Source organism: Sorex fumeus, unplaced genomic scaffold (assembly GCF_029834395.1).
Source record: "Sorex fumeus unplaced genomic scaffold, SorFum_2.1 ptg000055l, whole genome shotgun sequence".
Taxonomy (NCBI): Eukaryota; Metazoa; Chordata; class Mammalia; order Eulipotyphla; family Soricidae; genus Sorex; species Sorex fumeus.
In genome coordinates this window covers 14,306,832-14,378,920 of record NW_026606112.1, presented here as the reverse complement: position 1 = coordinate 14,378,920, position 72,089 = coordinate 14,306,832, and positions in this window count along the sequence as shown.

Sequence of the window (72,089 nt, the reverse complement as noted above, 5' to 3'; positions counted from 1 at the left end):
TTCATATGGGCCTGCTGATCATGAGTCAATGGTACTTCCAGAGTTATATTATTCCATGTAACTAACTAAATAATGCGTTCTTCCTAGCTACGAGTTTCAGAGTTACCTGCAAAAACCATTACTGATGTGGAATGCGGATGCTCTCTTCTTATGACAGTAGAAGCAAGAGGTATCTAATACAAAACTGAAAGATCCAGACTAGCTACAAGGGAAGTAGTTACATTACAGAGATTCAGAGATCCCAGATATTATGGATATTTTAGAATATATGCTCAAAATTAATAAAAAAATTGTGGTGTATTCTATGCCCTTCTGCTAAAAGACTTAATGTTGTTATTGGATGGCCTTTTATCTAAAAGGAGTTCATTCAATTCTTAGGAATTATCTTTAACCCATAAACTGAGGAATAGTTTAGGGAAGGCTAACAAATTCCAGAGTGACTTGCAGTAGCAAATGAGTCTGCAAAAAATCCTGGCTATGATAGATATTATTTTCCTTCATGGTCCATAAGTTCCAGCCAAACCCAAACTGTTAGAAATTCCAGAGGTAGGGTGTTATTGCAAGTCTAAGTGCGATCCTAAACAAGGTTGATGCCGGACAAAGCGAAGAACGATATGTCTTTTAGGAAAGAACTTTTGACTTTTACTGACCAGAGGTAATGAGTGATAATACATTTGAAAATAGTTGGCCGATTTTTATCTAGCCAAGATAAGACTGAGCATACTCAACAGAAATTTATTTTAACATGAAACTGTATACTTCATACAAAGTCTGTATATGATCAGAGAGCAGGATGAAGACAGAGCTGGTAGCCCAAGACTATTCATGCTACTCCCCACAGCTTTAACAGTCTGCTTTTTGCTAGTACCTTATGAAAGAAAGTATCTGTATGAACATAAAAGAGAATTTAAAAGTCTAATATTGATTTGGGCTGGAGCAATAGCACAGCAGTAGGGCCTTTGCCTTGCGCACAGCTGGCCCGGCTGAGCCGGATTCGATTCCTCCACCCCTCTCGAAGAGCCTGGCAAGCTACCGAGAGTATCTCGCCCGCACGGCAGAACCTGGCAAGCTCCCTGTGACGTATTTGATATGCCAAACACAGTAACAACAAGTCTCACAATGGAGACATTACTGAACCTGCTCGAGCCAATTGATAAATAATGGGAGGACCGTGACCATGAATTTTGATTTAAGAATTGGCTAGCCTATAAAGTATATGCAAGCCAAAAAGCAACAGTGGTTGCACAAAAGCTTATTTGGAAACAGTCTTGAGAGAATGGAGATGCAGTTTTGCAATGGTCAAAGCTTTAATGGGTGTACCTGGTTATTGAAAATTAAAGATGTCCTAATATGGAACTGTTAGCAATTCTATTGCCAGATTATTCCACTTTCTAGGAACCTAGAAGGAAAACACATGGACATTCAGAGATAGGAGGCCTGAGAGAGTCATATGAGTGAGTACATGGATCATGTCCAAAGTGTGCAGATTTGTGTATGATATGGAAGTGTACTCCAGAAATAATTCATCACATGAAAGACACTGAACAAGTAAGTGTTGATCCTTATACAACAGCTACTCCCAGTGAGGCATTCTAGTCATGAGAATGTGATGGTGAGTTGAAGAGACGGTGTCATGGTTTCTCATTTACTTTGTGTATAAAATATATTAATAGAAAGGACTGAAAATTGAGCTATATGTAACAGAAGTTAGAGATGGTCACACTGTATAGAAATGATATTTAGTTATATCTAGCACAGCTATGAAATTGCATCAAGTAATATGTTGACTCACAAAAGAACTCAACAGTGATATTTCTCAGAATTTTAAAGTTTGGGTAGCAATAAAATTTCATGCTCATTATTAGGGTACAAACATGGAATATACTTATCAGATATTAAAGTAACTTCACTTCATTGTCATCCCATTGTTCGTCGATTTACTCAGGCAGGCGCCGATAACGTCTCTATTCGTCCCAGCCCTGAGATTTTAGCAGCCCCTCCTTACTCCTCTTTTCCAACAATTAGGGGCTCTTTCAGAGTCAGGGGAATAAGACTTGTTATAGTTACTGTTTTTGGTATATTGAATATGCCACGGGGAGCTTTGCCAGGCTCTGCAAATATATATATTTATATACACATATAAATATATATATATTTCTTTCTATGATTTGTTGCTTACTGTTCTGAACCCCATCAAACATGGTGTGGTAATTATGGAAAATGGGTAGGAAGTGTCTTATGATGGTCCCGGAAGGGTGCATAAAATGAGGCTCTCATAACCATGCCACTGGACTTTGCACCAGGGTGTTTTCACTCTGGATATCCCAGAGGGGGGCAGATGAGAGCCCTCCTTGCCCTAAGGGAACCACCCTGGCAGCCAACCTCCACTACCCTAAAGTAACTTACTAGGACATTAATATCATTGATTAGTGAAACAATACTTTAATGCATTCCTATATTCAAGTGTTAATATTAATTATAAAACATTTTAATGTAAAAATAATTGCTATAGTTAACTAATAGAACACACGGACACATTTATACATTGAAATATAGCTGAAATTATCTGAATCTAATTACTGCTTTTGTTCTTTGTATTGCATTGATGAAAGCATATGCAGACTTTCTTCCCTAATTCCAGCAAGGTACCAATTTTACATGTTCCAAAATATTAAATAATATATGATAGCTTTCATAAAATAGCCAAAGTTAAAGTGAAGTTAAAATTTTACATCATTTAGATGAGGCAGCACTGTATAGCACTGTATAGCACTGTCATCCTGTTGTTCATGGATTTGCTCCAGCTGTTTCCAGTAACGTCTCCATTGTGATACTTGTTACTGTTTTTGCCATATCGAATATGTCACGGGGAGCTTGCCAGGCTCTGCTCTGTGGGCGGGGTACTCTTGGTAGCTTGCAGGGCTCCCCAGGAGGGATAGAGGAATCAAACCTGGGTCAACCGCATGCAAGGCAAATGCCCTACCCACTGTGCTATTGCTCCAGATGAAGCAGATGAGGCAGATGTCAGTGTAATTGCAACCAGGAGTGAAATACATATGTCACTTTATGAAATTTAGCTATGAACTTGCTGGTCATTAAGACAGAAATGTAAATGATCTCATATGGTTCCCAATATTATGATTTAGAACTGCTTGATGTTTCTATTGACTTTTCTCCCTTTCTCAAGTTACTTCTTTGAATTATTCTGTAAGCTATAGAGAAGTTCAGACATTTTGTGTCTCTTTTAAAAAAAGGTGCAAAAAAACTTATTTGTTTATTTTTGGTTTGGGTACCACACTCAAGCACTGCTCAAGGCTTACTTCTGGCTCTGCTCTCAGGGTCACTCCTGACTGGGCTCAGGGAGATATATATATATATATATATATATATATATATATATATATATATGTATATATATATATATCACAGTATCACAGTTTGAATCCTGGTGGGTTATATGCTAGGCAAGCACCCTATTCTATCTCAATAGCCCTTAAATTTTTTAAAATCTGGTAATGTCCCCTTTGTATAAAATAATATTATTGGTACAAAATATTACCACAGAATGAGTATACATGCATGGAAGGAAAGAAGAAATCTTACAAAGATGGTTCCTCAATGGCCTCAAGATTCTTCATGTTTATAGTGTTTTAAAAGGCAGAATAAATAACCTAAGTTAAATTCTGGTGCTTATGGTTTATATTTACAGATTTTTATATATTATTTTAGTTCTTTGAGGCTCAATTTCAACATTTAAAGTATGATGTACCTTAGAAGTTTGTTGTAAGAAGTAAAATATATGTTACTTTAAAAATACTTGATGAATCAATGAACTCTTTAAAAATATACATAAAATCTCTGCACACAGTAGACTTTGGAAAAGAATATTTTCAATAACTATTCTTTGATGCTAAGAGAAATTTGGAAATGTTTTAAAATGTTCTAAAAAATACCTATTGCACTAGTATAAATTGTATTGTGGCAGTGCAGTTTCCAAATAATTTCATTTAGTTTTCTGTGTTTAAAGTTAACTTGTTTTTAGAATAAGATACTTGGGAAGAGACATGTCACAGATACTGTAACTTAGGATTAATCACTCCTATAGATGTTTTTTCAACTACTTAAGTGAGATCCAAAGACTTTCATTTCAAAGTTTATTTTACTTGAAAGAAAACAAAGAAACAACACCAACCCTCTCGGAAAATTAGAGAAAGTTTACATAAGAATACAGATCAGCAACTCATATTTTCAGAACTTTAAAAAGTCTAGCAAACAGCATAGCTTTTTTTGTATGCTCCAAATGTTGAACATCTTTTGCAATTTTCCCCCCTGAGAGGCTAAGTGTTACTTTTAAGGAATGGCAGTCTTGGTCGAGTGCCATGGTTAGTTCTCTATATCACTCCCTTTGATTTCTTGTCCTCCATTTTCCTTATGTTTCCAGGTGGCTGTGTTTCCAAGAACCTAATAGGTCATTCAACAGGAAGACTCCTTCAGGAATCAAATATTTCATGTCATTTCTAGTGAAGCTACAGTTTAACCTAAATACCCAAACATAGCAAGAGAATATAGGAATCCATTTCTTCCCAGAGTTTTTAAATTGGCTACTATCAAAGTCCTTAGCTTGAATGAACTTTTTCTGGTGCATCTGAGCTCCCATGCCTCATTGTAACCTTAAGGTCTCACTGAGGAAAATGAGAGTCTCTAAACTCAGCATTTAGACAGATTTATTCCTAAGTGAAAGGATATAATCATTTCACTTCCACTTAAATTTATTTTTTTGGAAAAAAACTATGAATTTTCTCTGCTATCTTGATATTTTTTAAATTTCTAACAATTCTCTCTGAACCATAATTAATTGCTTTAAAAGCAGAAATTCAGAGTAGTAAAATTGTGTATATAGCTTTATTAAGCCCACTTTGGTTTTTGTCTTCTTTCCTCCCATGGGATAACCTCAATCCTTGATTAGTTATTTACAAATCAATATCCTATAAAGAGAAAATTGCTTTTATATCTAACTGTATAGTGTTTTTGCTGTACAAAGCATTACTTGTTTAAATAAAGAAATGTTAACTGTTTAAAAAGGTAAAGGTATAGGCCCTCCAGTTGTTCATTGATTTGCTCGAGCGGGCCCAGTAACGTCTCCATTGGAGACTTTGTTGTTACTGTGTCTGGCATATCGAATACATCACGGGGAGCTTGCCAGGCTCTGCTGTGAGGGCGAGATACTCTCGGTAGCTTGCCGGGCTCTCCGAGAGGGACGGAGGAATTGAACTCGGGTCGGCCATGTTGGCTGCGTGCAAGGCAAACGCCCTACCGCTGTGCTATCGCTCCAGCCAATTCCTAGCACAAAAAGCTAAAGGATTTGAGGGGAAAATAATAGATGAGTATTAGAACTTAAGAAACCACCCAGGCAAACAGGGCAGGGAATGTAACAGAGCCTTGCATGAATGAGGCCCTGGGTTTGATTCCAGGCACTCTAAAAAGAAAAAGAAATCTTCACTCATGCAGTAGCCGATCTTTGGTTTTGATTATGTTCCACCATTCACCTATTACAGGTTTGTTTGGGCTCTTGTTGAAATTCAGGGCAGGGACTGGAGTGATAGTATGGATAGGGCATTTGCCTTGCACACCATCAACCTGGGCTCCATTCCTGTCATACCGTATGGTCTCCCAAGCATTGCCAGGAGTAATTCCTGAGTGCAGAGCCAGAATAGCCCCTGAGCATTGCCAGGTGCAACCCAAAAAAAGCAAAGAAAAAAGAAAAACAAATTCAGGAGCTCAAACCCAGGACTTCACACATGCAAGACAAGTGTTGTACCATTAAGTTATGTTCACAGAAATTTTAATACCAAGAGAAAAGGGTCATGAGGCACTCTTTGGAATTGGCTCCTTCTGACCTTAACCTCATACTTGAAGGTTCTGTGTGTCTGACATACAAGCTGATCTCCCAAATGAACATTCAAGATTGCAAAAGCTTGAACAGCTGTAGCTTGCCACCATCCTATAAAATTAAGCTTAACAAAAATTAAGGTTTTAGGATAGCCTCCTTTTAGAAAGGGAGGAGACTTAAAATACATATGAGACCAGATCATGTCTACCATTGCACTTGCCAATACCTTTTCCTTTCCATGGGTGGTGTCTTGTATCAGTTCTTGCATGTTTTCTTTCCCATGCCTTTGTTTAGCATGCAGGGTATTGCTATATGCCTCTGAAACTCTTTTCCATAGAATCACTAGTGACCTATGCAAGACCTATAGCAAGAGAATATAGGAATCCATTTCTTCCCAGAGGACAAAAAACTGTCCTGATGGCAATGTGCTGATAAGTTTGTCATCCTTACTCCCCAAACCTGAATTGGGTACCCTCAGTTTCAGCAAGAAAGAGAACTAAACCGTTTGCATATACTTGCGGATCTGCCTGTAACTCTACTTCCTATTTCACAACTTAATCTCAAATGATACCACAATGCCCACAGTATGCTGATCACTACCAACAGCAGATGGAGTCAGATAAAAAGAGCTCTCGCCCAAGATAACTGTTTAAATAAAAATAAACCTATAGGACTGGAGCAGCAGTACTGTTAGTTAGGGCACTTGCCCTGACCTGGGTTCAATTCCAGGTACCACTTATGATCCCCTGAGGCTCACCTAAGCACAGAACCACATATAATGCCTAGCAGTTCTGGTTGTGATACCAAAACCAAATAAGTAAGTAATCCTTAAGCATGACACATATATAGCAGATTTAAGAATATGATCCATTGTGTGGTCAAGAAAAAGTGCATGGATAATATTGCTTATCATTTCTAATTTTTTTACAAATTTATTTAAGACTGGGTGCTATTTTGTTAATTGGCAATTTATTATGATGTTTGTTTTGTGATTGTTTACTTATTTATTTATGATTCCTGATTTGAAGATATTGGTATTCAGATTCTTTTAAATTTTAATTAGATGCACTTTTATAATCATTTGAAGCACTTATATACCAATTCTTTGCTTCCTTAGAGTTAGTACATAAATATTTTAGATTTTTATTATTTTCCCATTGGTTTTTACCTAAATTTTGTTCCAATGCTGTTTAACTAAAATGATGTTTGAGTCAATACTATATATTTTTAGATGTGAAAAATGTATTGAAGATTTATATTCAAATTTTTAGAAAAGCAGGCAGAATATGACAAATTGAAGTTAACAGATGAACTCACATTGAGAATATTTTTAAAAGCCTAATAAAGTAGTTCAATAAAGAAAAAGCAACTAAGAAAATCTTTTCTTATTTTTCTCTTATTTACAAACTAAACATAAAACTTCAAAATAAAATCTCACATATTTGAAGGTGTGTTTATGGATATTCCACCCTGTTCCATTGTTCTGTGGATCTATCTTTGTTTCACTACCAGGCTGTTTTAATATTACCACTTTGTCCTACAGTTTGAGGTTGGGGAAGGTGATGCCTCTCATCTTTTTTCCCCCAAGTATTTCTTTAGCTATTCATGGGGGCTTGTTGTTCCATATGAATATCAGGATGTTTATTCAATTTCTTTGAAGAATGCCATAGATACTCTTAAGGGAATTGAATCTGTATAATGCTTTGGGGATTATTATGCTATTTTGACAATGTTAATTCTACCAATCCATGAGCAGGGGATGTGTTTCCATTTTCTCATGTTCACTTTTATTTCTTGAAGTAGTGCTTCGTTGTTTTGTACTGGTCCTTTACCTCCTTAGTTAAGCTGCTTTCAAGGTACTTGATTTTCTGAGGCATGATTGTGAATGGAATTTTTTTTTCATATCATATAGCACAGCGGGTAGGGCGTTCGCCTTACACGCGGCCAACATGGCCGACCCGAGTTCGATTCCTCCGCCCCTCTCGGAGAGCCCGGCAAGCGACAGAGAGTATTCGATATGCCAGACACAGTAACAACAAAGTGTCCAATGGAGACGTTACTGGGCCCGCTCGAGCAAATCCACGATCAACGGGAGGGCCTTTACCTTTACCTTTTCTTCTCTCTCATTATTTGCATATAGGAAAGCCATGGACTTTGGGGTATTTATTTTATAGCTTGTGACTTTAATATATAAGTAAAAGTATATATTATTGTTTATATTATATATAATAAGTATATATTATTGTTTCTAGGAGCTTCTTGGTTTCTAGAGGCTCTAGCGTTCTCTAAATGTGGTATCATTTCATGCTTAATATAAAATCAAATGAGAAATTAAGTGACAGCTTGATTTCTTCCTTTTCTATCTGAATGCCGTTAATCTCTTTTTCTTGCGTAACTGCTATGGCAAGAACTTCCAGTACTATATTGAATAAAAGTGGTGAGAATGGGTATCCTTGTCTTGTACCTGATCTTAGAGGGAAAGCTCTTACTTTTTCCCCATTGAGAATAAAGCATGTGGCAGATGGCTCTGTGGTAGATGGCTTTTACTATATTGAGGAAAGTTTCTTCAATTCCCATTTTGGTGAGAGTTTTCATCATAAACAGATGCTAGATCTTGTCAAATGCTTTCTCTGCATCTTTTTATATGATCAAAAGTAGAGCAAGGAAAGTCTCTTTAACAAATGGTGCTGGCAAAACTGGACCGCTACCTGCAAAAAAAGGGCTCAGACCTCTACCTAACACCATGCATAAAAGTCAGATCAAAATGGATTAAAGACTTCAACACCAGACCAGTATCCATAAGGTACATTAAAGAAAAGGTCGGCAAAACCCTCCACAACATCAAAGCTAAAGGTATATTCAAAGACAAAACACCACTCACCAAGCAAGTGGAAACAAAGAGGAACAAATGGGACTATCTTAAACTAAGAAATTTCTGCACCTCAAAAGAAAATGACAAGAATACAAAACACTTGAACTCTTCAGGAAAGAAGACTTTCAATCCCATCAGAAAATGGGGTGATGAAATGAGCAGAAATTTTCTCAAAGAAGAAATTGGAATGACCAAAAGGCACATGAAAAAAATTCTCTTCATCACTAATCACCAGGAAGTTGCAGATCAAAACAACTGTGAGATATCATCTTAAACCACAGAGTCTGGCACATGTCCAAAAGAACAGAGTCAACCAGTGATGGCGTGGATATGGGGAGAAGGGGACTCTCCTTCTCTGCTGGTAGGAATGCCAACTGATAAGGCCTTTTTGGAAAGCAATATGGACATTTCTCAAAAATCTAGAAAACGAGCTCCCATTTAAACCAGCAATACCAGTTTTGGGAATATATCCCAGAGATGCCAAAAAAAAAAAACATATAAATGACATCTGCACCTGTATGTTTATTGCAGAATTATTTACAATAGCCTGAATCTGGAAAACACCCAAATGCCAGAACACAGATAACTGGTTAAAGAAACTCTGATACATCTATGCAATGGGATACTATGCAGCTGTTAGAAAAGATGAAGTCATGAAATTTGCATGTAAGTGGGTGGACATGTAGAGTATCATGCTAAGTGAAATGAGTCAGAGAGAGATGGACTAATATAAAATGAATGCACTTATTTGTGGAATATAATGGGAGACTAACACCCAAGGATAGTAGAGGTCAGGGCCAAGAGGAATGCCCCACGGCTTGGAAGCTGGCCTCACATGTTGGGAGAAAAGGCAGGTAGCAAAGACAAATGACCATTAAGTAAATGATGCTTGGAGGGCTATCTCGGGATGGGACATGCGTGCTGAAAGTAGGTCAAACATGATGGCCACTTGTACCTGTATTGCAAACCCAACACCCAAAAGGAGAGAGAGTAAAGGGGAATGTGCCTGCCACAGAGGTGGGGGTGGAGGTGGAGTGGCTGGAGAAATACTGGAAACATTGGTCACTTCTGGAGATATGGATACTTGATCATTGTATGACTGAAACATTATCACAAAAGTATGTAATTTTGTAATTATATCTCATGGTGATTCCTTAAAAAATAAGTAAATTTAAAAAATGTTTCCAGGAGGCTAGAAAGAAGTTACAATTGTTCTTTTGATAGAGCAAATTGTAGTTGTTTTTCTTAGTGGAGTGATTACATATATATCTGTAAGGAGTATTTTATTTTCAGTATTATTTGTTTATTTGATACAGAGGGTGACTCTAAGCCTATTGAGAAGCACTTTGGGTTGAAAGTCAATGGAGGTTTGTTTAAAACTCTGATTCATAATTTACCAACTGTGTAAATTTGAGAACTAACTCTCTTCATTATAATATTGAGAAGTTTAATGGAAACAGCTCATGTTACAAACCTGCCACATATAGGAAATGAATGATTACTTATTGTCTCTACATTTCTACTGAAAAAAATTGCTTTATACCTTGGTTTATATATTCAGAGAATAATTGAGAAAAACACATTTTATGTTGGGACAACAATGTTACGTCTTCAAAAAAAGACTATGGTCCATATAAATAGGTGGTTACTTTTATTTCTAATCTGACTAATTAAAAATGAATCATGAAATTAAGTTTTTTTTTAAATTTAGTGACCAACTGTCTTGGTCTTGACACTAATAGGATTCTATTTAAAAGAAAATATGTCACATAATATGAATATTCTCTTAGTTCTTTGTTCTGATGTTGCTAACAGTGAAATCTATTGACAGTTGACTTTGAATATCAAACTATGCATATATCTCTCAAATATGCAACATTTTTTTTCTATTTTTGTAAGTTCTGAGTTTACAGGAGGATCTATGATCAGGGATTACTTTTTGGTGGTGTCCAAGGGAGCATACGTGGGGCTGGGGATTGAACCCAAGCCATCAGTGTGCAAAGCTTTTTGTGTGTATGTGTGATTTTTTAAAAATATTACCCACATTGCTGTGTCCCCAGCTCAAATATGCATTTTCTGTAGTGGCCTGTTTGTTGATTTGTGGACTGTACTTACACTAGTTTTCTGAAAGTTAAGCTTTGCTGACCGTCCCAGAATAACTAATAGCAGTTGGTCAATTAAAGAGGAACCCAGTGATTGTGGGTAATGGTGGTTTGCTTTAAAACCTGATGACTTAAAGATGTTTGAGCAGAATGAAAGTACCTTTCTTGCTCAGTAACTTAAACCATTCTCTTTCTTCAATGACACAAATCCTAGAACAATTTGGTCATAAAAATTACCCAAGTGGGAGAAAAGTTGAAAATCAGCAAGTCTGGATAAAACTAGTTGGATTTTTGTAGCTCCTCTACAAGGTAAAAAGTAGCAAGACTCTATAAGTGTAAGTTACTTAGAGTCTGACTTCCAAAAGAATTCTTATATTAGTGACCTCCTATTCACCCAGTTTTCAGCTGAAAATGTCATTATTTTCAAAGGAGAACATAGGATTGCATGCTTATCCTTTATCAGTGGAAATCTTGAGGGCAACTATGCATTCTATTACATAGCCTGGGATTCATGCCCAGAAGACACTTAGAATACTTAGAGTCAATTGAATTACAAGTTCTCAAGCATATGGGTTTTCTTTGGTACAAAGGCAGGTTTTTTTTTTTTTAAACTTCAGGAATAAAAGCTAAGCTTCCTGATTCTTAATGCAAAATCAAAGTTAAGTTAGTCGATTTTATTTTTATTTTTGAATTAGAATAGAGCAAAATATGCCTATAGTATTGGGGATGATTTATCTTAAAAGTTGAGTAAGGCAAGATTGAAAGCAGATGCATTTTTTTTGTTCTTCCATTTTTTTTAAATACTGGTTGAGTTATACTTTCTTTTATTTACACTAAAGTATACAAAAAACCTTTTGATTTTACTTAATATATACTCTTAAAAAGTAATATTTATTTAAGAAATATCACTAATATATAAAATAAATTCAATGCTACAAAAACATAAAAGTAGTGAATTAAAATAATCACTGGTGATGAATACAAATACTGTGATTCAATACAGATTGTTTTTCCACTTTGGTAACTCTTTACTGTTTTAAATCTATGCTTATAAAAATGAAAGGATTATTGAAATGCTATGATTATAATTCTTCCTATGTTTTTGGATTCCTTTGAATTGAAACATTTTTATTATTTTCCATGAGAAAAACAGCAAATAAAATAGAAAATAATATAACCATATATTGGAATGATTCATAAATGTCTTTCACATGTGTTTATTTCTCCTTGATTTTTTTCTTAAATTTGGGGCATTTTCAAGACCACCAATAATTGATAAAGAAGAAAATTTAAAATTATTTTTTATGATTTTTAGAACATTTTCTTTTAGGCACTGTGACTTACAAAACTGTTAATGATAAGGTTTTTGTGCCTATTCCATTCCCACACAACACCCTCCACAATTTTGTAACTGTAATTTTCTTTCTTGATAGTTTATTCCTTGTCCTACTTAAGAAGTTAAAGCGTAGAACAAAATTTTGTATATTATAAAAATGTCTGACTATTTTTTAAAATGCTTTCTGCTTACAACTTGAGAGAATTACATAAACTAAGAACAAACATTAATAAAAATTTTTTGTTCTTTTTAGGAATTTCTATAAATGCCCCAATAATTCATCATCATAGAATGATTGTTTGATACAAACAAGTCCAGCAATTTGCTTCAAGAGTTTTGAACCCTCCCACAGATCCAGTCACTGACCTTCCCATCCTGCAGTTCTAAAAGCTTAACCTATAGGTTCCCCAGTGTTTTCATCTCCATGTACAGATACACATTAACCATATACAAATACAATTTGAGAAGACCCCCATATACCAGAATTCGATGGAATTGTTCTGGATTTATTTCCTTCATGAAAGCAGTGCACGTGGGAAACCTCATTATAAAGAGATATTTGCTTTTGACATAGGGATTCAAGACAAAGCATAATCTCAGGTTAAGATGAAAATAACAAGGATAGCCACAATAAAGGACCATATTCTTAGTCACAGGATTTGTCTTACCCAGGCAAAAGGAGAGTGGATTTCTAGTGAAGTCCTCACTTTAGATCAATGAGTCTTATCTGTGACTTGGTTTTCCTTTGAGATCACCTGTCATCCATAGCCATTCTCACTGTCTTTAAGTGGTGTATTTGTCCAAGATTATTATAAAATTTATCTGATTTTAGGCCCTTAGTATATATTTTTTGAGAACAACCTTCTTTTTTGCTTCTTTTGAATATTGTTTTTTAACTTCAGACACAGTAAAATAGTACAACATAATGTACAGCTTTTTTTCTGTGGAGGTGAATTTCTTACATAGTATTTCTGGTTTCCTGATCACTTTCATTTGCTCAAGTGGGTCCAGTAATGTCTCCATTTTGAGACTTGTTGTTATTGTGTTTGGCATATTGAACACGTCACGGGTAGCTTGCAAGACTTTGCCATGTGGGCGAGATACTCTCGGTAGCTTGCCAGGCTCTCCGAGAGGGGCAGAGAAATCGAACCAGCTCAGCCGGGCTGGCTGGGCGCAAGGCAAAGGCCCTACCACTGTGCTATCGTTCCAGCCCCTGATCACTTTAACCTTTTGAATTCCAGGTGTGGGAAAGATATTGGGGACTATTAGGATTTGTTCTTTTCCTTCAGTCACATATTTACTTCTAACATTCATTCATCCTGTGATTTTTCTCTTTGATAATAAACATTTAGGTGAAGACCTTTAACTTAAAAAAATTGGAAACATATAATAGTTCATAATTCTGTAAGTAAATTACATTGTAATTATTCATTACTTATGCGTCTACTCCTTATATATTGAATATCCTCCTAACCGCATGTTTGAAGCTGCAAGATTATTTGAGCAAATTATCTCAATTGTGGCCTAATATCCTTTGACCTTTCTCTTAGTGATTGGTTTCAGAAAGACTGGTAGTCATTTGAATAGTAATAAGAGTAACGCTTTTTAACAGAAGAAACTTGGATAGAAAAAGTATACTAAATTTATCCATTCCCCCTTCCTTCTCTCTTCCAGAAGCAATTAATTTGGTATTTTAACCTACTGTTTATTATTTTTTTGCTTGATTCATTGCATTTGCTTAATTTCTCTATGCAAAATATATTAGTAAAATTATTGTGTGTTTTTCTTTTGAATTAATTTACTAAGCCTAATATTCTTCATGTCCATTCACATAGTTGCAAATTTTATTCTTTATTATAGGTGACTATTGTAGGATAACATTGTTTGTCCTTCCTGCATAGCCTCAGGTAGTTTAGGTTTATTGGGTTTATTTATCCCATCACAATGCTCCCATTCTTCTGTGTTTATTTGTAACTTCTTTCTTTGTGCTCTGTTGACTTGTAAATACTGTTTTTCTCTTCTCCTTAAGTCCTTTGCATAGTTAATTCAGAGTAATGTCCTTTTTGTATGGACACAAGAAGACAGTGCTATGCTTTTGAAACATGGGAGTTTATTGACGCTTAGTGGTATTTTCCTCCTGAGCTTCTGCTCTCTTGACTTAAGCCTCAGCTGCCCTTACTTCCTAGCACTCCCAAAGGCAGGGTCTCGACGAGGGACTGGACGGAACCAGGGCAAGCTGTAAGCTATGTACTATGCTGGCATCAAGCTGGGCCTGGTCAAAGTGCCATAATGCTTGTTACTGTGTTTGGCATATTGAATATGTCACAGGTAGCTTGCCAGGCTTTACCCTGCGGGCGAGATACTCTCCGTAGCTTCCCGGGTTCTCAGGGAGAGGCGGAGAAATAGAACTCGAGTTGGCCATGTTGGCTGCATGCAAAGCAAACACCCTACTGCTGCGCTATCACTCCATATGTATATAATATATAGAGTTTTTTTGGTCACATCCTATGGTGCTCAGGGATTATTACTTGTATGATACTCAGTAATCATTATTATACTGAGAATCATACTTGGGGCTCCCATAAAAATATTAACTCTTGCCATTTTATTTAATTTTTTCACTCTTAATTTCTAAATGATTTTCCTGGATTTTGAGTATACATTGAATAACTTTTATTGTTTGGTTGGTTTCTGGCTAGACCCAACAGTGTTCAGTGCTTACTCCTCCCTCTGCACTCAGGAATCACTCCTGATCGGATTAGGGCAATTTATGGGATGCCAGTGAATGAAGACCAGGGCAGCTGTATGCAAAAAAAAGTGTCTAACCTTCTGTACTGTCTCTCCCGCCCTTGAAAAGCTATTTTAAACTTGGTACTATGCTAGGTTCTTGTGTTTCTCTGCCAGATATGGAAGCTGCTAGCTACATGTGACTCATCTGAAATAGAGTAGTATGAGTAAGAAAATGAAATTTCAATTTATTTAATTCATTAAAAACTTGAAGTTGTATAACATTTTGAATTGATTACACACTGAAATGACAATACATTGCATATGTTAGTTACATAAAGTATATAAAAATTAATTTAACCTGCTTATAAGAATATTAGAATAAAATACCTTATTATAGCTCTAGTGGACAATGCTATTCTAGAGCTTTGAAATAATGTAGATACTGTCTTCCTACTAAGCATTTTTGATTCATGATCTAGCCTGAACTTCAGATATGAAAACTTTTGAAGATATTGTAAATAAAAACTGCTCCATAAAATTCGTTCCCAACAAATCTATCAAATGACTAGAAAAGAGTTAAAAGTAAATAAATATTTGAGAGCATTTTTACTAAAAACAAAGTTTAGAAGAACATAGATATCTGAAATGCCTGCAGAAATGAGGATTCACTCGATTTTCCCCGTTGGTATATAGGTCACACCTGACTTTGTTCAGGGCTTACTCTCCTGTGGCTGGGCACGGGGTCACTCCTCAGGGTGCCTGGAGAATAATATATGGTGCTGAGGATAAAACGCAGCTTGGCTTCATGCACAGCAACAAGGAGAGCACCTTATGCACTGTAGGATTTCTATGGGTTCTGCTTTACTCTTTCTGTGTGGTTCTATTGTTACCTATCACAATAGGGCATATTAACCATTATTTGATTCTCCACAGAAGGCCAATTACTTTATAGGAGAGCTCATTAGTTTTCATAATAATTCTGTGAGATAAGTATTACTTCTTCCATTTTACTAGAAGAAAAAGACTGATGGTCTTAGAGTGGTTATACAACTTTAAAACGTTTATAGAAAAATGATGAACAGACCAAGTTTGCAAATACATATTTGTCTCATTTCTAATTTTATGCTCACTCTTTTACCAGGATTAGAACCAGTGAAGTTGAAGAGGTCTTTGCAGTACAGTGTTCAGATATATACTACTTTGAAGCTCCTAGGACATTCAAGCATTTGATAAAGTGATTTTGTCTTTTATCCCAGAAAAGGAATTTTCTTTCCTCTATTTTGGATGATTGGTTACTGTAATCAATCTATCAGAATCATTCAATGTTCTAATAGGACTTTTCTCATTTTTAATTTTCTTGCTTAAAGATCCTGTTACTTGCTGCATTAAGGACAGTATCAGATAATCTTAGGTTCAATCTTACAAGGAAATATTAATGGAAACATAGTTCCCAATCAGTCACACATGTGCACACACACACACACACACACACACACACACACACACACACACACACACCCCAAATATCTAAATCATAGTTTCTGGAACACTTTAATTATAGAGCTAGATTCAGTGTCTAGCCACAACATGGTCCCCAAAGTGATCAGGAGCAATGTCCTGAAGACTGAGTGTGCCTAGTTCCTGAGCATTTCTGGACGTGGCCTCCAAACCAAGCATAAGTAAATTAACAAATAGCTGTAGATGAGAAACATGTTTCAAAAGCATAAATAATTATTATACAGATGAATCATCATGGATATTTTTCCTTTTCATGGCTGCTTTATTTTTATTGATTTGGTAAGATCTTCTCTATGATCAGTTCATACTTAATTGAACATTGCTGCAAACTAGTCCATGCCACCCTTCTTTCTGGGGGCAGGGGATGGTCACATACTAAGCCACAGACAACTCTGCTCAGGAGTGTTCCTTGCTCTGCACTCAAGGATCAATCCTATGGGGGTTGGGAACTCTGTACAGTACCATGAATTGGTCGGCTGCCTGCAAGCTAAGTGACTTTTCCACTCTAGCCCACAACTCTTACATATTGAAGCATGACAAGTCACTATAAGAACAAGTGCTATTCTCATCAAGTGGTCATGTAAAACAACCCAGAAAATTAGATTAATCTGGGAAAAATCAGTGAACAAACTCATACATACATTAGGAAGAATCTTAAATACATATCTCAGTTGCTATCCATATATCAAGAAACAATGCATACTAATTCCCTAACAAAATGCCCTTTATTCCTGATTTTGCAATATTAATATTTGTTTTTTGTTGCAAAATTTGTAAGTTGATTTTGTGTAAACATTGTGAATCAATTTTTTTTGTTGAATTTTTTTGTCTCTGTGACATCTTTGTGCCAAAGATAATGTGGAAGAAAGAAAACAAGATTCTTATCAAAGACCATGAGGTCAGGACTGATTCTAAATCCCAATTTCTGCTCCAGTTTTGATTTGCAGTTTTCTCATAGAAGAAGAGAATGTGAATGTTTTACCTATCATGTTAGAGAAAGGATAGTCTTTCAAAATGTGACAGATGAGATAGAAAACCTGATTTATCCTTAATAAAGTCCTTCCAAATCAGTTTATGAAAAGAATTTTCATAATTTAATTGGACATATAAGGAGCTGCATTTTTAAATTCTGTGAATCTTTCATTAATTGGGAAAATTCTTCTCATTGACTTTCAATATGGGGTATTCATAAATACCCAACCCCAGACAGCCTCATGGTTGTGTACAACAGCATTTAGTATTGCTTATATCTCAATGCCTTTCCAATCTATTATTACATTCAAATCATTTATTAAAGATCGTAAATTCTAATTACTACAGTGAATTTACATTGTTTTCATGTGGTGGATACAAATTTAAAAAGGCATGCTTTTAGATTATTTTATAATCTTTTATAATCTTGAGGTCAGGACTGATTCTAAATCCCAATTTCTGCTCCAGTTTTGATTTGCAGTTTTCTCATAGAAGAAGAGAATGTGAATGTTTTACCTATCATGTTAGAGAAAGGATAGTCTTTCAAAATGTGACAGATGAGATAGAAAACCTGATTTATCCTTAATAAAGTCCTTCCAAATCAGTTTATGAAAAGAATTTTCATAATTTAATTGGACATATAAGGAGCTGCATTTTTAAATTCTGTGAATCTTTCATTAATCGGGAAAATTCTTCTCATTGACTTTCAATATGGGGTATTCATAAATACCCAACCCCAGACAGCCTCATGGTTGTGTACAACAGCATTTAGTATTGCTTATATCTCAATGCCTTTCCAATCTATTATTACATTCAAATCATTTATTAAAGATCGTAAATTCTAATTACTACAGTGAATTTACATTGTTTTCATGTGGTGGATACAAATTTAAAAAGGCATGCTTTTAGATTATATTAAGATAAAAATAAAATGAATTCTTGTTAGATTTCAAATAGATAAAGTTGCATACTTTTTTTTCTAGAACATGAAATATTGGATATTTGTAATGATCACTTTTGTGAAGGTCAATAAGGAGAAAATACTTTAGTATTTTGCATTTTTAGAAGTGTAATTATAGCTTTCCTAATTGTTAAGAACCTTTATAGCTCTTGTAAGAGAGATGTTTAACTTAGAGATTTGTGGCAAAATAGGAAACTATTGTCAGAGCATGAGTTATGCAATGTTTTTATAAATTGTCACAAAATATAATTTATTTTCAGTGATTGAGATAGTTTTTCTCTTCTCAAACTAGTCAAAATTACAAATACTTTTTGCTGAATGTCACATATGTGAATACATTAAAGCTTCAAGTAAAGGTCAATTTCTGAAACTTTTTAGTGGAAACTAAAAAAATTTTATGAAAACAGAATAAGCTGGCCTATGGAGAAGTAGAAAAAATAAAGAGGACCCATTTTAGATATTCTCATTTATTAAGAAACCGTAACTTAATAGTACAACTAAAATTGTTTATAAATTTTAGTTCTAAAATGCATATTGTCACTGTCACTGCCCTCCCGCTGTTCATTGATTTGCTCGAGCGGGCCCAGTAACATTGTGAGACTTATTACTGTGTTTGGCATATCAAATACGTCATGGGTAGCTTACCAGGATTTTCTGTGCAGGCGAGATACTCTTGGTAGCTTGCCGGGCTCTCCGAGAGGGGTGGAGGAATCGAACTCCGGTTGGACATGTTAGCTGTGTGCAAGGCAAACGCCCTACCCGCTGTGCTATTGCTTATTTTGAATATTTGTGAAAAGTAAATATAGCAAAAACTTTCTTCCAGTTCGATTTTATTTGTGCTTAATAACCCAATAATGTGGAAATCAACTAAGAATAATAATATTGCTTCCAGATCTTCAGGAAGTGTTCCCAGATTGTTTTCTCCATTTTAGGCTCTTTGTAAATAAAACTGTTCTTGTGGGTTTAATGTCCCCTTTTCTTTCAGTCATTTAAAAACATAGAGTAACTCCTGCTGTTTATCAGGTTAAGAACTAGGAGTGAATTAGAACTAGGAACCAGATTAATATTCACTTGATAATTCACTGTTCTTGGAGAATAGAAAAAAATCACTAAAACGGTTGGTTTCCATCATAAAAGTGACTTCAACCCTGTACTCATTTGCAGTTAGGACTTCTGTAACAAAGGAACACAAACAGAAAATGTCTTATCTCACAGTTATAGATCCTGTGATTCTCACGCGAAGGAATTGTACATCTTGGTGATATACCTGGAAATGCCCAGGGCATACTCCTAGCTCTGTGGTCTGTGCTCAGAGGTCACTTTGGCAGTGCTTCGGGGACCATATGTAGTGACAGGGATGAAACCTAGGTCGCCTTAGCAGCTATACTGTCCATATGGTCCCTGGATGAAAGTTTGTGAACTTCCGCTCCTTCAGAAGACCCAGAGGAAAACTGTTCTACATTTCTTCCCCAGTTTCAGGCAATTGGCTGGCAGTATTTGTTCTCCTGTGACTTTTAAAAACATCACCTCAATTTATGCCTTCATTTTCACCTATTATTACGTGTCTGAATTTCCCTTTATGTAGCACTAATAGATGCTGTTAGATTCCACACCTAGTTTCCTTATTTTACCTTATGTCAGTAAATACCAATCTCCACATAAGTCACATTCTTAGTAATAGGGTTTAAGACTTAAAAAAGTGTTTTTTTTTTTCAAAGACACAATGTAACTTGGACTCATTTGTTAGAGACTGACTAGGAGGAGATGTGATGCAATCAGATGATAATGATCCCATCTTGAACAAATGGTAAGAGTCTGATTAGAGGATTTAAAGAGGCAAAGTTATCTTGAGTAGCAAATATCAGATGCAAAGTCTGTCAAGCTGAATTAAACCTGTAAAGCTTAAAACTAGACAGGTTGTCATGACTAGAAAATCATGGGCCAAAGGAGAAAGCTATAAAGGCAGATCAAAATGAGGCAGGGCCCAGACTGTAGGGTTTTTAGAGAGTAGGATAAAAAGTTTTGGAATCACCCTTATTTCCAAAGCCAGCAGCTAGGAGGTTATAAAGAGGAAATGATACAATTTGATTTATTTTGAAAAGCTCACACTGGCTGACATTTTTCTCTCTGTGAAGGCCATCGCATCACTTCAGTTCATGCGTCTCTCTTTTTCTTAACACCTACATCATTTATTTTCATTCTCACTTTATGGATGTGTTAGCAGAAGTCAAGATATCAAACACTGCTAGGTGCTGTGTTCACCCAGAAGACACCATTGTCGTCTTAATTACATGAGACTTTCTTTCAAAGCAGTCCTCTAACTGCTTGCAACACTTGCTATTGATTGGTTTCATGTATGTTCAAAGCATTTTGGAAATTAAATGCTTAACGGATTTTATTTAAGCACATAAGCAAAAGCTCACCCTTTAGGTTTCAAGGTTAAATCTCAACTTTCTGTCTATGCTTTCCTTAAAGGTGCTGATCAAGCTATTGCCTTCTTTATGGTTCAAACCCAAATGTTAACACCTGTCTTATTTTAATTGTAGCTAATTTTTATTTGATGCACCATTATTCAGTTAGCTCCAATAGTTCAGCAACTTTGATTTTGTTTATTTTCCATCTTGTTATAACTACCAATTTGCATAATTCTCAACAACAGGAAGAAACTCAGAGCACTGGTCTACATTGGATATATGTATCAGAAATAATTCTAAGAGAACTTTATTGCTCAGCAACTAAATAAGTTAAAGGGACTTAACTTCAAGTAAATAAGATTGTAATAACTGTCTCCAGATTTATTTATCATGCACCTTTTGAGTTTTAGGGATAAAATGCTTTCATTCCCACAGTAACTAACTGTCTTTGACTTTGAATTCTCTGAAGTTGGTGATTAGCATGCTTTTAATTAGAGATTTTTTCTCTTTTCAACTCACAATGGAGAATGACTTCCATAATGCCCATAATTTGAGCATAACTATCTAAATAACATTTTTGATTTATCATGCATCTTGAATCTCAAATTTGTGATTGTAAATTTGTATACTGGTAATAGTTGTAAATATCAATGCACACACAAAAGGAAATTGCATGAGATTGAGCTTTTAATAACTTGTGCTACTACTATTTTGCTATCTTGGATATTCAGGCATTAATAAGCATGACTATAGGAGGACAGCAATTTTGTCACTAAATGTAATTAGGGCATTGATTCTCTGGCCCTGTGTAAGAAAAAGAACAATACTGCTTTCATTCCTAGGTTCCATGGAGCTGGGAAGTTAAATATTTCCTCTTTTTCTGTTTTTTTTTTTCTTTTGGTGTCACACCCAGCGATGCACAAGGGTTACTCCTGGCTTTGTACTCAGGAATTACTTCTGGCGGTGCTCAGGGGACCATATGGGATGTTGGGAATCTAACCAAACCTGAGTTGGCTGCGTGCAAGGCAAACGCCCTACCCACTGTGCTATTGCTCCAGCCCCAATTATTTCCTCTTTGAATGACTTTTCCCAAAGTTTTTTTTAAGCACCAACAAAGGGGTATCATAAATGTAAATCTCTGTTCCTTCTCTTAAACCTATTGTGACCTTAGCTAGAATTCTCTTCTCATTCTGAAATTTGTTTTTCTGAACTAGTCAAAGGGAAGTTGGAGATATGCAATACATGGGTGTCTATTGTGTATGTTAAATGAAATAACATTTTTCAAAATATCTATTTTCAAATAAAAATAGGTATTGAATTAATGTTAACTGTAAGTGTAGAGTTCTAACCAAGTGTTCCCTTCTTTTTGTAACATTTCATAAAATCCTTCTAAACAACCGAACCCTGCTCTCCCTTCCTTGTCAATGACCTTTTATGGGAATTTTAAGACTTTATTATGTTTATTTATTTATTGAGCTTATTCTTTAGCACAGCGGGTGTGACATTTGCCTTCGCGTGGCCCACCCAGTTTCGATTTCTCTGTCCCTCTCAGAGAGCCCAGCAAGCTACCCAGAGTATTCCACCCACACGGTAGAGCCAAGCAAGCTCTCCTTGGCATATTCGATATGCCAAAAACAGTAACAAGTCTCACAATGGAGACATTACTGGTGCCCGCTCTAGCAAATTGATGAACAATTTGCTAAAGTGCTACAGTGCCATTTATTTTTATTTATGCTTCTTTAAAAGTGTGCACAATATTGGGCGCTGGAGAGATAATACAGCAGGTAGTGCATTTGCCTTGCATGAGGCTGACCTGGATTTGATACTCAGCACCTCATATGGCCCCTGAGTCCTGTCAGGAGCTATTCCTAAATACAGAGCCAGCAGTAAGCACTGAGCTCTACTAGGTCTAACTGGAACAACGAAAATAGTATACACTGTAGCACTGTCCTCCCATTGTTCATCAATTTGCTTGAGTGAACCCAATAATGTCTCCATTGTGAGCTTTGTTGTTACTGTGTTTAGCATATCAAACATGTCACAGGGAGCTTGTTAGGCTTTGCTGTGCGGGTGACATACTCTCCTTAACTTGTCTGGATCTCTGAGAGGGGTGGAGGAATCGAAACTGGGTAGCTGGGTTGGCTGCATGCAAGGCAACGCCCTACCTGCTGTGCTATCGCTCCAGCCCAACAGTATGCACAATTCTTGAAAAGACTAATGAATGACTTCACAATTTTGATGTTTAACACAGTGCTAGAATGCAGTGGACAATGCATTTTGGCAATATTTTTGGCAATATGTAATGAAGAAAAGAAATGAAATAAATAGTACTGGCAAAAAGGGTTTCCCAGGAACTGAGGCATTAGGTTTTTCTATTTTAAAACTTGAACACATAATATGTAATTAAATAATCACCTTATACTCAAACCTACTCCACCTGGTAAGATACATGTCAATTCATGTGGCCTCTCTCTAGTGCTTATCCACGGGCTACAAGAAAAGTTCATTGTGTTTCTTAAGTGATATTCTAATATAAACTTGAAAATATTTTGGTGAGATTTTATGATATGTGTGTATTTTGATGTCTTGGATAGAAGATAAAAGTATTTCACGCTGATGCAGTAGCATGTTAGTTATCTTACAGGGTGGTTGATGGAGAATGTCACGTGCATGTGGAGAGGACCTTGGCTGAAGTGTAATGGACATGAGCTTGGATGGAAGCTGTCTGAAGGAGACAATGTTAGACAAAGGTGAGAGGAGATGAATGAAAGGGGTAGAAAAGGAGCTGCAGATGAAAAACTATAGAAGGAGGGTCCAAAATGTGAAAGGGGCAGGAAGAGTAAAAACATTTGACAGTTATGAAGAATGATACAGGAAATGCAATTGTGATTGAATTTTAGGTCCTTCTGTTAATGATTTTGGTATGTCTTCTGAGGTCATTCAATGAAAATTAAAAAAAATATTATATTCAGATAATATTTTTTAAGTGGCATTGACATGTGTGGATTTGGTGAATATAGTCACACCACTGGACTTCCACAACACAGTTCAATACAGGAGTACTACCTAGTTCCTATATCATCTGAAGTCCACCTGTGTGAGAGCTAGTTTTCTGCTTATCTGTGATATCATGCATCAATAAAAATGCGTTTTCCCCTCTATTTTCTCAACTTGAATGCTTCTACAGTTCTTAGCTATGGTCAAGCAAAAGGAAGCTAGAGAGAATTAACTTAATTTTTTTTAAATTCCAGAGATGACAGTTGTTCAATATTTTGCAGTCTCTCAAAATATCTCTCCTGCACTCAAATATCTCTAATCCCTAATTTTATTTATTTCTAAAGTAGTGAAGGTTAAAGGACGATTCTACTAGTATAAAAAATTGGAATAAGGGAAGTTATGGGTTATGAAATGGCTTATCTCATTGATTGCCAAACTATTGTTTTTTAAAGCTCATTAGCGAGTGCTGCTCTGAGTTTCTCTGATGATAAATAGAAGTGTCAATGCATCTTATATAGCTGCACTAACTTTGAATTAATTCCCACAAATCTTTTGGGCCATGGGGACATGAAAAAGAGGCAAGCATTTAGTCCACCATCCATAATTAATTAGTTGTCTTTCTGGAAGAAGTTCTTTAAACTCTCTGGAATGCTTTTTGTTCATCTGAAAAGTAAGGAAGGAATAAACCCTTGGAGTGAGATTATGGATAGAGAAACTCACAACTGCCTTTGAAGAGATAATGTGCTATATAGACAAGGTATCTTTAGAACAATTGTATTATCACTTAATATCTTAAAATAATATCAGTTCTGCACATTTATTGAGTTATCTAAACATGCAGGGATGATATTTTTATTAATTCAATTTGATACTTTTATATTAAGTATACTAATTTTTTGCTTTTTTCCAGTTCTTCTATTGCATATCTTAAAGGCATTAACTTTGTTTTTCTTTCCTGAATATAAATTGAAGGCATTTCTCTCAGGAAACTGACTAATAGCTTATGTTAGATATTGAAGGCAAACGTTTTTAGCTTGAATGGGGGTTGGCTTAGTAACTGCATTTAGAATCTGAACTGACATATGTGATGTGTTCCTGTCTTTCATTGTTACAATCTACCACAAATTTTAATAGGGCATAATAAATGGTGGCTTAACTTGTTTGATAGATCAGGAAATTTGAAATCAATTTTAATTTTTACTCTAATGTCCTATTTTCACACAAACATGTTACATTCTATAATATATGCATCTATGAATTGAAAGCAGTAGAAATGCCTTTTCTAAAGGTTTTTTGAGTTAGCAAATACTTATTTGATTTATGTTTAAAATATAATGCTTAATTACCTTATCTCTAAAAACACCTTATCTCTAAAACACTGAAGTGTTTGAGTTCTCAGTTTTTCTCAGCATCCTTGAACTTGAAGATTTGTGTAGCCAGTTAGAGACTAGGAAACTACAAAGTAAATAAAATAAAACTGGGAACTATATATATAGGGCACATCAGTTGTCTACACTGTTTAGTGTATTGTGGATAGAGTGGATTTTGTTAAGAACTGTTTGTGTGCTAACTTGCCTAATATAAATTGTTACAATAAAGCTAAGTCTATTTTACATTGTAACATTAAAATATTTCTGTGAAGGAACATGGTATCACTTGGGTACATGAGAATAATATTTATGAAGTACTAAAAATATAAGCAGGGGCTTATGAAGAAAAGACTAAATCAAATATTAGTTGTCATTAGTGTTCAAACATAATTGCATTCAGAACCAGAGGATTTTGAGCAATAGAGGATAGAAAGAAAAATTCCATATTTAGGCTTTAATTATTTTTCTTGTGCCTAAGAAAACTTTAGAGTTTATTTCTTTTATTTTGGGAAAGAGACCAGAAAGGGGAATAATAATTTGAGTTTGAATTTCTTCAGCTGACAGTTCTTCAGGTAGTTTTTACTGCTTTTCACTTCAACATTTGCTCTGTTTGGGGTGAATGGAATTAAAAATATTTCTAGTAGACATATGGAGAGTAGGTGTGAAGCTATTCTCACTCTATTAACACATTTCTTGACAGAATCTCATGTTGGTCAAGGAACGGTAACAATTTTCAGGGAACTGAGAAGTGTGTAACCTGGAGGTGATTTGTGTTCTAGAGATGGTTCAGAGAAAGGAAAGAGTTATAGAAACTTCTCTTTAAATAACTTGGAGTGCTGTCAAAAGAGGTGACTGAAGAAATAACTGGAATCGGATAACTTTAAGTTAATTTATGCTCAGTTAAAAGTTTTCCACCAGGAATATATTAAGAAGCTGAATTTTTAAAACACAGTAGTTGGCACAAAGGTTTTCTCAAATATGATGTCCATCTTTATTACCACAGAACACAACAATCAGCTTATTGTTTATTTTTGTCTCTGCTGAAACTGTGGTTTAACAAGAAACAAAGTAGAACTGGAGACTAGGATGCGTGCCTTGCCTAATCTTTAGAATGTAAAACCACAGTTTAAGCCACAGTAGCACATGGGTCTCAGAGCAGCACTTCATGCTGATAGTGACCCCCAGGCTAACTGAATATTTCTTGGGAGGCCCTTCATATTCCACCCCCACCAAAAAATACAAATTAGGAAGTGCTTCTCTGAACCAGACAAATATTCCCAGTCAAATGAATATGTATGCGTAAACTAAAAGGTTTTCACAGATTAGTTACTGTTATTAACTAGAAGATATTTATTTGAATCTAAGTAAGTTGAAAATAATAGGGGACATAATAGGAGGCAGTGTTGGTAAATAAGAAAAATTTTCTCATCAAATAGCATAAAAGCATTGAAACAATTTTTTATAAAGAATTTTAACGCTTTCTCCAACTCTTTGGGAATAGCTTTGATAAAATATCAGCTAGTCAGAACTAGGTTAATTTACATATAATTGAGTATAATTGGTGTGGATAGAAAGTCAGAAAAGTCAACCAGGTTTTTAAATTGTTTTTCAACAAAGTAGTTTTGTTACTGACTGGGGAAAACAACTCAAGAGTCTTAGGTGGTATGTTTTTCGAGAGAGTCAAAAGAATACTGCTTTCCCCCCACCCTCTCCACACAAGTTCATGTCAATGCTTCAATTTAAAAAAAAAAAGCAAAAATGTGTTCTTACTGATAATTTTGTGCTAGAGGCTGAGAGTAAGCATTATAGCATGGAACCAGTGGAATAAAAGCAACTTCAAAATCCAGACTATTTCATTTATTCTACTGGAGAGGTAGAGAGGTTTGTAGATACACCCATGTGTTGTAGAGGTTAGGGACAGGAAGTGGCTACTTTAGGACACACTGCTAGAGTATGACACAATAATCTGTAAAAACTGAGATCAGATGATGTGGCTTGCTTGTGGCAGAAAGATCGTAAAAATCAAAGTAGAAATCATTAATTCTTTATGAGGAGGAACAGTATCATTTTGAGCATGAAAGAGGAGGCAAATATTTTACACACACACACACACACACACACACACACACACACACACATATGTATTTAGAAGTAGCTAGGCAGTTACACCCACCAACTGCCCCCCCCAGCGCCGTGTAATCCCATCAACAGCCAAGACCCAGAGACTATAAAACCCAGCTCCCAGAAGAGAACAACACAGAGTCTCCTGTCCCCGTGCCTGGCTGTCCTCACTGGGGCACCTTGGGGAGGGGGGGGCGGGTTGAGTTTCCCTCCCTACCCCAAGCAGAGTCCCAGCAGCTGAAGACCTCCAGAGCCCAGTCGCAGCCATGCTTAAGGCCACTCTCCACACACTCAGATGAGCCTCACGCATGAAGGAGCCTGCAGAGGAACCCAAGTGTGCGGGTCCCGGGGCTGAGCTCTCCAAGCCTGCTCGGATTGGGACTGGGCCTCCTCCACCCAGATCCCTCATCTTTCAGTAGCTGGGCATTACACCCACCAACTGCCTCCTGCGCCATGTGATCCCATCAATGGCCAAGATACAGAGACTATAAAACCAAGCTATAAAACCTCTTATTGTCTAGTTCTCACCCTAAGAGAACCCGGCAGGCTACTGAGAGCATCCTACCTGCATGTCAGAGTCTGGCAAGCTCCCTGTGGCATATTCGATATGCCAAAACCCAGTAACAATGATTGGTCTCACTCCCCTGACCCTGAAAGACCCTCCAATGTGGCACTTGCTAAAATCTCAGGGCTAGATGAATGGAGAAGTTACTGATACCTGCTTGAGGAAATCATTGAACAATGCGATGACAGTGATACGGTGATATTTAGAAGTATATATATATATACCCTGGCGATCAATGGGGTGACAGATGTCGCAGCCAGATCGCCCTCACATCCTGGGAGAGAACAAGACAGAGTCTCCTACCCTATGCCTGACTGTCTCCACCAGGGCCCAACAGCTGAAGACCACCGAGGCCCAGCCAAGGCCATGCTGAGAGCACTCTCCACACACTTGGATGAGCCTCACGCATAAAAGAACTGACAGAGGAATCCAGGTGTGTGGGACCCGGGGCTGAGATCTCCAAGCCTGTACAGTTTGGGACTGGACCTGCCAGTAACTAGACAGTTACACCCACCAACTGCCGTATAACTCCAACAACGGCCAGGATCCAGAGATCATCACACTCAGCTCCTGGGAGAGAACAAGACAGAGTCTCCTACCCTATGCCTGACTGTCTCCACCAGGGCCCAACAGCTGAAGACCACCGAGGCCCAGCCAAGGCCATGCTGAGAGCACTCTCCACACACTTGCATGAGCCTCACGCATAAAAGAACTGACAGAGGAACCCAGGTGTGTGGGACCCGGGGCTGAGATCTCCAAGCCTGTACAGTTTGGGACTGGACCTGCCAGTAACTAGACAGTTACACCCACCAACTGCCGTGTAACTCCAACAACGGCCAGGATCCAGAGATCATCACACTCAGCTCCTGGGAGAGAACAAGACAGAGTCTCCTACCCTATGCCTGACTGTCTCCACCAGGGCCCAACAGCTGAAGACCACCGAGGCCCAGCCAAGGCCATGCTGAGAGCACTCTCCACACACTTGCATGAGCCTCATGCATAAAAGAACTGACAGAGGAACCCAGGTGTGTGGGACCCGGGGCTGAGATCCCCAAGCCTGTACAGTTTGGGACTGGACCTGCCAGTAACTAGACAGTTACACCCACCAACTGCCGTGTAACTCCATCAACGGCCAGGATCCAGAGATCATCACACTCAGCTCCTGGAAGCTTATCATCTTATCATCTCATTCCTAATTCGGTCAAACTGGCAGGCTACCAAATGTAACATGCCCACACGGCAGAGTCTGGCAAACTCCCCGTGGTATACCCAATATGCCAAATACCAGTAACAATGATGGGTCTCATTCTCCTAACCCTGAAGAAGCCTTGAATATGGCACTTTAAAAAAAAAAATCTCAGGGCTAGGATGAAGAAGACATTACTGGCACCTGCTCGAGGCAATCGACGAACAACAGGGTGGTCGTGATCGTGATCGTCGTGATATATATATACATCTATATCTATATCTATATCTATATCTATCTATCTATCAACTAGTCTTTGAGCAAACAATTGAACAGTTATGTAGGATAAAAATGAAACAAATTAGCAATTTTTATCTTAAGAGTTTTGGGAGAGAAAAAGCAGTTTTCATAACCAAGTGATAGTTCTGGTTCAAATTCTTGGTATAGTATGTCACAGGTACAAATTCTACCCAAAGTTGTAAGAAATAGCAGAGGCTTCAGATGCCCACATGGGCATAAGTTGGTCAATTTTTTGTGTGTTTGTATTGTTTTGGGGCCACATCCATATGCTGCATGCAATGCAAGCACCTTACCATGCTATCGTCTGTACACTCTCCCTGACCTTGGTCAAGTTTTAGCTTTGTATTTAATATTGCCTTGACTAGACAGAAGTTTTAAAATTAAGTATGCAGGGATAAATTAAACTGAATTTAGTAACCTTGGAAGTAATACTTAAAATGCAAAAATTAGTCTTACATTTAAATTTGGGTTCAAAATGCATTGGAGATTAAAAACACATTTGGACTCCTGAACACTGCTATGAAGGTGTCCCACAAAATTAAATCTACAAAGTATGTCTTAAGACGGTAAATAGGCAGAAAGATTACTTTATATTTTCATGACAGAAAATGTATTCATTACTAAAACAAGCAGGAAAATAATATTGTCAGTAACTCAGCTAGGACTTCACAGATATGACTTGCCATTTATGACAGATCAGACCAGAGGCGATATCGTAGTATTGACAAGAAGTAGGTTTCGAACCCATTGTTTTCAACAAGTAATCTTAATACCATAATCAATACATTGTAACTAATATAATTATGGTAACATATCATATATCTAAAATTCTGTGGAAAGTTTGTGGAAGTTCTTTTCATGTATTAGTTCTATTTATTAAGCAACTGCATATGTTAAGTGTGTTCACATAATAAAAATATCTTCAATCTTGGTCCTTTTCTACATCATTGTTATTCTCTTCATCCTCTAACCTTTCCCCTTCCTAATAGTTTTTCTTTTCTTTGTGATAAAGGTCAGAGGCAGGAACCCATGACTTAACTTTATGAAGAAAAGGGTTCTTGGATTGTACATAAAAAAATGAGATGGGGATGGGGGTATTGAGGGAGAAGGGGAAAGAAGAAGAAGAAGAAGAAAAGGAAGAAGAAGAAGAAGAAGAAGAAGAAGAAGAAGAAGAAGAAGAAGAAGAAGAAGAAGAAGAAGAAGAAGAAGAAGAAGAAGAGGAGGAGGAGGAAAATATATTCTGAGGAGGAGGAGGAGGAGAAGAAGAAGAAAAGGAGAGAGACAGACAGACAGAGACAGAGAGAGGGAGGAAGAGAGAGGAGGAGGAGAGAGAGGGGAAAGAATATAATACTACCCTCAAAGTTGAAGGAAACAAAGGAATTTGTAAATATTACCTAGAAGAACTTTAATGCTCAGGTACAAGGAAGTTGTTCTGAGTTGGTTTCTGTAAAAGCAGATTCTGGTAAAGGATTAATATGAAAGTGCTTTTTTCAGAAAGTTTACCAGGAAAAATTGATAGGATTAGTGTTAAAAGGATTAAAATTTAGTGAAAGTTCTAGAAAATAAATAATATATAGCTAATTACTAGTCTAGCAGACCTAAATAGAATGTCAAAAAATTCTAAAGAACATCATCAAATATATCTTTATATATTTGGATAGATTTTTTTGAACAGATTACGAAGTACACCAACCATAAAAGAAAAGTTTACAACTTTGGATTTAATTAAATCCAGGAGCATCTGCTCACTGAAAACATTAATCATTTGAAAATGCAAGCAACATACTAAGAAAATAATTTTACAGTATATTTAGTATATATGTAATAAAAAAATAAAACTCAAATTTTTTGTAAAGATCTTTTTACTTGGAACTTATTTAGCATGATATGGAACTTATTAATACCTGATATGGTCTATGATTTATATCTTATTTGTTAGAATTTAGTTAGGTGATCACACAGTTTCAAGTGAAGTGAGAAACAATTTTATTTAGCCATGTTGCAAAAAAATTAATATTTTCTTACTAAACAACTCAGGGAAAGTGTGTTGAAATAGGCAATAACTATCCTTGTAATACAATTCAAGTGTACAAGTTGTAATTACAATATAATTCAGCAAATTCATTTTTTAATTTCTAAAGGATTAAATCTATTATTTTTATTGATGAATCCTGCATTATAAATTTCATTTGTGCATGATTATAAGTCAAGTCTGCATATACAACATTAAATTCATCACTAAATTTTTTTGAGATAACTTTTATGTGTGTTTATTTCATATTACTTTATGTGGGAAGACACTTAGTTTTCTATGTGGAACCTGTTATTCCTGGAGCTCTAAAACACCCTTGAAATCTTCCATGGCTAAGTAAGTCAATGAAGCCCAGAATTAGCATACAAGTGAGGAAAATATATCTGAGATTAAAAAATCACAAATAGCAAAACAAAAACAATTAGAGGAAAAAATTTATATTTGTAAAAAGAAAATCTTAAGAATATTGTAGTATATTTAGAGAAGAAACAGAAGATGCATACATATAACAACAAGTATAAATAATGAATAACAAAGCGGTCTAGGGAAATAGAGCAAAAATGAACAATTGAGTGCAAAAACCAGAAGATAAATTCTGTAAAAATAAACCTGAAAGTGGAGCTCCTCAATATTAAAAAATACATAGATTAATGCATATGGACTCCGATTTGTTTAGACAAAAAGGCACAACTTTGGCACAAAATAAAAATTAAGACTTAAAATGTAGTTTTCATAACTTTAGTAAAGACCAGGAAAACAAAGGTGACCACATTCTAGAATTTCAGCATGGAGCCACTGATTCTAAATACTGTTCCCACCACTGTCTTGGTATATAGTAATACAAATGGAATAATTTAGTCAAAACTCAATGTATTAAATAGTCTCAACCTTATATTCTTTTTTTCTTCAATTTAATTTTTATTTTATTGTGGTTTGCAAAACTATTACTGGTAAGGTTTCACACATGAAACATTCCAACATCACATCCTCCACCAGTGTCCTCTTCCCTTTTCCGTGTTCCCAGTGTCCTCCCTACCCCCCCACTCCCTTAGCTGATAAGATTCTGAATGAATACCAGTTCTTAGTTCTTGTTGGCTTTGGGATTTGTCATTCTCCTATGTTTTGATATATCCTATATCACACAGGTGGCAGCATTAATTTGTGTCTGTCCCTAACCTGACTAACTTCACGTGGTATAATACTCTACACATCATCCAGGTAGAAGCAAATTTTGAGTTCTTTCCTTGAAGTCAAGTAGTATCCAATTGTTTATTTGTAACATAGTTTCTATATCTGGTCATCTGTTCTTGTTTAGGCTGTTTCCAGAGTAAGGCTACTGTGAATAGGACTGCTAAGGATAGGCCTGCACAAGCCTTTTTTGAATAGTTTCTTTTGGACCTTACGATTCCAAAAAAAGGAATTTTTGAATCATATGAAAATTCAATTCCTAGTTTTTTGAAATGCGTCCATATTGTTTTCCAAAAGGTGGTGCCAAAAGACATTCCCACATGCAGTGAATAAAGGTCCCTTTACCCCACATCTACACCAGCACTAGTTGTTTCTGGTATTTTTCTTCTCTTCTCTTCTCTTCTCTTCTCTTCTCTTCTCTTCTCTTCTCTTCTCTTCTCTTCTCTTCTCTTCTCATGTGCGCTACTCTCACTAGTGTGAGGTGAGATCTCTGTTTTTGATTTGCATTTACCTGGTAATTAATAATGCAGAAAATCGTGTCATATGCTATTTGTCCATCTTTTTGTCTTCTTTAAGGAAGTCTTGTTCATGTCTCCCATAATTTTCTGATGTGGTTCTTTGTATATTTCTTGTAAATTTATCTCAATACTTTGTGTATCTTTATGTATCTTGGATATCAACCCTTTGTCAGATATGTGCTGAGTAAGTATTTTTTTCTAAGTCTAAGTTTTTTTAAATTTGAGTCATTTATTTTTCAGTGCAGATGCTTCTTAGTTTGATTTCCTATTTGTTTATATTTGTTTCTGTTTTCTTGGGCAATACCATTGAATCATTAAAGATACCTCAAGTTTCATCATCATGAAGTGTGTTATCTATGTCTGTTTCAAAATAATCTGTGGTTTCATGTCTAATATCTAGGTCATTAATTCATATTTGAGTCTTATGCATGGAGTTAGAAAGGGTTCTTAGTTCACTTTTTTTTGCCAGTGACATACAAGTTTCTTACTCTCGCCACTAACTACTCAATACAGTATTGAAATTAATTGAATTAATTGACAGAGAGCTTTTTGTTTTGTTTTTGTTTTGGGGTCTTATATGGTGGTTCTAGAGCTTCCTTTTGCTCTGCACTCAGAGATGACTCCTTGTGGGACTTGTGGATCATATGTGGTGCAGGGATGGAACCCTGATTAGCTGTGTTAGGCAAGCACCTTATCTGCTGTCCTCTTGTTCCAACCCCAACCAGAGAGAGACATGAAGGTCATAACTATCACAATAAAAGAAGTCAAACCCTCTTTATATGCAGATGACATGATATTATACTTAGAAAATCCTAAAGACTCCAGACAAAGAGCTCCTAGATGCAACAGACTTTACAATAAAGTGGCGGGCTATAAAATCAGTACAGACTCTGACTTTTCTACATACAAGTAATGAAATAGAAAAAATAGAAATTTGGAAAAAGGTAGCATTCACAACTGTGTCTTAGAAAACAAGCACTTGTGAATCAGTTTAACATAAGTGGTGAAATTCTTGTTCAAAAAAAACTATAAAACACAACTAAAAGAAATAAAGATGACAGAAAAATGGAAATACATTCCTGTTCATAGATTGGAAGGATTAATATTGTCAAAATGATAAACTTGCTCAAAGTATTATACAGATGCAGTTCAATCCCTGTAAAAATACCCCTGACATATTTTAAAGGTGTAGATAAAATGCTGATAAAATTTATACCCAGTAATAAATCCCCTGAATAGCCAAAGAAATCCTAGGAATAAAGAAGATGAGAGACTTCCTTTTCCTTAACCTCAAACTGTACTATACGAAAATGGCAATTAAAACAATATAATACTGGAATAAAGATAGACCCTCAGACCAGTGGAGCAAAATTTGAGAATTCGGAGACAGATCCCAGATAACAATGTGGATTGTTAATCTTTGATTAAGGGGCAAAAAGTATGAAGTAGAGCAAAAAAAATCCTCTTCAACAAATGGTGTTAGACTCTAGCTGTGTAAAGTGTGGGGTACAACACCAGGACAGGTCATATAACTGAGGTTTATAGTTGTGGAATATTTGGCAACATTAATAAAAGTTTGTTAAGTGCATAGCAACCAAAAATTAATTCAAAATCAGCTGCATAAAAAGTCCTGGGCATTTCTGACATTGCTTGGCCATGTTGCATTTCTTGTGTGAAATGGGGTCACTAGCAGAAAAAGTTCAATAAGTTCTGGTTTGTACTTCTATTTCCCATATGAAGTGATCCTGCCCCTGCTGCAGGGCAAATGTTTCTAGACCATTCCAGGATGGTAGTTGGCTAAGGTGTAATTCAGAAACTCTATTTGCTTAAAAGACTTTGATTTATGGGGGGTGGAGAGTTGGGAGTGCCAAGCAGTTTTTGTTTGTTTGTTTAATGAAGTGGATATCCTTTTGATATTTGGTAGGCCAAATGAGATAGGGAGTTTCTGGTGTAGAACATTTATAGTTAACCACTCAGTCTTTATAACATATCTTTATAACATTAGAATCTTCATTTCTAATCTTCATAACAGCATTGTTAAGTAACTGTTATTACCTAGATGTTTTAGAGGAACAGTGGGGTTTAGGGAGCTTCATAATGTTAACCATATGCAAAGGTCATTTGTGAAAACATAGGCAAAATGAAAAAAAATGTGCTTCTGATTATATAACTTGTTATGCCAGTCTGTAAAAGTTAAATGTTCTAGTTAGTTTGGGTTTTTCTTCAAGTAAACTTAGACAAGTATATAAATGTAGATGGCCTAGGAGATAAGAAAATGAATAGGATGTATGGGGGGAGATAGAGAATTCATAGTGAAGATGTCAGTCAACCAAAGGCCAGGAGGGTCCCTGGAGTTGTATCCTGTTTAAGAGATTCTGGGATTCAGGAGAAAAGGTTTTCTTCAGAGGTAAGTCAAGGAAAGGGGTCCAGAGAAAGGGAAAATTTTGTACAAAATCCCCCATTGATTAGTAAGTGCTTGTGGACAGATGTGCTTAGTAAATGCCCTAGAATTTTTCAATTATGTAAGACTATTTGTTTATCTCTACTGGCCGGAAGTCTTACATTGTTTCCCTGTGCTTCCAGTAGCCTGGTAGCCATACCCACAAACTGTCTCTGGAGCCATATAAGCTCATTAATGGTCATGATCCAGAAACTCACAAATAAGTCTCTTGGAGAGACCAACGTGAGAGCAACACACCACAGAGATGTCTCTGGACCCTGTGCCAGGCTGTTTCATCAGGAGCAATCCAGAATGGGGTGGGTGAGTCTCCCTACCTGCCCCAACCTAGCCCTGGCAACTGAAAAGGTGCACAACTTAATCACCACCATGCTCACGATCAATTTCCATAGGCATGAATGAGCCTCATCCATGAGTGAATCCACTGAAAATCCCAGGTATGCAAGACTTGTGGCAGAGAAATTAAATTAATCTCAGTTGTATCACTATATTTAAAATTTTAGAATTCCTAGAGCGAAGTCTCATACTTTATGCCACTGAGGTACCAAGATAAGGGCTTAATGGCTCCATGGTGAGATAGAACAATCTTCACACACTTTCCTCTAAGGAACCTTCTTTGGATCATTTTTAGCGGATTATTCATAACATGCAATACAAAATAAATTATTTAGGTCCTGCTTTGGGGACAGGCTTTGGCGGTCATATTGGAAACATGTGAAATATGCTGGTGGGAAAGTGTAATGGTGATGGGATTAGTGTTGGGATATTACATTTGATAAATTATTGTGAAAAACTTTATAAAAATAAAATGAAAATTTTTAAAAAGCCTCATATTAAATCAATAAATACAGGGTTCTGGCAATTAGTACTGGACTAAAGGTCTTAGCAGGGTTAGGGCATGATGTCATTGGCTAGATAGAAATAGACTTTCCCACTTCTTTGGTAACCACAAATTTCAGTTGACTTACATAATAAATATTTATTTATTGTAGTTCCCACAACCTAATCAATAAGAAATGAGAATGGATTGTTCAGTTACAGGTGGTTTCTAAGCCATAGTCATTAACAGCACAGGTTTCTTCTATTCTGTTATGGACTTACTCCTGAAGAACCTTCAAACTCTCATGTCACCATATCCATTGACCAACACTCAATATAAAGCATAGGATATATGTTATTTTTAGAAAGCCTTAGAAATGTAGCTTCAGAAATTTAGTCTAAGTATCTGTCCTGATAGAAAAAATCTTCATATTTAGTGAGAATCATAGCCTTCCAACAATTATCATACCCTACCACTTCTCATAAATTCATCTTAGTGTATTTACTGAATATACTACGTGTATATACACAAACCTATATATCTATACATGTCTATGCAGTGATCTGTCAATCTACCTCGCAATTGACACGTTTTCAGTAAATAATTATTCTCATACAAATAATTTTTACAGACCCATTATTTTTAGGTTTTTTTATACTAGAAACACATTAAAACTTCATTAGATTACATTAGAATTAAGAAATAAAGATAGATTTTAAATGCATTAACTGCCAAGACCCAGCAACTCACAAATGAATCTTGCAATATGGCAAACCTGATTTCACTGGGGCTGCTCAAATGAAGCAGGTGTTCTCTCTCCGCCTACTTTAGATGAACTCCAGTGGCCACAAAACTCTGGAAGTAAAACCCAGATACGCGGGACCAGTTACTGAAAACTCCAGGACACCTGGAGGCAGGTTTGGGTTGTCCCTCCCCATCTCCCTGCCCATCCAGTGTCCTGGCTGTCATGCCCATGAACTGCCTTCAGCTGCCATTTAATCACATTAATGGTCAAGATCCAGAGACTCACATATGAGTCTTGGAAGACAGCAGCTCACCACAGAGATGTCTCTGGATCCCAATTATTTAAAGTTTTAGATATCCAGGAGTATGTGGCCGCTTTTACAGCCACACAACATCCTACACTATTCATAACAAGCAATGCAAAATAAATTATTTAGCATCTGTCTGCAGGGCAGGCTTTAGTACTGGTGAGAAAAATCGAAATAATGGTAGAGAGAAGAGGTAATGGTAGTAGGATTGATAGTAAAATATTTAATATAATCAATTACTGTGAACAACTTAAACAAAATAAAATTTAAAAAAAAACAGAAACAAAGCAGGTTAGACATAAAGATCTGTTTAAAAAAAAAGGCTAATAGTCTCCTACAGACAGGCACTTGTTCTCCTTTAAAATGTCAAGGAACAGTTATGAAGCCAGTATAGGCCCTGGTTTCCCCACCTCAGCTTTACATCAGCTCCCCCTGTTACAGAATGTGTCCAAATGACTTACTTCTGTGACTGACTCTGGATGATCTTTGATGGTGCTTGCACATAAATCAGGAATATGAAATGGTTAACTGTTATTTTAAAAGGGAGTGATGCCAAAATCTACTCTAAAATCTGCAGGGCCCGAGTTCCCTGTGAGCAGAGTTGAATAATCATTTTTGGCTTTCTTTTCACAATCTGAGCCAAGTCCCACTCTTCATGGAACCTCTTAGCCAAAGTAAAAGAAATCATATTTCTTTGACTAATGCTTTGAAAAAATATGATGGTCACATAGTCCACAGTTAGAACTTTAAAAAATTCATCCTTTAGTCATTGGAGTCATCATTTATGAGAATATGAGAAAGCTTTTATTTTAAACACGTTTGCATGATCTATTAAACAAAGTTTGTAAAAACTAAAAATTTGAAGGGAAAAGAGGTTTAAGCATTCAAAGCCAGCTGCTCTGAGGGCAATTGCTGTTAACTTTCTTAATTGTTTTTTTTTATAACTTTTTCTGTTCTTTTCATTTTTTGAAAATTTCTGAGCATTGTGTATTCTTCATCATAGTTCTGTTATGCTTTATACTATAAAAATTTTGATAACAACCACCACAAAAAAGAAATAAGGATAAAGTACCTCCTAGGATTGTATTTACCTTAATTTAATTAGAATATTAAGATACAATATACTGCAAAGAAATTTTTCTTTCATATTGCTTAGCTTCAATTTGGTAAATTTGGTAAATTGTCAAATACATTTGTTTTTTCGTAACATTGAAAAAATTAAAATATATGCTGTCCTATATATTTTTTAAACTGGTGCTTCTGGCACCATGTAAAATGCTATGTATTTATCAGCAGAGACATGCTTACCTGTACTGAAAGCTCCCTCTCTGGCAGGTCATTTTCACATTGCATACAACATATTTTGACTATCGCTATCAAATTCACCTTGTTGTACTGAAAATTTCATGTGTTCAAGTGTAAAAATATCAGCCTTTCAGTGAAGTGTTGATCTCTCTGTCTCTCTCTCTCTCTCTATATATATATACATATATATATGTATGCACACCTGTCTCTCTCTTTCTTTATATATATATACACAGAAAGATAGGTGTGCATACATTTGCACACATAATATGTATATATCTTTTTGAAAATTAAAAATATACAAACCATAATAAAAACTTGCATTTTATTACTATCACAGTAAAGTTATTTTTTAATTAATAAATTTATTTCATTAATTTTGGTGCACACCAGCAATGATCAGAGATTACTCCTGGCTCTGAACTCAGGAATTACTTTCGTGGTGCTCAGGGGACCACAGAGGATGCCATTGATCAAACCAGGGTTGACCATATGCAAAGCAAGTGTCTTACCTCCTGTACAATCTCTCCAGCCTTGTATTATTGTACAATTAATTTTTAAAAGTATTAAGCTAACGTAAGTTTTAGAAAAAATACTTGTTTATTTATTTGGTCATCGGGTAGACAAGTTGCACAAATGGAATTATTATTCATACTGAATTCAGATACAAAGGCTTTCAGGGTATCCAAGTGATCAAAATGAGGACAAAGGATAGAGATAAAGAAATATACCTTCAGTGACCTGTAGTCTTCCTCTTGTATAAATTTTTTTCACTGTAAAAGTAAAGCTGTAAAAGAAAATTTACTTTTTTCCCCATCTTCTATGAATGTCTATCCCTGGAAATGAGAGCAGAAGCAAGGTAACTGCCAAATCTAACATGTTTTAGTCCAGTGAGCCAATGGACCAACCTCTGAATGCCTCATTGAGAAACTAATATTGTCACATGCTGAATCATAGAACTGGGCAATATAATGGTGATTGAAACACTTTCTCTGTTCATTTAAATGACCTAGAGTAGTATCTTTTCAATCAATGCTTTTCCTCCCATAGGATATTTCTAGAGACTTCTTTGCATTGTTAAGATTGTAGAATTGTGCTTCTGGAATTGAGTGAGTAGAATCTAGGCATGCTGCTAACATCTTCAAATCCACAGATTAGTTCCTCACAACAAATAATTATCTTGGCCCAAAAATCTGTTAATGCCAGGGTTGATATATCTTTATGTCAAGATTATTTATTTATAATTATAAACTTTCATAAAAGTTTCTGTTTATTTTCTGTAAAAATGTTGAAAATCAGAATTAAATATAAATTTAGCTGATTTTACTTTTTTCCCCAAATAGTTGATGATTATTTAAACAATGTGTATGGAGCTCATTTCTTCCCTGCTCTTGGGTACTGAGACCAAATGATCTATCACTTAATTCTCTTATTTTTTTTCTGTATTTACTCTTGGTGCTCAGTTTCTACCTTTCTACCTCAATATGTTTTACCCACTGTAACAAATCTCTCTCTCAGCTGCGCCTGTCCCTATATTATTCTTAGATTGTCTGTTCATCTAAGATAAGTAATACAAGATTCAGAGAAGACTTGGCACACAGTGAATATGAACTGAGATTTCTCCAGGTTTCCTTCCAAAGTTTGACCAAATGACTCAAGAGCCACAGTATAGGATAAATTAAGAGCCATGAGATATGCCAGATGGCAATGTCTTCTGGCTTTCATGGTTGCTTCTTGCTTTTCTCCTGTTGCTTAGGCTCAGTATGTCTTAGCTTTCCTGCTTTCTCTTGTCTTAGCATGTCCCATAAGGGGTAGTGATGGATCTGTTCTGCAACCTTTATTTTATGAATCCATGATAAACTTGTTCACTATTCATATTTCCTCTGAGCAACATTGCCTTACAAATTTGGGCAGATGATCAAGCTGGGTCTCTGATCTGAAACAAAATAAGTTATAGTTGAAGATTCTTAATTATGTTATTGAAAACTGAGAAAGTATTGGTTCAGTAATTATGTTCTGTGTTTTAATATGCTGTAAAATTTTATAGAATGATTAAACTAGTTGAGGTTACTGGAAGGTGAAATGTAAAGGTGAACCTGAATTAGGAGAACACGAATAATGGTAATGAATGTTTATGTATGACATTATGAACGTTTATGTATAACTCACATTTATAGTATACGGTAAGTCACATTCAAGTAATAACCAGGGTATTAAAATTGGAATTTCCTTGTTGGGAGGGTTCATATTGAAAGAGGAACAAGACTTGGCCTTTGCAGTTACAGTTAAAGTGTTGATTACATATTATAACTTCATGAGTTATAACTGTACAAAGTAGGAAATGCTATTTGATTTCTCCAAGCTTCAGGTTCTACATCTAAAACAGTGGCTAACTTCAAACTCATAGTGCTAAGGCTATATATGTATATATATGTATTATATATATATATATACATGGGTATGGTTTTATGAACAGAAATACATACACAGATACACATAACTCATAGTATAGGTTCCTCCAATGTTTTTTTTAGTTCACTTTTACTCCTGTATTGGAACAAGGTGTAGAGACCAAGAAACCAGAACAAACATTGCATTTGAATTAAGAATTAAGAACAATCTTACTTTAGAACCTTACTCTTTTAATTTCCAATTGTCTGAATTTTCAAAAGTCAGCAAACTTCTCTGGCATGCAATTTCCTGAGTAGTAAAATAAGGCTACTGGAACACTAAATAGTTTCAGACCATTTCATGCTTTTAGATAGCTTACTGTGGGACACTCTTGAAATTGAAGCTCACTTAGAAACCTAATATGTAAACAAGATAAGTCTCGGAATTCTCCAATTCAAGGATGTTAGAAAAGTCTCCTCTGTGGGATCTGCAGAGCACAATTTGGAAATCATTGGTTTTTATGACCCACATGAGCTTTACAGTTCTAAATGCTATAAGTAACAAGGCTTAGCTCACATGTGATCCTTCTTTCAGATAAAACTTGCCTGATACTATCATTGAGTAGTAAGAGCTGTGTGTGATATATGCTACTTCAGTAGCCAAAAAAAATGCTGTTTTGAGAATAATTTCAACTTTAGAAATTATGTAGCATGTTTTTGATATAATTAAGTAAATTGTAAACTATAAAAACAAGACAAGTTAATAGGTTTAGAATCCTCTAATTGGTTTCATCCTGTGTTTATATGCATTTGATCTTGCTGTTCCTCATGTCCTTGATCTCTGTATTATTCCACCATCCTTAATACAATGCTCCTGCTTGATCAGAAACAAAATAAAAACCACAAGGCAGATGGATATACACACATGCACACAAATTTTGTTTAGTTATGGATTAAATAAGTCCCATCTCCAAAATTCACATGTCGAAGTTCTCACATTCACTGTTACAGTATGATTGTATTTGGAAATGGACCTTTTAAGCTTTTACAGTGGATTTGATGTCCTTTTAAGTGAATAAAATCTTGACATATGTAAAGAGATTCCAGAAATGCATGTGCATAGATAGAGGTACACTTATAAGGGAGAGCGGCTATCTGGGAGTCAAGAAGAGAGATTCTGCTCACATCTTGTATTAGATTTCCCACATTATATGAAAATATATTTTTGTTATTTAAGATATCCTCTCTGTGGAATTCTTTACAGGAGTTGTAGCAAAGAATATTGATTGCGTGGTTAGGTGACTAACCATGGCACTTCATTTTACAATTCAGAAACACCACCTTTAGAAACATTATTCTCAGGGGCTAAAGTGACATTATAGCAGATATGGTATTTGCCTTGCACCCAGCCAAGACAAATTTGATTCCCAGCAATCTATATGATCCCCCGTCTCTGCTAGGAGAGATCCCTTAGCACATAGACAGGAGTAAGCCCTGAGTACTGCCATGTGTGCCCCCCCAGACCCCCAAAACTCTTTTTATTTTACTTATTAAGTAATGTTTGCTTCAGCTGATGTCATTTATTATACTGTTCATGATAGAATTTAATGCATAAAACATTCCAACACCTCCCCCACTTCATCAGAGTTTGTTTTCTTTCACCATTTATCAGCATACCCAGCTCAAGACCGACATTTTCTCAACATGGTAAGCTTAGTTCTATGTTTCAGTTTACAGAGTCTATTGCTTTGAGTCATTTATTATTACTTTGTAATGGTTCTGTATATACTACACGTGAGAGGAGAGGAACAGAAGGAGAGCCCGTCAAGATACCAAGAGTATCCCACCTGCACGCAGAGCCTGGCAAGCACCCTGTGGTGTATTCTATATGGCAAAAAACAGTAACAACAAGTCTCACAATAGAGACCTTACTGGTGCCTGCTAGAGCAAATCGATGAACAACAGGAGGACAGTGCTACAGTGCTTATTAATTAGTAAACCTTCTTAGTAGTAGTATTATTAGTAGTAATTATTTAATTAAAATTCCCAGTGAATTTCAGACCCAACAATTATCTCTTAAAAATTTTATTTAATTTGATGTAGTACCATTTGTCTATGTTTGTGTCCACTTGCATGGTCAGTGCAGTTTCACCCTTTAAGATGCTTTTAGCTTCGATGTTATGAAGAGTTCTGTCTGCATTTTCCTCTATGTACCTTATGGATTTTTGTCCGATATAGGGCTGGAGTGATAGCACAGCGGTAGGGCGTTCGCCTTACAAGCGGCCAACATGGCTGACCCGAGTTCGATTCCTCCACCCCTCTCGGAGAGCCTGGCAAGCTACCGAGAGTATCTCGCCCTCACGGCAGAGCCTGGCAAGCTCCCCGTGATGTATTCGATATGCCAGACACAGTAACAACAAAGTCTCCAATGGAGACGTTACTGGGCCCGCTCGAGCAAATAGACGATCAACGGGAGGGCCTTTACCTTTACCTTTATTGAGGTCTTTATTCCACTTTGATCTTACTTTTGTGCCTGGCATAACACAGAGGTCAGAGTTCACTTTTTCATCCAGTTTTCCCAGCACCACCTGTTGTAGAGGCTTTCTTTGTTCCACTTCACATTTCTTGCTCCTTTGTCAAAGATTAAGTGATCATATGTTTGGGGGTCTGTGACAGAATATTCAACTCTGTTCCATTGGTCTGCAAGTCTGTTTCTAGGCCAATATCATGCTGTTTTAATTACTACTGCTTTGTAGTACAGTTTGATAACACAGTTATTGAGGTTCTTTAAAATATACCCCATCAACTGATAAATTAGCCTCCTAAAATTGGCAGAACATCATTATTAAAATGTGCTCTAATCTCTGTACATATTTGCACATATACCAGTATAAAAGTCTGTGCTCAATCAAATAGATAATATTTTTAAAAGAAAGTATAGAAAATGTCATTTTAAAATGCCACATGTTAAAACATAAAATCAATATCAGGTCTACTTGACTAAAATGTAATAAAATATCAAAAAAGTTTAAAATAACAATAAATATCCATTTGTTATTATATACTAAAATTCACTGTAGCACTGTCCTCCCTTTGTTCATCGATTTGCTCAAGCGGGCCCAGTAACAGCTCCATTTTAAAACTTGTTGTTACTGTGTTTGGCATATTGAATACATCACAGGTAGCTTGCCGGACTCCCCAAGAGGGGCGGAGGAATCGAACCCGACTTGGATGGGCTGGCTGTGCATAAGGCAAACACCATTGCTGTGCTATTGTTCCATCCCGTGCTAAAATTCAAATAAATTATCAGGCTAAAATTTTCTAAAAATCACAAGTGAATATTAAGATACTGAGAAACTCTTGATTTTTTAAAAAATTTTTATTAGTGAAGCACCATGAGGTACAGTTGTAGACTTACAAATTTTTGTGCTTGGTTGCGATTATACAATGATCAAATACCCATCCCTCCACCAGTGCCCATTTTCCACCACCATGGATAATATCCCTCCCACCCCCATCCCACCCTGCCTCTGTGGCAAGGCATTCCCTTTTGTTCTCTCTCTCCTTTTGAGTGTTGTGGTCTGCAAAAGAGGCATTGGCAATCATGTTCAGTCTATAGTCTACTTTCAACATGCATCTCCCATCCTGGGAGGATTCTCCAAACACCCTTTATTTGGTGCTCCCTTCTCTATCTGAGCTGCCTTTTCCCCTAGTATGCCTGGCTGGCCTCTAAGCCATGGAGTAATCCTCCTGGTACTTATCTCGGCTATTCTTTGGTATTAATCTCATATTTTACTACTTTATGTCCCCCAGATGAATGCAATCTTTTAGGTCTGTCCCTCCCTTTCTGACTCATTTCACTTAGCATGATACTTTCCATGTAGCACCACATGTATGTAAATTTCATGACTTCATCTTTTCTAACAGCTCCATTTTAACAGCTCCATTGTGTAGATGTACCAAAGTTTCTTTAACCAGTCATCTGTTCTTGGGCACTCAGGTTTTTTCCAGATTCTGGCTATTGTAAAGAGTGCTGCAATGAACAAACAAGTGCAGATGTCACATCGACTCTACGATATATTCCCAGGAGTGGTATTGCTGGGTCAAACGGGAGCTCAATTTCTAATTTTTTTAGAATCGTCCATACTGTTTTCTAAAAGGTCTGAACCAGTCGGCATTCCCACCAGCAGTGAAGGAGGGTCCATTTTTCGCCACATCTGCTCCAGCAATGGTTGTTTTTGTCCTTTTGGATGTGGGCCAGTCTCTGAGGTGTGAGATGGTATCTCATTGTGGTTTTGATCTGCATCTCTCTGATAATTAATGATGTAGCGCATTTTCTCATTTGCCTTTTTGCCATTCAGATTTCTTCTTGAGAATGTTTCTGTTCATTTCATTGCCCCATTTTTTATGGGGTTGGATGTTTTCTTCTTGTGGCGTTCAACCAGGACTTTATATATCCTTGATATCAACCCCTTGTCAGATGTGTATTCAGCAAATATCATTTCCCATTCTGTAGACTGTCTTTGTATTGTGGTCACTGTTTCTTTGGAGGTGCAGAAGCTTCTTAGTTTAAGATAGTCCCATTTATCTATCTCTGTTTTCACTTGCTCGGCCAGTGGCGTGACATCTTTGAAGGTACCATTAGCTTCAGTGTCATGGAGGGCTTTGCCAACTTTGTCTTCAATGTACCTTATGGATTCCGGTCTGATGTTGATGTTGAGGTCTTTAATCCATTTTGTTCTTACTTTTGTACATGGTGTTAGACAGAGATCTGAGCCCATTTTTTTTTTGCATGTAGCCATCTAGTTTTGCCAGCACGATTTGTTAAAGAGGCTTTCCTTACTTCACTTCACTTTTCTTGCTCCTGTATCAAAGATTAGATGATCATATGATTGAGGGGAGATATCCGTATATTCAACGCTGTTCCATTGGTCTGCAGCTCTGCCTTTGTTTCAGTACCACGCTTTTTTCATTATTACTGCTTTGTAGTAGAGTTTGAAGTTAGGGAGGTTGATTCCTCCCAATTCCTTTTTTCCCAAGAATTGCTTTAGCTATTCGTGGGGGATTATTGTTCCATATGAATTTCAGGAGTGTTTGCTCTATTTCTTTGAAGAATTTCATGGGTATCCTTATAGGAATCACATTGAATTTGTACAGTGCTTTGGGAAATATTGCCATTTTGATAATGCTAATTCTCCCGATCCATGAGCAGGGGATATCTTTCCTTTTTCCCATGTCCTCTTTTATTTCCTGAAGAACCTTTTTTTAGTTTTCTTTGTACAGGTCCTTTGCTTCCTTAGTTAAGCTGATTCCTAGGTACTTAATTTTCTGGGACACAATTGTGAACGGGATTTTTTTTTCATGTCTCTTTCTTCTCTCTCTCTGTTTGTGTATAGGAAAGCCATAGATTTTCTGGTATTCATTTTATAGCCTGCAACTTTCCTATACAAGTCTATTGTTTCTAGGAGTTTCTTGGTGGAGGTTATAGGGTTCTCTAAGTATAGTATCATATCATCTGCGAATAGTGAGAGCTTGATTTCTTCCTTTCTTACCTGAATGCCCTTAATATCTTTTTCTTGCCTAACCGCTATTACAAGTACTTCCAGTACTATATTGAACAGCAGTGGAGAGAGTGGGCATCCTTGTCTTGTCCCTGATCTTAGAGGGAAGGCTCTCAGAAACTCTTCATTTTCAAGAAGAATTTTATTTAATAATTTTATTTCATCCCCACAAAATTCCTTGGATTTCATGAGAGTCCTATTGGATTTTATTGACTCTAAACCATTGACAGAGTACTGTGGATCAGTTTTATTTTATATATGTAGGAGTACTGCTATTTTTTCAGCCACTGATTAGATTGAATTGTGCAAGAACTCCATTTTACTTTTTTTCAAGCAATCTTCCTTTTAGATTTATCATAAACTGACCATGCTTTCCTCTCAGGATAGGTAAAGTTTGGTAGTTTACAGAAATTATGATATTAAGGCCAGAAAGACAGTATAGGAGTCAAAGTTGCCTTCCTGGCATATAGCCAGCATCAGTTCAATACTTGGCACCAACTGGTCCCTTAGCACTTACTCTTTGCAATTTTACCAATTGTTACTTCTTATATTTTTGTATTATCCTATTGATATTCATATAATACCTCCTGAGTTAATTTCTTCTTTTATCATCTTATTTTAGCATCTCAATTTAAATTAATTTCCTGTGATTCAAAGTCTTTTTTCATATATTCCTATTACTATCCAAATTAAAACTTAATTTTACACATGCAGTTTTTCTGTATTTATGTTTTGTATGTAATCTATATTTCCCAGACATTCTTTGCTATAGTATTTATTTCAAGTCATCTGCATTTGAGATACAAGTGCACTATATCTCATCACCCACCACATATAGGCCCAGGAAGATATCACAGAGGTTAACGTGCTTGCGGCTGACCCTGACATGATTCCCCAGATAGAGCTGGTAGATGGGGGTAGGCCAAATCAAACTAGACCATATAAATAAATCACATATAGCTAAATTTTCAAGTATCTGTTAAAAAGAAGTTTAATTGCACTTTTTGGTGAGTAATGATGTACTTTAGAATTAATTTATTCTCCTTTATCTTTTTCCTAAGGATGACTACTAGTCACACACCTACAGTCCTCCACTCTACCAACTGAGCTAACAAAGGATTTAAGTGATAGCACAGTGAGTAAGGCATTTGCCTTGCAAGTGGCTGACACAGCTGACCAGAGTTTGATTTTTCCGCCCCTCTCAGAGAGCCCGGCAAGCTTCCGAGAGTATCTTGCCTGCACGTCAAAGCCTGGCAAGATACCCGTGACATACTCGATATGCCAAACACAGTAACAAGTCTTACAATGTTACTAGGCCTGCTCAAGCAAATAGAAGAAAAACGACAGTGACAGTGATCCTTTTCCTAAGTAACACTTAAACTTAAAAAAAGCTAAGAGCCTGGATCGAGAGATAATACATGGGCTAATACACTTACTTGTTTTGTGTGAGACTTAATCTGGGTTCAATCCCTGGTACTGATGATCCCCTGAGCCCTGAGTGATTCCTGAGCCCAGAGCCAGGAGTAAAACCTCAGCACTGCAATGTGTGGCTTTCAGAATTCAGTTTGTCTTTATAATTTAATCCTGGTTTGTATGTAATTAGTATTTTTTTAAAAAGCTTGAACAATATTTAAGTAGATTTGTGGACATGCTTATTTTTCAAATCTGCTTTTCCACTGTTCTATTGTTTTCTTTTTTCTACCAAATTCTTTTCTTTTGACTTAGCTATCTTCTTTTTAATAAGTATCTTAAAAAATGGGCCAGAGCGATAACACAGTGGGAAGGGCATTTGCCTTGCATCGCCCGACCCGTGTTCGAATTCTCTGCCCCTCTCTGAGAGCCCTGCAAGCTACTGAGAGTATCCTGCCCACACCACACGGCCTGACAAGCTCCCCATGGCATAATCAATATACCAAAAACAGTAACAACAAGTCTCAGAATTTGTTGTGAGACGATAATGGTGCCTGCTCGAGCAAATCGATGAACAATGGGAGGAGTACAGTACTTGTAGTACAGTTTGAAGTTGGGGAGGTGAGGCAACCCATCTTCTCTTTCCCAAGGATTGCTTTAGCTATTCCTGGAGCTTTATTGTTCCAAATGAATTTCAGGAGTGCTTAGTCTATTTCTTTTTTTAAAAAAAGTCATGGGTATCCTGATAGGGACCACATTAAATTTGTATAGTGCTTTTGGACGTATTGCAATTTTGATCATGTTAATCCTCCCTATCCATGAACAAAGGATGTGTTTCCATTTCCTAGTGTCCTCTTTTATTTCTTGAAGTAGTGTTTTGTAATTTTCCTTGTATAGGTCCTTCACCTCTTTGGTTAAGATGGTTCCGAGGTACTTGATTTTCTGAGAAGCTTCTGCACTTCAAAAGAAACAGTGACCAAAATACAGAAAGAGCCCACAGAATGGAAAAGAATATTTACCCAATACCAATCTGATAAGGGATTAATACCCAGGATATACAAGACACTAGTAGAATTGTACATTAAAAAAACCATCAAAAACTGGGGAGAATAAATGGACAGACGTTTCCTCAAAAAAGAAATACAAATGGCCAAAAGGCACATGAAAAAAATGCTCCACATCGCTAGCCATCAGAGAGATGCAAATCAAAACAATGAGGTATCATCGCACACACCATAAAGACTGGCACACATTCAAAAGAACAAAAGCATCCAGTGCTGGCATGGATGTGGGGAAAAAGGGATGCTCTTTCACTGTTGGTGGGAATGTCCTCTAGTCCAGCCTTTCTGGAAAACAATATGGACAGTCCTTCAAAAACTAGAAATTGAGCTTTCATATGACCCCACAATACCATTTCTGGGAATATATCCCAAGGATGAAAAAAGCACAGTAGAAATGACATCTGAACCTATATGTTCATTGCAACACTGTTCACAATAGCCAAAATCTGGAAACAACACAAATGCCCTAGAACAGATGACTGGTTAAAGAAACTTTGTACTTAATTAGTAAAATATAAGAAATACAAAATCATATGGTTCTCATAACCAGCAACAAAAAACAAATTATTTCGCAATGCCTTTTCAGCAGGTCTGATTATTGGGTAAAATTCCAAATAATAATGGTGCATCTTTTGTCAAAATAGTGAATGTAATCAAAGTAGAGAGAGTTAAGTGGAAATCATCTGCCTCACAGGCTTGGGTTGGGGTTCTTAGTGGTAGAAAATATGCACTGTTGAAGGGATGGGTGTTTGATCATTGTATGACTGAGACTTAAACCTGAAAGCTTTGTAACTGTTCTCACGGTGATTCAAAAAATAAATATATATGTATATATATATATATATATATATATATATATATATAAACACTTCTTGTAGCTTTCATTTAGACTCCATTAGTATGTACTAGTTAAGTGCTTTGGAGTGTAAAATACAGTACAAAGAGAAGTTGGGGACTGTTAAAATTATAAACACTATTTTATTTATATTTATTCAGGAAAAATATGAATTTTGCAGACTCATTTAAGAGGTATTTATTGAAATATTAGGAGGGGAGGCATTAGCCCTACTCTGAAAGAAGGGACATCAATATAGATAATGTGGTATAGTTTCTAGAATTTATATAGGAAATATAGGTGAAAATAGTTCTTGAATTTCTATAAAATACTTTTACACTAAAAGAAAATAATTAGTCCAATCTTTTAAGTCAAGTTGTTGTAAACTATCCAAATTCAGTATGGTAATTCACTTGAGTCCATTTACCATGGGAAATGACACTGATTGCTTCCCAAATACCATATGTGAGGGTTGAGTAGGTGAATACCTTCATCTTGAACACTGTCATATGTACTTGCCCCTGTGAGCATCCTTTTGGTTTGCCACCAAATCAGCAAGTTGCCTTCAGTGCCAATGGTGGTATTTTATCATGTTGCTTCCCCATGGTAAATTCCAATCCTTCTTGGCTTGCCTGTGGCCACCTGTTCTCCCACACCTGTTTCAATTTATAAACCATATGCTGTAGTCACAGCTGAGAACCGCTGTAGACATGATATGATTCCTCATAAATATTTCATAAATTCAAAGTTCCCTGCACTTAATTTGAAGGCACTGATTTTTACTGAAAACCTCACAGAGACTAACACACACTCTTTATTATCATCATTATTAAGTCAAAGAAAGATGAAATTTACAGACTTATAAAAAAATATCGGTATCACTGCTAGCAGAGAACTATGTGGGATTTGTGCTTTTATGCAACTGCAGTCTGTGGTAAAATAATTCAAGGGTAGTAATTGGTTTGAAATGCACATATGCCTAGGAAATGGAGGGAATTTTTTTACATTATGCTCCTCAGTGTACTAAAAGACGTACTTCACAAAATAAACATTTATTCATCAACATTCAATGTATGCAGCTGACCTAATATTTTTTTATCTTGAGAATTTAAATAAATTTGTTATTCACAAATTTTACTTTGTAAAAAGCAACTAAAAAAAGTTAAAAATAAAGCTTCCTTTAACAAGGAAATTGCCTTGATTAGTAACTGAATGATGAGGGATAGAGCTGCTGAATTTCAAAATTTATTCAAAAGTAAAAAAAAAAAAACCAGGAATTTGTTTTTTTATCTCTACTTCAGAAGAGTCCTATTTATTTGTAGACTGGTTCCTCCTATTATTTCTTGAACTTCCCTACATTCCTGTGTAAGGCAGGTATGAAAGACATTCCTTTTTGTGTGGGGATGGGGGTGGGGGCGGTATTTCCCAAGTGTTTCTCAGAACTGGAGGCTTAGCCTGCTGGTTCTGTGGTGCTGGTGCCAGGGATTTTCTGGGCTATCCCTCACAGTGCCCAGGGCTTTTCCAGGACTGAACTAGGCAATGCCACGGGACGTGTGGAACTGGGAATCAAACCCAACTTGGGCAAATACGATCTCCCAGACCCAGGAATGACTTTTTTAATAGTGGCATTGGAAAAAAATAACTACAAAAACATAAATTAAAAAAAATTCTCATTAGAGGTGGCAATTTCCTTTCATGTCGTTGATTTTGGTTTAATTGAGAGATATGTGTGACGGAAATTTTTATAACTGAGATATCACTATAGGAATCACTCCTTTAGATCACATACTAGATAATGGGGAAGAAAGTGTCACTTTCTCCATTGGAAAATCAGAGCATTTGTAAGTAAGAGGAGGAAATCAATTAACGTCTATTTTTATCTATATGTCTATTGGTGATCTATATACATATATTTAGGGTTGTTGCTTCATTTTTTAATTTTGTTGTTTTGAATTATCATTTTACAATAAATACTTTGTTGTATTAATAAATAGTCTGCAAAAATATTCAACTTTCATGTGAGGTGGGAACTTGGGCTATTTCTAAGTAAATTATTTTGCATTGACAAATGAATAATGCCTACAGCATTTGAATACTCTTTACTTAGTATTATTTGGGAAGACATAATGACAAATAGAAGTTGATCTGTAGGCATATTTCTTGATAAAAACAAAAACAAAAAACCCTTGACCAGAAGAAATATAAGACAAAGCATAACTTACATTTTTTCCTCTTTGCCCACTTTCTTTTTCTTTTTCTTTTTTTAAAATATATTTTAATGAATCACTGTGAGATACAACTACAGACTTACAAACTTTTGTGATAACGTTTTGGTCATACATTGATAGACTACTTATTCCTCCACCAGTTTCCATTCTCCACCACAAATTTTCCCAGTATCCCTCCTGCCATCCCCACCCCCATCTCTAGCCCCCCTCATTGCCTCTGTGGCAAGCACATTCTCTATTACTCTCTCTCCTTTTGGCTCTTATGGTTTGCAATACAGGTAGTAAGTGGCCATCATGTTTGGTCTATAATCTACTTTCAGCACACATCTTCCATCCCAAGCGAGCCCTCCAAGATCTAATGGCCAAAACTCCTTTTGGCTATTCGGATTTCATTCACTTAGTGGTCACTTTTCTATCTCAGCTGCCTTTCTCTTTCCAGCATGTGAGGCTGGCTTCCAAGCCATGGAGTGATCTTCTTGGCTTTAATCTCTATTATACTTTGGTGTTAATCTCCCATTCTGTTTCTTTATATTCCACAAATGAGTGCAGTCATTCTATGTTTGTCCCTCTCACTCATTCATTTCACTTGGCATGATACACTCCGTCTCCATCCACTTATATCCAAATTTCATTATTTAATCTTTTCTGACAGCTGCACAGTATTTCATTGTGTATATGCACCAGTTTTTTAACCAGTCATCTATTTTCAGGCACCCGGGTTTCTTTTTTCCAGATTCTGACTACTGTAAATACTGTGATAAACATACAAGTGCAGATGTCATTTCTACTGTATTTTTTTTTGTATCTCCGGAATATACAATATTCCCAAAACTGGTATCGCTGGTCAAATGGGAGCTCATTTTCTAAATTTTTGAGAAATGTTCGTATTGTTTTCTAAGAAGGCTGAACCATTCCCACCAACAGTGAAGGAGAGTCCGCTTCTTCCCACATCCACGCCAACACTGGTTACTTTTGTTCTTTTGGATGTGTGCCAGTTTCTGTGGTGTGAGATGATATCTCATTGTTGTTCTGATCTGCATCTTTCTGTTGACTATTGATGAAGAGCATTTTTTTCATGTGGCTGTTGGTCATCTGGATTTCTTCTCTGAGAAAGTTTCTGCTCATTTCATAGTCCAACATTCTGATGAGATTGGATGTTTTCTTTCTTGTAGAGTTCAATCAGTGCCTTGTATATCCTTGATATTAACTCTTCTCAGCAGAGTATTGGGTGAATATCCTTTTCCATTCTGTAGATGTCTTTGTATTCTGGTCACTGTTTCTTTTGAGGCACAGAAGCCTCTTATTTTAAGATAGTCCCATTTGTTCATCTCTGTATCCACTTGCTTGGTGAGTGGTGTTTTGTCTTTGAAGATATCTTTAGCTTCTGTGTCGAGGAGGGTTTTGCCGACCTTTTCTTCAATGTACCTTATGAATTCTGGTCTGATGTTGAGGTTTTTAATCCATTTTGTTCTGACTTTTGTGCGTGGTGTTAGGGAGAATTCTGAGACCTTTTTTTCCTTTGCATTTAGCTGTCCAGTTTTGCCAGTATATTTATTAAAGAGGCTTTCCTTTTTCCACTTTATAATTCTTGCTCCCTTATCAAAGATTATATGTTCATATATTTGAGGGTGTGTGTAAGGATATTCACACCTATTCCATTGGTCCACGGATCTTTATTTGTTCCAATACCATGCTCTCTTCATTATTACCGCTTTGTAGTACAGTTTGAGGTTGGAAAAGGTTATGCTTCCCCTCTCCACCGCCCCCCCCCCCCGCAATAATTGCTTTAGCTATTTGTTGAAGCTTGTTTTTCCATATGAATTTCAGTAGTGTTTGTTCAATATCTTTGAAGAATGTCACGGGTACCCTTATAGGATCGCATTGAATCGGTATAATCCTGTGGGAAGTATTGCCATTTTGACAATGTTAATTCTACCAATCCTTGAGCAGGGGATGTGTTTCCACTTCCTAGTATCCTCTTTCATTTCTTGAAGTAGCATTTTATAGTTTGCTTTGTACAGGTCCTTTACCTTCTTAGTTAAGCTGATTCTGAGGTACTTGATTTTCTGAGGCATGATTGTGAACAGGATTGCTTTTTTCATAACACTTTCTTCTCTTTCATTATTTGCGTATAGGAAAGCCATGGACTTTTGGGTATTGATTTTATAGCCTGTGACTTTACTATACAAGTCTATTGTTTCTAGGAGCTTCATGGTAGAGGCCTTAGTGTTCTCTACATATAGTATCATATAAATTGCAAATAGTGAGAGCTTGATTTCTTCCTTTCCTACCTGGATGCCTTTAATCTTCTTTCTTGCCTAACTGGTATTACAAGTACTTCCAACACTATGTTGAATAGAAGTGGTGAGAGTGAGCATCCTTGTTTTGTCCTTGATCTTAGGGGAAAGTCTTTTCAGTTTTTCCCCTTTGAGGATAATGCTTGCCATGGGCTTGTTGTAGGTGGTTTTGACTATATTGAAGAAAATTCCTTCAATTTTCAGTTTGGTGAGAGTTTTAATCATGAATGAATGCTTAATATTGTCAAATGCTTTATCTATATTGATATGATCATATGGTTTTCATCTTTTCTTTTATTGATATTATGAATTATGTAGATTGACTTGCAAATATGAAAACCATCCATGCATCCTGGGATGAATTTCACTTACTCGTGGTGTATGATCTTTTGATAAATCTTTGGATTCTATTTTCTAATATTTTATTGAGGATCTTTGCCTCTGTGTTCATCAGGGATATCGGCCTGTAATTTTTCTTTTTTGTGGTGTCCCTCGGGCGCGTTCAGGGTGGTATGTCCCTGCCCTCCTCGGAATTATGTAATGGAGATTGAGATGTGAGTCCAAAATTCTGGGAAAGGGGAAAATAACTGCAGTCACTCACTGAAGCCCTGGAGGCCACGCCCATCACTGGTGCTGTACCTGTGGGATAGGTGAACAGAAGTTCCACTTCTGATTCTGTCCTAAAACTCGCGGGGGTGGCCTCTGGCCTACATGCTCAGGGGGCACCTTGACTGTGGGGGTGCATATTATTTTATACTGGCAAGTTGTTAATGTATGAATTTGTCTTTTGTGCAAAAATAATACATATTATTTCTTTTAACATCTTTTTTGTTTAACTTTCTAAATTTGGAGACACTGTTTTTATGTTCACATTGATTCAAACCTGATATTTGCCTACTGCTTGTCTGTTCAGTTAGCAACCCAGTGTATTTTGTTTATTATTCAAGCCAATTTTAGGTTACTTTTCTGTTATTTTGAAAGTATGATTTATAAAAATTTACTCCACTAAATACCTCAAAAATGAAAAACTTCAATATGAAGCTAACTGGAAGTGGGAGGTGGGTACAGTGTTTGAAGGAAGTGGATACCTGAGTGTAGTATTTGGTGCTAAAATAGTGCATGTATGAAATCCTACTAATAACAGTTTATAAATCCTGATGCCCAAAATAAAAATAAACAAATGAAAACTGTAGAGTTAATAACGCTTGTAATCCTGACAATAATAAAACAACTAGACACTTGCTATACAAATTTTGTGTCTTTAACAATTAGATATAGGTATAAAATACTAGCTTTTGAAAGATTCTTAGAAAGTTTTTGCTAAGATCTTTATTCACCCATTGCCCTTGTCCATGTCTGTCCTGGCTAATACTGCTCATCCTTTGTATGTAATAACTGTCCTCCCCTTGTTCATCAATTTGCTCGAGCAGGCCCAGTAAGGTCTCCATCATGAGACTTTTTGTTACTGTGTTTGGCATACTGACTACGTCACGGGTAGCTTGCCAGGCTTTGACATGCAGGCGGGATACTCTCGGTAGCTTGCCGGGCTCTTGAGAGGGGTGGACGAATCGAACTTGGCTCGCCCCGTGACTACGTACAAGGCAAACACCCTACTGCTGTGCTATCACTCCAGTTCATTAGGTATATTCTTACTATAAAGGCAGAGTTGACTAGTTGCCAATGAGACCTTATGGTAAACTTAAAGATGAATATTGACGGGCTATTTTCAGAAAACTTTATTCAATGTTTAAAAAGAAATTTTATCAAATGTGAACTAAAATATGAAATGGTAAACAGATTTCTTATTTTTCAAAATTTTGGAAATACATATGTGCCAAACTGTGGCACACTTGTTCAGAGCCAGGGTAGGAGAGCAATATTCTATTGAATAAATGAGCTCACTCATGGCTTTGGAGCAATCCTAAACCTTGGTTAATCCTTGTCTTTTTGTCTCCTTGTTTGTTTCTCATTCTCTGTGACCAACCTTTGCTGAACAGAGATTGAATGAACCAATTGGATTGATGTCATTATGGTATATTGTTACAATAAATGGCAAGTTACCATATCAGGATATTTTGTGTCATAATATATATTTATTATAAATATACTCTATTATATTTAATGCATGGAGTTACATAATATAGAGTATACTATTTTTAAGACAAAAATAATGGATCCTATTGAGAAGCATATGCATTATCATATACATTTATAGACACATATATATATATATCTGGGCTGGAGCGATAGTACAGCGGTAGGGCGTTTGCCTTACAAGCGACCAACATTGCCGACCCGAGTTCGATTCCTCCACCCCTCTCGGAGAACCTGGCAAGCTACCGAGAGTATCTCGCCCGTACAGCAGAGTCTGGCAAGCTACCCGTGATGTATTCGATATGCCAAACACAGTAACAACAAGTCTCATGATGGAGATGTTACTGGGCCCGCTCAGGCAAATCGATGTATATAACTATACACATAATAATATTTAATTTGTTCTCTTCTAGAATCATTACACCTTTTAACATAATATATGTATATGTTATGAATTTACATTCAAACTATTACTGTATGCAGCGTGTAGGGCGTTCGCCTTACAAGCGGCCAACATGGCCGATCCGAGTTCGATTCCTCCGCCCCTCTCGGAGAGCCCGGCAAGCTACCGAGAGTATTCGATATGCCAAACACAGTAACAACAAAGTCTCCAATGGAGACGTTACTGGGCCCGCTCGAGCAAATCGACGATCAACGGGAGGGCCTTTACCTTACCTTTACCTATACATATCTACACATGTATAGACATTTATTATCATCTTTGAATATAGAATCACTATCACTGTCTTCCCGTTGTTCATTGATTTGCTTGAGCGGACCCAGTAACATTGTGAGACTTGTTACTGTTTTTGGCATATCAAATACATCATGGGTAGCTTGCCAGGCTTTGCCCTTTGGACAAGATACTCTCAGTAGAATGAATATATGATTCTAGAATAATCAATTATATATGGTTAGACACATTAAAACTTCTTAATGATGAAATGATGAATATTATACCTGTGTTAGATGGTAAAATAAGAAAAGAACAAGCTAACCTTAAACTATAAATGGTAAGAATAGAATTTCTTCACTTCCTTTCATATATGTAGTTTTAAAAGTTCGAGAATTATTTAATATTTTTCAAGTAGAGAATCCATCCAAGATAGTAGTAGAGTGCTTACTAGATATACATTAGCAAACTCAACTTTTATATTAGTTTATTCTTTAGGTGCTCTCATTATTCTAATTTAAAATATTTCATCCCAAGTGAGATGGAACTAACTCTAATTTTTGGTGTGTATCACACTGACACTTGAATAAAGCAGTATCCGAGACACCCTAGAATAAAAAAATGACTAAATATTATTAGACCCAGTTGTCATTTAATATGTAAAGTGGATACCTTAATTGTACAAATGACCACATTTTCTTTCAATGAAAAGTACTAACCTTTAAGAAAACCATTTTTTTCTGCCCTGATAAGAGATACCATGTTAAAGGAAATCAATATTTGACTTTCAAACTCTGTGCTTTAAATAAACCTACAGAGATCCCTTCTTCTAAACTTATGTCCTTTGATTATACCACAAAAGTTTTCCTATATACTACTCATAGATGATATAACAATTTCATATTCTAGGTGCTTCTTTTGTATAAAATACAACAAACATATCTGCAAGTTGATTATCTTACTGTTCTGTTTTTCTGTACTTTGTCACCTCAAAACATTTAACAAGTTTAGGTGTTAAAAGTAAATATAGAAATTTATCCACAATGAACACAGATGTTTTACAAAATACTGAACATAAACAACTCTGGTTATAGTTTAAAATTGTCTTCTCAATAAGAAATTATTATCAAAAAGACTTTTTAAGATGCTTCTCCTTTTCCCCTTTCAAAATGCTAGATTGTAAATAATCTCTACTTTTTGCTATCCTTGTAGTACTATATTCTCTCTCTCTCTCTCTCTCTCTCTCTCTCTCTCTCTCTCTCTCTCTCTCTCTCCCTTTATTCCTCCCTCCTTATTCCTGGCTATGAACTCAGAGAGCACTCCTGGCAGGACTCTGGGGACAATATAGGGTGCCAGGGATTGAACCCTGGTCAGACGTGTTTGTGGTGAGTACCCTACATGCTGAACTCTCATTTTAGCCCTGTAGCTTTTGATTATAAACTTTCCTGAAAACTTTTTAGATTGTTATTTTTATAAAACTTTTATACTTAATAATGCAGCTTAACTTACATCAGCTAAAGGTTTCAGTGATAGTAAATGTCATAAAGAAAATAATTTTATACTAATTTATAGACAATTTTCTGAGAACAGAACTGTTTCTATATTGTTAGCTAATGTATCGCTAATACTAAGCACAGTAGATATAATAAGAAAATATATATACAAAGAGTCTCCTGCCCTTAAGCCTCGTTGTCCTCACTGTGGCCTCTTGGAGGAGGGTGGGATGAGTTTCCTCTCTATGCCCTGAGCAGAGCCCCGGCAGCCAAAGATCTCCGGGACCCAGCCACAGCCATGCTGAGACCACTCTCCACACACTAGGATGAGCCTCACGCATGAAGGAACCGGCAGAGGAACCCAGGTTGCGAGACCCGGGGCCGAGATCTCCAAGCGTGCTTGGTTTGGGACTGGGCCTTCTCCACCCAGATCCCTCATCATATGCCATTGGGCTACACTAGCACGTGACAGGGACAAATGGAAACATTACTGGCATCTGCTCAAGCAAATCGATGAAAAATTAAGTGATAGTGATAGTGATATATACAATATATGGATTGTATTGTATATATAGTATATTCATATATATATATCACTTATAGATATAGAATACCCAGCTGTACTTATTCCCAACTCTGCTGAAAGATCACTCTTGGTGCTGAGGTAGAGAGCTGAAATATATCTACAGTTCTAATAATAAGGTATTTTATAAATTTAAATAAATGTTTTGGCACAGAGATATAAATAATTCATGGGTAAGATACCTTCCTGGTATAAAGCTTACCTAGATTAACTCCCTGGTATTTCATGCTCCCCCAAGCATGGCCAGGAGTGTTTCTACGGACATAGTCAGTGCTAAGCAAAACTGAGATCGTTCATTATCACCTTCAAAAAAATCACATTTAATGAAGAAAATGTTAGAATGCATTAATGAGGGTTGTAAAGTCAGGCCAGAAGATCATACCTGCATCTTTATTTCTTTTCAACAATTTTTAATGTTAAGACATTTTACCCACTTTTGGGCTGGAGCGATAGCACAGCGGGTAGGGCATTTGCCTTGCACACAAACTGGATTCGATTTTCAGCATCTCATATGGTCCCTTGAGCACTGCCAGGAGTTATTCCTGAGTGCATGAGCCAGGAGTAACCCCTGTGCATCACCAGGAGTGACAATGTGACAAAAATTAAAAAAATGAAAACAAAGACATACCTACTTTATATTCTGAAATTATTTGATGTTGATTTTGTTAGTGTTTTATAATTAATATAGTAGTTTATTCCACAAATATTTGTGAACATCTAACATGGGCCAGACAATAACATCGGTTGTTTGATAAAATGATTATTATCCCACATGTTTTAAAAACAGGAATAAAATCCTGTTTTTATGCAGTACAAACTAATTGGAGTCACAGCAGATAAATAGACATATAAGCATGGGGTGCCCCATAAGAATGGTAACTGCAAAGAAGAGAATTACAGTCAGAGACTTTCTCAAATGTGTAGCTTTATATAAGATCACCCTAGTGAATTCTAAGGTTACACTATTGTATGAGATGAAATAGAAATAAAAATAAATAAATAAAGGCAATTTGGGTTGGGGGCACACCCTGCAGTTCTTGGGACTTATTCCTGGTCCTGTGCTCAGGGATTCTTCCTAGCGATGCTCTGAGGATACTGTGGAGCAAATCTGTATTGATGTATTGAAAGGTGAGTGGCTTACCTGATGTACTTGTCACTGAAGATCCTAGAATAAAAGTGTTTTAGGCCAAGCTAATATAAGGTCAAAAAATATGCCACACGAAATTGTTGTCTTGTGTTTTCAAACAATATGTGTATATCAATAGTATAAATAAGCACGAAAGGAGAAATGACTTAGGTTAAATAACTTGGTGATATTACAGAGCTTCTCTTATGTCATGACATATTTTCTGTTCTATTATGAATATAATTGGAAGCAATAATCATTTATATATGGGAGATATGAATTCATTTATATTTTAAAAATACTACTGAACTACTTTGAAGTACCAATAGGTATTTGATGAAATAGTTAAATAGCTGGTGTATTATTACAGGAGATAAGAATATCTTGATAGTTTGCTTTGGAATATTGGTAGTGTTATGAAAAGAATTCAAAGTCATGGGACTGGAGAGATAGTACAGTGGGCAAGGTGTTTGCCTTGCACATGGCAGATACCAACTCAGTCCCTAGCAACCCACATGGGTCCCCAAGCCCTGCCAGGAGTAATCCCTGTGAGCAAAGCCAGAAATAAGCTTTGAGCACTACTAGGTGTGTATTCCTCCAAATAATATTCCAATTCAGGATAAGTGAAGAAAGATAAAATAGAAATTGCTGCTGCATTCATCAAGATAGGACACAGATGTGATTCAAATACAAAGAGAAAAAATGATTCACGATTATTTAGACAAATCAGTAAATGATAGTGCAGTTCACTGAAATCTGTAACAAGAAAAATCAAGAGTTTGGTGATTGCAAACTTAAAATGATACCATCCAGCAGAGTTCTGAGTTATCCTATAGTTATGTAACTTGGAGCAAGTTAAGGCAAATTGAAACTGGGGACAGCTAGGTTCAAACTTTGCAAAATCAATAAATTAAAGATTGAAGAATTATATATGTGTTGCAAAATATGAGAGAATTTGGATTTCAAACTGTTAAAGGTTTTTAAGGAAAAAAATTTTATTAGACATCAAATAGAAAAAATATTCACTCTGTTCATGATACAAAAGTTTATAAACTCAATTTAAAGTCTTTATCAATTTAAAAAAATGAAAAAGAATGAATGTGTCCCAGGACACAGATGCATTTCAATTAAATAACTAAAAAGAAATTTTTAGATATTATTAAAAGATTTTCTTCCAAATGTATTCATTAGAAGTTAGTTTTTCAATGAAGGCTGAGCACAAGCCTGCATACTCACTTGCCTGTGCACAAGGTCCCTCAGATGCCTCCAGGAAAGATCCTGGCCACAGAGCCGGGAGTAGTCCTTGACTCTCTCGTCACTCGCTGGGACCCTAAGATGGAAATTAATTTCCATAAAATGTTAATTTTATGAAATTTGAATTTTTATTTAATTGTTTATTTGTAATTTAAAATTTAAGTTCTTTGGGGAGGAAAAACTCTTCAAAAGTACAAATATTTATATTGTATTCATAAGAAATATCTACATATTCATGTATAAGTTAGCTGTGATTATAGACCCAAATGTATATATTATTCTGATAAATAACTTGATTTCATCTTTATTTAACTATTACAATACAGCAGGAAGGGCTGTCAGATGCTTGGCTTGGCTTGAGAAGATTGCATCCATATAAACACAGGGAAAAGTTTGAGTGTTTGTAAGAAATATCTTCTATCTTGATTATGGTGGTAATTAAAACCATCTACTTTTCAAAATAATATATCCAAAAATAGTGACTTTTTGTGATTGTAAGTCAAACATCAATAATTATATGCACAAATATAATTTATGATATCATTTTTCGTTATTACTGGTATTCAGTTAATTGATTTCTCCTGCTTTTATTGCAGTAACTCAGATATAACACAAGTAAATTTTCGTCACAGAAATATCGTAGCACTGTAGCACTGTCCTCCCATTGTTTATCGATTCACTCGAGGGGGCACTAGTAACATCTCACAACAAATTGTGAGACTTGTTGTTACTGTTTATGGCATATTGAATACTTCACAGGGATCTTGCCAGGCTTTGCCGTGTGGGCGAGATACTCTTAATAGCTTGCCAGGCTCTCTGGGAGAGGCAGAGGAATCGAACCCGAGTCAGCCATGTCAGCCGCGTGCAAGGCAAATGCCTTACCAGTTGCAGAAATACAATGACAGAAAATCATCTTATTAGTAGAATGAATTTTATTATTTTGAGGGGACCTATACCTGGTGGTGCTCAGGGCTTATTCTTGTTGCTATGTTTAGGAATCAGTCCTAGCAGTGTTTGTGGGGACCATGTATGTGTCTCCAAGGGGTGCAAGTCTTAATTACTGTACTCTTTTTCCAGCTCTAGAATGTATGTTGTTTAACTTAATAAATACAGATGTTCGTGCAAGAGAGAAAGCCTAAACGGGTGAATCACAGCTTCGTATGTGCAAAGCCCAAGTTTATTCATCTGTACTTCAATTCCCCCCAGAATTTCTGGGGTTAACTTATGAAAATTGAGTTGAGTAAGTGTGGCACGAAACACACAAAAATAAATTAAAAATACCTATGTTAAACTATTTGATAATATTTGCATAGTTACTTAGTCACCTCAGCCAATAAAAGTATTTTTAAAGAAAGCAAACATTCTAGAAAATAATGGGCTAAAGATAGTTCATGAACTGTGATGAAATAAATCGGTAATATTGGGGTGGGGTGGGGTCGCACCTAGTTGTACTCAAGGATTACTCCTAGTTCTGTACTCAGAGATCACTCCTTTCAGTGCTGGGAGAAATGAAAGTAGTACCTGGAATTCAAGTAGGGTTGGCTGCATGTAAGACAAATGCCATAAGTCCTATACTATCTTTTCAGATTGTGAATAAATATTTTACTAAGAACGAGTATAGCAATAGTACTAAAACAGTAGTATACTAATATACTTCATTTACATAGTGTATCAAAGATTTATACTAAAATATATATCAATTATATAGTGTATATTTTGTGAAATCTAGAAAAAAAATTAGATACTTTGTGAGGTTTTTTTGAGGGAAGCATTTATGATTACTAATAACTACAATGATTACCATGCCTGAATTATTCTCTAAATGCTATAATATAAACAATAAAAGAATAATTCATTCTAATTTAAGATACTGAAGATAATGGGGACAACTTCAAAGAGAATTGGCATTTCAATTCTGCAGTTTTTAATTGTTCCCAGTCCCTTGATGTATATGTGTGTGTAAGATGTAAAATTACAACATATCTCCATTTGATTTTGTACATGTGTCAGGTGTTGAGAGATGTTAAGTGAATTTGCAATTTGCACATGCCCTCAAGTGAGGGTGCCATTAAACCCTTTTTTCAAATGTCACATTGTTTCCATAGTGATAAATTATTTGTAAGTGAACATTAATAGCGGAATCACTCAATGCTCCTAAGTGTCTGGGTTGCTGCAGCAGCAGGTCTAAGAAAAGTGTTTTCCTAAGTTTCTTTTATAAGACTCACTCTACCAATCTAGGGTCCTTTCTGTAAGGTTATATTCAAAGGAAACTATGCCCCTATTTTACACAGATTGAAGAGCAAGAGAAACATACTGCTGTGGTCATTAATTAGATAATGTGATCTTTGTCAATTTGATCTTTACTCAACTACTTATTTTAATTATTTATAAGCGATTTAGCATATAGTTATTGAGAGCTGGCCATGTGCTAGACATATACGATATGCTTCCATCCTTGCATTTGTCTTTTAAGACAGGTATTATGATTTGTGTCTGTAAATAAAAAAATTTAGAAGGAATTTACATCGTTATGGTGATTTTAATACATGTAATGGTTCTTTTGATCAAGAGACAATATATATTTTTCTTGTATTGGCCAGTGTTCTACGGAGATCTGCTTCCTGACATCTGAAGATTTCACATTTTGTTTTTAGCCTGATAGCAATCTGTTTTGTCTAGAGTTTAAAGTTTCAACATGTAAGCCTATTATAAATGCAGCTATCATGAAGCTGAGAAAAGTATTTGGCCATTAAGTGGGAACTAGCTTTTAAAGATGAGACAAAAAATGTAAGGAAAAATTTTTGTCTTTGACTTGCCGGTTATTAAGAATGGTATTCTCCAGGGATCAATTGAAGGACTCTGCTGACTTATTTAACTATCTTTTAATATAAAAGCTCTGGAAGAAGGAGCACTTAATGAGATGTTCAAGTTTACGGATGAAAGTTTGGCCTCCTGGGTTGAGAAGTGTCAAGCTAATGGGAATAAACTTCAGCAATTGCTCGTAAGGCTGCGTGAAATGCAGCGTGGATGAACAGCAGAGCAGGCAAACAAAGTTTTATTATTATAAAAAATAATTGAGACAGAACAAATGAAATTAAGACTTCTAAGTAGTGGACCTGACCCCAAAAAAGATATCTTGATCCAACTATTGTCCCAGGATATTTTCTCTGAATTAAATAATAACCTTCTTTTGAGTATCCTGGGAGGGAAATGAAAAGTAAAAGTAAAATGAACTGGCTCTTCTGCTTCTTAAAAAATCTTTGTTATTTATTTTTGTTTTTTGGGTCACACCTGGCAGAGCTCAGGGATCTCTCCTGGCAGACTCGGGGATTTGAACTCAGGTAGCCCGTGTGCAAGGGAAGATTCCTACCCATTGTCCTGTGATCCTCTGACGTCTTTGCTTTTGAATTCTGCGTGTAGTTTTGGTTTAGACATGTCAAAAAAGGGATCTTGTTAAAGATAACTGAAGCAATCAAAGAGACAGAATTACATTTTTACTAAAGAACTAATTAAACAAATAGAAACATAGGTGGAAAGGGTACAATTTTATTTTTTTTAATTATTTTATTTTTTATTGACTCCCCATGAGATACAGTTACGAGCTTTTATGTTTGAGTTTCAATCATACAATGATCAATCACCCATCCCTCCACCAGTGCACATTCTCCACCACCCATGTCCCCTGTGTACCCCACCTTTCCAACCCTCCCCCTGCATCCATGGAAGATAATTTGCCTCATTCTCTCTTCCTACTTTTGGGTACTATGGTTTGCAATACAGATAGATACTGAGAGATTATCATGTTTGATCCTTTATCTACTTTCAGCACACATCTCCCATCCCAAATGATTACTCCAAGCATCATTGTCTTAGTGATTGAAAGGGCACAATTTTAGACTAAAAAGAATGACAAATTTTAAAGAACCAACAGTGGAATAAATTTCAGCTTATTAGTTCCAAAATTTAAGCTTGCATTTTAAGCCTATCACTTTGATGCATAAAAATTTATATAAAAACAAATAATGTAATTTTTTCATCTCCCATCATAAAAAAAATCCTCGCAGTAAAATAAGAAAGGCTTACGTCTATAGAACTTTTGGGTTGTTTTTATTTAAATAAATTCCTCAAAACTCTGAAATGTAGGCATAACTATTCCTTCATAGGAGTTTAGGGAATTAACTTTCAGATAAATTAGTTTAATTTTTCTGATCAAATCAGTATCTAGATCATTGCATATATTTAGTTTTTTTTTTTCTCTGCACATCTGGAGCCTGTTGTTTCTTGCACTGTCAGCATGTTATTAAGTATGAGAAAAATTTACATTTTCCAAAGTGAATCTATCATTCAGTCATAAACTGGGATTTAAGAAAAAAACTATATATTAAATTTAGCAAGGAGAAGTGAACAATGCCATTTAGATTGTCTATATTTTCATCATTGTTAAGGAGGAAATATTTCTAATACAAAATTAATGTGTTCTAAGTGAGACAATTTACAAGCATGATTCAATAGTAATAATAGATATAATAATAATCATATATCTACAAAATGCTTCAAAGGATAGACTTTCTTTCACCTTATAGCAATTCTAAAAATAAGCTAATATGATGAATGAAAAATCAGAGTGAAGTTTGAAGTTAGGGAGGTTGATTCCTCCCATTTTCATTTTCCCAAGAATTGCTTTAGCTATTCAAACAGAGTTGAATACACTGACATCTCCCCTCAATCATATGATCATCTCATCTTTGATAAAGGTGCAAGAAATGTGAAGTGGAGTAAAGAAAGCCTCTTTAACAAATTGTGCTGGCATCACTGGACAGCTACATGCAAAAAAATGGGCTCAGAACTCTGCCTAACACCATGTACAAAAGTAGATCAAAATGGATTAAAGACCTCAACATCAGACCAGAAACCATAAGATACATTGAAGACAAAGTTGGCAAAACCCTCCATGACATTGAGGCTAATGGTATTTTCAAAGATGCCACGCCACTGGCCGAGCAAGTGAAAACAGAGATAGATAAATGAGACTATCTTAAACTAAGAAGCTTCTGCACCTCCAAAGAAACAGTGACCACAATACAAAGACAGTCTACAGAATGGCAAAGAATATTCGCCGAATACACATCTGACAAGGGGTTGATATCAAGGATATACAAAATACTGATTGAACTCCACAAGAAGAAAACATCCAACCCCATCCAAAAATGGGGCAATGAAATGAACAGAAACTTTCTCAAAGAAGAAATCCGAATGGCAAAAAAGCACATGAGAAAATGCTCTACAGCATTAATCATCAGGAAGATGCAGATCAAAACCACAATGAGATACCATCTCACACCTCAGAGACTGGCCCACATCCAAAAGAACAAAAGCAACCCATGCTGGTGCGGATGTGGTGAGAAAGGGACACTCCTTCACTGCTGGTGGGAATGCCTACTAGTTCAGCCCTTTTGGAAAACAGTATGGACGTTTCTCAAAAATTAGAAATTGAGCTCCCATTTGACCCAGCAATACCACTCCTGAGAATATATCCCAGAGAGGCAAAAATGTATAGTCGAAGTGACATCTGCACTTGTTTGTTCATTGCAGCACTCTTTACAGTAGCCAGAAACTGGAAGAAACCTGAGTGCCCAAGAACAGATGACTGGTTAAACTTTGGTACATCTACACAATGGAGTACTATGTAGCTCTTAGAAAAGATGAAGTCATGAAATTTACATAGAAGTGGTACAATATGGAAAGTATCATGCTAAGCGAAATGAGTCAGAAAGAGAGGGATAGACATAGAAAGATTGCAGTCATCTGGGGGATATAAAATAACAAAATATGAGATTAATACCCAAGAATAGCTGAGATCAACACCAGGAGGATTACTCCATAGCTTAGAGGCCAGCCGGGTATTCTAGGGGAAAGGGCAGTTCAGATAGAGAAGGGAGCACCAAATGGAGGGTGTTTGGAGGATCCTCCCAGGAGGGGAGATGCATGTTGAAAGTAGACTATGGACTGAACATGTTTGCCACTCAATGCCTCTTTTACTGACCACAACACCCAAAAGGAGAGAAAGAACAAAAGGTAATGCCCTGCCACAGTGGCAGGGGGGGATGGGAGGGTTGGGGGGGAGGCATATTATCCATGGTGGTGGAAAATGGGCACTGCTGGAGGGATGGGTATTTAATCATGGTATGACCGAAACCGAAGCTCAAAAATTTGTAAATCTACAACTGTACCTCATGGTGTTTCACTAATAAAAAATAAATTAAAAAAAAAGATTATACACATACACACACAAAAAAAATCAGAGTGAGTCCTTGACAATCATTTCTTTATCTCTACTGTCTCTTTACTCTTTATCCACCTACAGTTCTGGTTCTCTGTTTTGGACTCATCCTGAACTTTGTCTGTATACTTATATATGGTTTTTTTCCAGTAGACTTTCAGACTTTCTTCATTTCTATTCCCTAATTATTTTCCTAAATTTAAACTTACATTTACTAAAATATCCACTGCCAATGAAAAATTAGTGCCGTTAACTCGATCTTTGAATATTCATGGAGTCAGTGAATATACATTAGTCTTTCAATTTTATTGGCTGGCAAGTAAAGATAGATGATTGAATATCTACCCATGGAGCTGTAGCACTAATTGAACATTTTCTTGGTATTTTTCAACCTGCACTTATTGGTTATAAAAGGAAATAATAAAAGTAATTAAAAGAAAATAATTGGTTATAAAAGGAAATAATTAAAGTAATTAAAAGAAAATAATTAGAATATTCAAAGGGAAGGATGTTTTAATATATATGTATATATATATATGCACCTGTACAAAATTAGTAGTAAAGGAAGAACTTCAGAGATTTCTGTCCATTAAAAATGACTATATAAAATAAAAAACATAAACTAATTGGGTACATTTGGCATGTAATTTGACTCATCCCCTGGTAACTTTGGTCTTTACAAGCTATAGTTAAATAGCAGGGGGAAAGTAGACTGAAACGTGAGTCATGTTATTTGTTATTTCTTTTATTGTTATGTTTGGGCCATAACTGGTTGTACTTAGGGTTTACTCCTAGCATTGTGCTCAGAGATCATTCATGGCAGTTCTCAAAGTAACATGAATCATTTTAGAAATTGAATAGACATCAACTGTGTGGAAGGGAAGTCTCTACCTGCTATTCAGTCTCTCCAGCTCATCTTCTCATGTGAACTATATTTAGTTTTATTATGTAACATGGGCACTTTAAACCAACAAATTATTTTCCAGGGGCCCAACCAAAAATGCTGAAACTGATAGGTAATTTTAGTCATCAAATTGCTGGAATACATTGCATATGTTTTCCAAGTAATTTTATTACATACATTTTTGTTTTAAATTAAAAGTTATGTACCATTTTTCTAATCACTTCAATAGTAAAAAAAATTTATAAAGTCTCTACTGAAATAAGATGAGTGACAATATTTTACTTATTTTGAAGCCCAATTCTTCAGAAACAATCATGTTCTTATTATTTGTCTCTAGTATTTACTCCAATATATCTTCACGTTTATGTTTTTATGTCATTAACATATTATGTGCATTAAATTTTTGTTAATAAAGGAGGTAATGAGGGGCTGGAGCAATATCACAGGGGGTAGGGCGTTTGCTTTGCACACGGCCGACCTGGGTTCGATTTCCAGCATCCCATATGGTCCCCTGAGCGCCGCCAGTTGTAATTCCTGAGTGCAGAGCCAGGAGTAACCCCTGTGCATCGCTGGGTGTGACCCAAAAAGCAAATAAATAAATAAATAAATAAATAAAGGTGGTAATGCAATTCTTATATCTTAAATATCTACCTGTGTATTCTTATGTAAATGCAACCATTTGTTTATTACATTATAATTTTGAATACATTAATATTCAGCAATTATATTATTTTGTATATATATTTGAACATAATTTATTGCTCAGGCAAGCAGCTTTTTCCTTTCAGAAGGAAAGAATAAAAATTTATTCTTTATTTGTTAAAAATAATTTTCTTAAAACCATAAATCACGATATAAATCCTAAATAAAATACAATTTTCCTCTAATATTTTCAGCTAAAATTAGGGATCCATCAGTAAATCCCTGCTATGTTTTCTTTATTATAAGTTCATTTTATTCTGTTTTGTTATAATTTTAATAAAAAGTAAAGTAAAGTAAAAGGCCCTCCCATTGATCATCGATTTGCTCGAGCGGGCCCAGTAACGTCTCCATTGGAGATTTTGTTGTTACTGGGTTTGGCATATCGAATACATCACGGGGAGCTTGCCAGGCTCTGCTGTGTGGGCGAGATGCTCTCGGTAGCTTGCCAGGCTCTCCTAGAGGGGCGGAGGAATCGAACTCGGGTCGGCCATGTTGGCTGCGTGCAAGGCAAAAGCCCTACCGCTGTGCTATTTATCATTCTCCTGGGCATTTTTATTGCCTATGTTCTGTGGTAAATTATTGACTCCCAGGATCCAATTCATTTTCTCTCTTGATAAAATTACTTGCCTAGAGGGAGAATATCTTTTGGGAAATTCCTAAGAAAGAATGTTCACCTTTTTGGTTTTTTTGGAGCCACACCAAATTGTTTTCAGGACCTGCTCCTGGCTCTGTGCATAGGGATCGCTCCTGAGAAATTGAGCTTCCATATGGCCCTGCAATACCACTTCTGGGAACATATCCAGATGATGCAGGAAAGCACAGTAGAAATGACATCTGTACCTGTATGTTCATTGCAGGACTGTTCATAATAGCCGGAATCTGGAAACAACCCGAGTACCCGAGAACAGACGACTGGTTAAAGGAACTTTGGTACATATACACGAGGGAATAGTATGCAGCTGTTAGGAAAGATGAAGTCATGAAATTTGCTTGTAAGTATATGGACATGGAAAGTATCATGCTAAGTGAAATGAGTCAGTAAGAGAGGAAAAGACATAGAATGATTGCACTCATTTGTGGAATATAAAATAACATAATATGAGACTGACACCCAAGGACAGTTGAGAGAGGGCCAGGAATATTGCTCCGCATTTGGAAGCCTGACTTATGAGCTGGGGGAGAAGGCAGCTGGACTAGAGAAGGGATCCCTAAGTCAATGATGGTTGGAGGGAGAGTTGGAAATGAAATATGTGTGCTGAAAGTAGATAAATGACTAAATGTGATAGCCTCTCAGTAACTGTATTGCAAACCATAATGCCTAAAAGTAAAGAGAGTGTATGGGGGGAATTGCCTGCCATTATAGTGAAATAATACACAAAGCATCAACACATAGACAACAGGCAAAGTCAGGAAGAGATTGGGCACATGTTGGTCCTTAATAAAACGTGCCTCATCCCTCACCAATGCAATACATAACACTTGTCCATTGTTTCTGCCTAACAAAACCTACTTAAAACTCAGAGTCTGAGTTAATGTGGGATTCCATGTCCAATAAATCCTGGTAACATAGAGTTTTTGCAAAATGACCATAGTAGTGGGCTTGATCAATCACCCAGAATTACACAGTAAAGACACTAACAGGAAATTCAAGTGTTCACCATAAATCATGACATTTGCACGAACAGCCGAACAACTTGAAAATTTAAGATAGTGATCATGTAACACAAAATAACCCTTCAATACAGAATAAAGCTCTAAAGAACATTCTTTAAAGTTAGTCACTTGAATAGGTTTCACTGGAGTTAACAGTATCTGGCATTATGTTAACTCTTTCCTGTACAATGAATAAATACCTGATAGTATATTTTTTATATCTTTGTACTTGATATATTCTCTGGGAATTCAATGTATTAATATTTATTTATTTTTGGGAAAAAAAGACAATGTTCTAGGTTCTAGTTGGAAGTCTCTTATAAACCTTATTTTTCATTTTGAATGTGACCTGTTTTATTTATTAATATTTTCTTTTTGCAAGCTTTGAAGACTTTCTTTGTAAACACCATACTCTAAAATTCACTTTGAGAAAAATGGTTTTCTGATAATTGAAAAACATTATTTATTACTAACATATTATTTGTAATTTGGGAAAATAATTTCTGCTAATTTAATACTTCAATTTTCTCCCAGTTTTTTTTTTTTTTTTTTTTTTTTTTTTGCTTTTTGGGTCATCCCCAGCGATGCACAGGAGTTACTCCTGGTTCATGCACTCAGGAATTACTCCTGGCGGTGCTCGGGGGACCATATGGGATGCTGGGAATTGAATCTAGGTTGGCTGCGTGCAAGGCAAACACCCTACTCTCTGTGCTATTGCTCCAGCCCCTCAGTTTTTTCTTTTACTTCTAAAAAATTCATTACTCAGATTTGTACTTTTATACTGGTCACCTAATTTTCTGGAATATCATCATATTTATATTTATATATACATAAATAT